We start from the raw sequence: 72,089 nt of genomic DNA, 5'->3' as shown, positions 1-72,089 counted from the left end.
ATATTAAATATTAAATATTAAATATTAAATATTAAATATTAAATATTAAATATATATTAAATATTAAATATTAAATATTAAATATTAAATATTAAATATTAAATATTAAATATTAAATATTAAATATTAAATATTAAATATTAAATATTAAATATTAAATATTAAATATTAAATATTAAATATTAAATATTAAATATTAAATATTAAATATTAAATATTAAATATTAAATATTAAATATTGAATATTAAATATTAAATATTAAATAATAAATATTAAATATTAAATATTAAATATTAAATATTAAATATTAAATATTAAATATTAAATATTAAATATTAAATATTAAATATTAAATATTAAATATTAAATATTAAATATTAAATATTAAATATTAAATATTAAATATTAAATATTAAATATTAAATATTAAATATTAAATATTAAATCACAGACAAACAGACATAACACTCGTAAAATTTTCATCGTTCACTGAATTACTGGTAAATTTAAATAATCATTAGTTGGCCAATCGATCACTCGTGGCGCGCGCATCGGATTTGCTCGAGTTTGACGTTTGCTCACTACCGCCATCTGGTTCGTGATTTGCCCAACTAACTGAAATCAACAGATGTCGTTAGTGTTTGCACGACGATGATTTTGACGAGTAAATGTTCAATGTGTTATGTCTGTTTGTCTGTGATTAAATATTAAATATTAAATATTAAATATTAAATATTAAATATTAAATATTAAACATTAAATATTAAATATTAAATATTAAATATTAAATATTAAATATTAAATATTAAATATTAAATATTAAATATTAATTTTTTAATATTAAATATTCAATATTAAATATTAAATATTAAATACTAAATACTAAAAATAAATATTAAATATTAAATGTTAATATATTAAATATTAAAATTAAATATTAAAAATATTAAATATTAAATAATTAAGTATATTAAATATTAAATATTAAATATTAAATATTAAATATTAAATGTTAAATATTAAATATTATTAAATATTTAAATATTAAATATTAAATAATAAATATTAAATATTAAATATTAAATATTAAATATTAAATATTAAATATTAAATATTAAATATTAAATATTACATATTACATACAACATATTAAATATTAAATATTAAATATTAAATATTAAATATTAAATATTAAATATTAAATATTAAATATTAAATATTAAATATTAAATATTAAATATTAAATATTAAATATTAAATATTAAATATTAAATATTAAATATTTAATATTTAATATTTAATATTTAATATTTAATATTTAATATTTAATATTTAATATTTAATATTTAATATTTAATATTTAATATTTAATATTTAATATTTAATATTTAATATTTAATATTTAATATTTAATATTTAATATTTAATATTTAATTTTTAATATTTAATCACAGACAAACAGACATAACACATTGAACATTTACTCATCAAATTCATCGTCATCCAAACACTAACGACATCTGTTGATTTCAGTTAGTTGGGCAAATCACGAATCAGATGGCGGTAGTGAACAAACGTCAAACTCGAGTAAAAACGATGCGCGCGCCACGAGTGATCGATTGGCCAACTAATGATTATTTGAATTGACCAGTAAATCAGTAAACGATGGAACGAGTGTTGATTGACGAGTGTTATGTCTGTTAAAATTTAATATTTAATATTTAATATTTAATATTTAATATTTAATATTTAATATTTAATATTTAATATTTAATATTTAATATTTAATATTTAATATTTAATATTTAATATTTAATATTTAATATTTAATATTTAATATTTAATATTTAATATTTAATATTTAATATTTAATATTTAATATTTAATATTTAATATTTAATATTTAATATTTAATATTTAATATTTAATATTTAATATTTAATATTTAATATTTAATATTCAATATTTAATATTTAATATTCAATATTTAATATTTAATATTTAATATTAAATATTTAATATTTAATATTTAATATTTAATATTTAATATTTAATATTTAATATTTAATATTTAATATTTAATATTTAATATTTAATATTTAATATTTAATATTTAATATTTAATATTTAATATTTAATATTTAATATTTAATATTTAATATTTAATATTTAATATTTAATATTTAATATTTAATATTTAATATTTAATATTTAATTTAATATTTATTATTTCTCGGTATTTATTCAAAGGACGTATGTGATTTTGTAAACAAGATTCAAACGTCGATTTGTCCAATCTGACACCACCAACATGTAACCGAAGCCTCTCCCTATCTGTCTATGGTGATGGTTTGCGTGGGAGGTCTATCAGATCGGACAAATCGACGTTTGAATCTATGTTAACAAAATCACATACGTCCTTTTGAATAAGTACCCGAGATTTAATATTTAATATTTAATATTTAATATTTAATATTTAATATTTAATATTTAATATTTAATATTTAATATTTAATATTTAATATTTAATATTTAATATTTAATATTTAATATTTAATATTTAATATTTAAAATTTAATATTTAACATTTAATATTTAATATTTAATATTTGATACTTAATATATTATATTTAATATTTATTATTTAATATTTAATATTTAATATTTAATATTTAATATTTAATATTTAATATTTAATATTTAATATTTAATATTTAATATTTAATATTTAATATTTAATATTTAATATTTAATATTTAATATTCAATATTTAATATTTTATATTTAATATTTAATATTTAATATGTAATATTTTATATTTTATATTTAATATTTATTGTTTAATATTTAATATTTAATATTTAATATTTAATATTTAATTTTCTTCCTTTACTACATTTACCGTTTCTTCTTCTTTTTTCTTCATTATTTTGTCTGCCTCTTCCTTCTTCGTTATAATTTCTACCTTATAAATTTCCTTCTTACTTTTTCCTGCATTCTTATTCTTTCTTTCGTCTTCCTTATTCTTCATTCTTCCTTATCTTCCTTCTTTATTATTCTTTCTCTTTTCATCTTCCTTTATTATTTAATATTTAATATTTAATATTTAATATTTAATATTTAATATTTAATATTTAATATTTATTATTTAATTCCCTTCTTCCCTTCTTTTGCTACAATTACCTTTTCTTCTTCTTTTTTCTTCATTATTTTGTCTGCCTCTTCCTTCTTCGTTATAATTTCTACATTATACATTTCCTTCTTACTTTTTCCTGCATTCTTATTCTTTCTTTCGTCTTCCTTGTTCTTCCTTCTTCCTTATCTTCCTTCTTTATTATTCTTTCTCTTTTCTTCTTCCTTCTTCTTTCTTCCTTCTTGATTAATTCTTATTCTTTCTATGCTATTCTTACCTTTTTCTTCCTGTCCTATGTATTTCTCACTGCTTGGGCCGGGTTATTTCTCACTTCATAGCATCTCGCATCTCACTTCCCAAATAGCGGCTATTACTTTTCCCCTATTTCTTTTGTTTTCTCACTTCTCTCTCCTACTTCTCACTTCTACCTCTTACTTCTCATTTTCAACAATCACATCTCACTTCTCACAACTCGCTCTTCATTTCTAATTTCTCCCTTCCGCTTCTCACTTGTTACTACACACCTCTCAATATTCAGTTCTCGCTTGCATTTTTCAATACTCACTTCTTACTAGTCGGTACTCACTTCGAATATCTCACTTCTCAGTTCTCACTTTTTGCTATTCACTAAACTATTTTGAACTTAATGTAAAATAAAAAAATCTCACTTCTCACTTCACTTAAGAATAAGGAATCAAATTTCTGCTATTCTGCCAAACGGTATTCGGCTAAAACGCGTTCGACGAAATGACCCTTTCGGCCTAATGGCATTCGGCATTTGCAGTACCACCCCGAGTAGGGATGCCTGATTTTTGCAATTGATCGATTAAAGAGAAATCGATATGTTTTCTACGTGCCAATCGATTTCTTTGATAGCAACTCCTATACCTACCTCATCGTGGCGCCGGCCGGGATACGAGCAACCTAAGGGAAGATCGGGTAACCAACGGAAACTATGGTCGTATGTTGACAGGGAAGGGGGGGGGGGGTTGCTCCTCTCTGGAGGTGCAAATCTTACTGATCGTCTGTTCTCCATGTTAGGAGCGGCTCACAACAGCGTCTGTTCTCCATGTTAGGGGCGGCTGGTCATCGTCCGAGTGCCAGCGAGGGACTCAAAGTAAAACTTTGCACCATCGTCCACCGGGAATAAGGAGGAATGGTTCCCCGGAAATTTAGGGGATTTGGTGTCAGGCCCTGCAAGCCAGCTTTTAATAAAATATACGCAACGAATAGAGTACGGACCGAAACCATCGGCGAGAATTGCAAAACTCTCAACTTCAACGGGAGCACACGCATACTCGCCGATGAGCCTTGAGCCATTTAAATATTAAATATTAAATATTGAATATTAAATATTTAATATTTAATATTTAATATTTAATATTTAATATTTAATATTTAATATTTAATATTTAATATTTAATATTTAATATTTAATATTTAATATTTAATATTTAATATTTAATATTTAATATTAAATATTAAATATTAAATATTAAATATTAAATATTAAATATTAAATATTGAATATTAAATATTAAATATTAAATATTAAATATTAAATATTAAATATTAAATATTAAATCACAGACAAACAGACATAACACTCGTCAAATTTCCATCGTTTACTGATTTACTGGTCAATTCAAATAATCATTAGTTGGCCAATCGCTCACTCGTGGCGCGCGCATCGTTTTTACTCGAGTTTGACGTTTGTTCACTACCGCCATCTGATTCGTGATTTGCCCAACTAACTGAAATCAACTGATGTCGTTAGTGTTCGAACGACGATGTATTTGATGAGTAAATGTTCAATGTGTTATGTCTGCTTGTCTGTGTCGTTAGTGTTTGAATGACGATGAATTTGATGAGTGAATGTTCAATGTGTTGTCTGTTTGTCTGTGATTAAATACTAAATATTAAATATTAAATATTAAATATTGAATATTAAATATTTAATATTGAAAATTAAATAATAAATATTAAATCTTAAATATTGAATAATAAATATTAAATATAAATATTAAATATTAAATATTAAATAATAAATATTGAATATTAAATATTAAATATTAACTTCAATGTGAATTCAATTTTACAGCAACATGCTCTTTCATATCAAGTGCTATTAAAAAATATTTAACAATGCAGCCAGGTTATTACGAGGGTGTGGTCCTTTGTGTGGTAACGGGTAACGTAATTTGTGAATAGCCCGTACCCGAACAGTCTTTGTTTTTTTTGTTTTCTCTCGTGCTTCGCGTGTTTGTATCCGACAGAAATGTCAAATTCTCGCCTAATAACTGGTAAGAGCCTTTATATAAAAAATAAACAAATCGATTTCATCACAGCTACCACTTATACTGCCGCTAACCGTAAGTCAGAATTATCTGTATATGGGCGCCATATACAGATAAGTCTGACTTGCGGTTAGCGGCAGTATATGAAATGTTGCGCATATTCGATTGATTTAGTTATATATGTAAAAACATGTAAATACTATTTTCGTTTGGGTATTGCCTGATTTTCTTAAAATTGCACGCGGCGTACCCTTCGGGAAAGGTACCGCCGCGCTTTCCGCCCCCCGTTTACTTGATTCTTACGGGTGAATAGCATTGCGGTGTATCGTTTGGCGCGGCCGTACATTTCGACAGTCATTCGCCGCGTGAAGTTTTGTGCAAGTACCCATTGGGGAACATTACAAACGCCGCGCAGTGTATCATATCCAGAAAATCTGACAATACACAACGTGTCTAAGGCCCTTTTTAAATGTTAAGCGAGAACTAATAAAATAACACCCAGAGATGCCAGATTTGAAGACATGTCTTCAATTTGAAGACATTTGAATTTCTGTGAAGACATTTATTTCGTGAAGACATTTTGAAGACTTTTCAAAATATTTGAAGACTTATCCCTACTTATTTGAAGACACTTGAAGACAATCAATAAGCCAGCGAATAGAAAATATAATTTCATTACTTACTTCTTCTTCTTCTTCTTGGCATTACATCCCCGCACTGGGACAGAGCAGCCTCGCAGCTTAGTGTTCATTAAGCACTTCCACAGTTTTTAACTGCGAGGTTTCTTAGCCAGGTTACCATTTTTGCATTCGTATATCATGAGGCTAGCACGATGATACTTTTATGCCCAGGGAAGTCGAGACAATTTCCAATCCGAAAATTGCCTAGACCGGCACCGGGGATCGAACCCAGCCACCCTCAACATGGTCTTGCTTTGTAGCCGCGCGTCTTACCGCACGGCTAAAGAAGGCCCCATTACTTACTTATAAGCTTATAAATTCTGCGACCTCTATGTAAACTAGGTATATAAATACACAGGATTTTGTTTTTACACGATTTTTTTCGCTCGTATTTTTTGATCGTGTGACTTCAATTTGCCACCAAACTCTTCGCAACATGTTTCAAAAAATCCAGAATAAATCAAAGAAAAATCACATGATAATTAATATACGTTAAACATTTAGGATGAGTGGAAAATTGAGAAAATATAAATCGCGTAAAAACAAAATCCAGTGTATTACAAAAGTTATAATAGTCTTTGTCTCGAACTTAGAATCTCAAACATAAAATACATTCACTCTAGCCGGTTGATAACTGCAACGCATTTTAGACCTCATACACACCTAAATTTGAGCTGTGCGCTTGTGAAAAAATTCCCGATGGTAACATTCGTTTGAATTTTTTTGGCGGCGTCTTTGAAAAGGTATTCCGATCATTTCGGAACGCAATGACCTATCTAATTTGCGGCAAACATAGACTAAATTCTTCTATGACTAGATTTAATCTATTCAACCGTTGAGCTAGAACAAGTTTTTTTTTTCTAAATTTATTCTAAATGGCATATGCATACCATCATTCCACATTCCTCTAAATATTCGCCGGGAAGCTATTTGAATTTCCCGTGGATTTTTAAAAGAGTTCTTAGTTAAAATTTCAAAGAATTTTTCGTGAATTTTATAAGGAGAATTTCCTATGAGGAATTTCTTTTCTAAATTTAAGAGAATTGAAATTGAAAATTCAGGTAAAATTATAGTGGAAATTTATAATAATTTCCGTTAAAAAGAAATAATGGAAATACTCCAATTATTCGCTATATTCTTCCTTGAATTCCTTTGGAAATTCTTCAAGAAATATCTTTGGACATTCTTCCAGTATTTTATCTGAGAATTCCTTTATGAATTTCTCCAAAAAATCGTTCTAGTATTGTTTCTGAAATTCCTCCCAAATTTCCTACACGAATTTGTCCGGAAGTTTCAGGAATCTCTCCGATAAATCCTCTAGGAATACCTTTGGAATTTCTTCTAGGAGCTACTCCGTAAGGTCGTCCGAGAATTTCAGCGAAAGAACATCCAAGAATTCCTTCGGAAGATCCTCCTTTACTACTCCGGTAGTTCCTCCACGAATTTCTCCAGCAGTTCTTTCAGGAATTCCTCCGAAAGTTATTCCAGAAATTCTTCCGAAAGTACCCCCAGAATTTTCAAAAATTCCCGCTTAAGCTCCTTCAGTGATCCCTCCGGAAGTTTCCCCAGAAATTCCTTTGGAAGTTTCTCCAGGAATTCGTCTGGAAGATTCTCCAAGAGTGTTGCTGAAAGATCCCCCGAGAATGCCTACAGAAGTACACTACGGAATTTCTCTGGTATTTCCTCCAGGGTTTCTTTTGGAAGTTTCTGCAGCTATATCTCAAGAAGCTTCTCCAAGAATTCATCCAGAACTACTTCCAAGAATTGCTCCGGAAGTTTCTCTAGAAATTCCTTCAGGGATTCCACCGGATATTCCTTCAGTAATTCCTCAGGAATATCGTTCACAAATTTCTCCAGAAAATCCCTTCGGAATTCATCCCGAAGTTTCTATAGGAATTCCTTCTTAAGCCTCTCCAAGAATTCCTTCTGAAAATCCTCCAGCAATTCCTCCGGAAGTTCCTTCAGAAATTTCTCCAGAAGTTTCTTCAGTAAATCCTCTGGGTGTTCCAACAGGAATTCTTCGGGAAATTTTGTCTGAATGTTTCTCAAGTATTTTACGGTAAATTTTGAAACCTTACAGGGTATTCCTTAAAAATAAATTTGAAAGAATTCCACATGAAAATTCAGTTAAAAAATCCGGTGGAATTTAAACCAGACTCAGTATAAAACCCAGGGGAAACTCTTTATACACTATCTCGTGAAAATTTTATAGAATATTCTCTTGAATTCTATCAATTTGAATGTTTAAAAAAATAAACAATATTCTACATCTATAAAACGAGGACATGATTGAATCTACAAACCTATTGGATTTTAAAATTTCTTGCTAATAATCAAAATTTTTATATTGAAGACATTTGAAGACATATTTAAACGACAGTGAAGACATTTGAAAATATTCTCTGGCATCCCTGATAACACCCGACCCGCCGCGGACGACATGACAGTTCGTTTTTTGTGGTGGTTCTCCGCAGGTGAAGTCTCTTTTCGACGGCGATCGGACATCGACATTATTTTGCTTTTGGTGATAGCAGAGAGTGCGCTTTTGGTTCATTCCAAATCAATTTCGTACCTACAATCAAATCGGTGCAAAGGACATCATCTTTAACCTCTTGGTCCACGTATTTATCTGTTAATTTGCTCGCCACTCACGGGAGTAACGTTGCGATGGTCGCCAACAAGGTGTGATTATTTTCCTCAGTAAATAGCGTAAAATAGTGTTTCTCGATTTTGCAGTTTGGTTTGGTTTAGCTGCTGTCTGTTACGTGACATTTCTCTTAATTGCACATTATGTTAATTGCACTGAACCGCTTTACAATCGTGGTAGGAATGTTTTGCACTTTAGTGTTTCTGACGTTGCTCTTGTTTTTTTGCTCTTCCTCAATATCGTCGTTATCAACGTCGGTAGTACTTGACGGTGGGGCCGTTCCTTTGCTTCCGGTGTCACCAAATCCTAGTGCAGTATTGTCAAAAGTTTCTGGTGTAAGTTCTTAGAATAGTGGTTATTGTTGGGCCTGTACAAAGCTATATCACACCTCAGAGAGATTACATGTCTTCGAAAATGCAATGTCATTTACCTACATAGATGACATAGCCACACCACAGAACTAGATAACGGCATAGTTTTTTTTCATGCACAGAGTTTCTATAGTAAACCCGTTAATTCCACTTTTTAGGAATCTGCTCTAAGATACCGTACTTCAAGTCGAGTTGTCTCCGATTTTGTAACTTAATTGATAGCAATAGTTGAATAGACATCTCAGTATTAATCCTACACAACTCGGCAAGCATGCGATCAACCACTTTTAGATATTGTGCTACGGATGCCTATTTCTATGTAACTGCCTGAACCATCCATCTATAATGTTATTTGTAATTTGCTGCAGATTTTTTTTGGTAATTTTTTGTTCTTTTATTTCAGGACTTCCCACCATTAAAGAATGATAACCTACTTCGAGCGGCTCGTGGAGAACCGGTAGATCGGGTTCCCGTATGGGTGATGCGCCAAGCTGGTCGCTACTTGCCCGAATTTCAAGAGGTTCGAGCCAAGCATGACTTCTTCGAAGTGTGCCGAACCCCTGAGTTGGCTTGTGAGGTCACTATGCAACCGCTACGGCGGTTTGATCTGGATGCGTCCATAATATTCTCGGACATTCTCGTCATTCCCCAAGCTCTCGGAATAGCAGTGGAGATGCACAAAGGTGTTGGACCGGTTCTACCACAACCATTGGTCACCCCCGATGATTTGGAGCGACTCAACACAACAGGATCTATCGATAGGCTGAAGTATGTCGGTGATGCCATTACCATGATGCGGCACATGCTAGATGGGAAAGTACCGTTGTATGGCTTCACAGGAGCACCTTGGACCTTGATGGGCTACATGATCGAAGGGGGTGGCAGCAAAACAATGTCTAAAGCAAAAGCGTGGCTTTCTGACTACCCGGAGGCAAGTAATAAGCTTCTTAATTTGCTAACCGACCAGATTGTAGATTACTTGCTAATGCAAGTAAAAGCGGGTGCACAAATAGTTCAAGTATTCGAATCAAGTGCCGAACATCTGTCCAAGGAACAATACTTGGCCGTTGCCTTGCCCCATTTGAAACGGATTCGGGACGATTTGCACCAGAAATTCGCTGATGAGGGCATCACTCCAGTTCCCATGACGTTATTTTCTAAGGGTGCTATGCACTCTTTAACGGAACAATCTCAAATCGGCTACGACGTTATCGGATTGGATTGGACGATTGATCCAGAGGAAGCACGGAAGCTGGTGGGACCTAATGTGACACTGCAGGGCAATCTGGATCCTCAGGATATGTACAAAACACCTGAGGAACTGCGAGAACTGGTGTTGACTATGGTAAGGAAGTTTGGCAAGCATAGGTACATCGCCAATCTAGGTCATGGAATCACTCCTCAGACTCCTGTTGAAAGTATGAGTGTGTTGGTACAAGCAGTTCACGATGCGCTCTAATGGTAGTAGCATCTACCAGCGAACCGGACTAATAGTCGTTTTGTTACAAATTGCATTTTTATACGATAAACAATTGTTCGTAAAAATATATTCGGTAAAAGATCATCTCTTAAGATTGTGTTCAGCAATGCTGAAGACACGAAGTTTTTTCGCCGATGACATCCGTACGGGTCCATTGGTTTAAAACAGCTTTAATTACAAGCATTACATTCTCCAGAATTCCATTCCAGAAAACTAAACCCCAGAGAATAGCATATTTATAGATGAAAATTACTTCATTCTCTTATTATGAAACATCATCGCTAGACCCTAGAATACAATAATTGTACATGAGCAAGCCCAATCCTATAATTTAGCATAATAATTGGTCGGGGTTCAGCCAAACCGCACCAAACGGCTTTTCGACTGACTTGTGTTATTTTGTTCGTACAAGGGCAACGGAAATAGTTTAACTTCAATTTAACCGTACATTTGCAGTAGGATATCCTCAGTTATGGGGTTGAGGGATATCCGATACGATTTGCGATTAATTAAATCTGCTAAACGAAAGTTTTAGCAAAAAAATGTTTCGTTGGCGCTTGGTGCGTTTTGGCCGTTTTGGCTGAACTCCGACCAATTGTCTAAAACAAGATTCAAATATGATGGGTCTTTTGGCATAATGACTCAAACAGAAAGAGTGAACATAGCGTCATATTTTGAAGCATGCCTTGATTAAGGAAACAAATCGGAACCCACACATTTGCCGTAATAAGCTAAGATGGTTGCTTCTTTTGAAAATCGCATTTTCCTGGAAGAAGGCAAATGAGTATATAATTTTATAGTGCTATGCACGCGTTTATCTACAACCAGGCACATCAATTGATTTTTCTTTTTACGGATTGGCCCGGAATAAGGCAACCAAGTATATTATTCTTTCAAAGGTGTTTCCCGGAAAAAGGAATAGAAGTTAATGATTCCTTCTTGAACAGTATGAATTTTCCCGGAATTCTTCTTATTAGAATAACTTCCCCCTCTGGGATATTGTCGTCTCACCGCTTAGTGTTCATTCAGCACTTCCACAGTTATTGCCTGCGAGGTTTCGAAGCCAAGTTAAATAATTTAACAAGTAAAAATATGGTGAAAGCAATCTCTTACAATAGGTACTGTGGTTGATGACAGCCACCCACCTTGATTTAGTAACTCCTAACCAAATGTGTTAATATTCAGTGGGGTCGTACACATAGGCGTAACTAGAGTCCCGATCTAACCCAACGTAACGGGATATGGATACTTGGAAGTAGTGTGTAACGGTGTAAATCCGGCCATATCGTCAGGCTCAGTACAACACTGAAGCTGACAATATGGCGTCCCTAACCCCGAATCCCAAGGTGTCAGGCGACCCGTGCCGAGGGGATGAATGACCTGGGGGTGAAACAATTAGCCAGGTCGTTAACGGAGCCTGTGGAGGTTCCACAGAGTGAGGGCTGCTTCGGCGGCAAGCGGGTGGCAGTGGGTGGTACCCACACACCCCCAAGTGGTGCACATGTGGTGCAAGCGAATGGGAGTTGGGGGTATTACTCGTAATACCCCCACAGAGTGAGGGACCGAGTGTATGGGTGAGCACACAAGTAAGACTCGCATGGTACGCATGGTCGGTAGTGTTAGAATGACTAAAGTCTAGTAAGGCCTGGCAGGAGTGTCGGGGGGCAGATACCTCTGTGGCACCTCAGAAGTGGGGGACACGAAAGTCTCGCTACGACTACGATTCAAGCGGCATAGGCAGGTGAGTGTTGGGGCACATGTGGTGCCAGTGTGTCTTGTGCAAATGTGTTGCATGGGGAGTGTCGGAGAGTTGAGGCGCATACGTGCACTTGTGTACGTCATGGAGGGGGCGCAATGCCCAATAGTCATCCCCCGAAGTATTGCTTAATTGCGGGCCCGGGGTATGACTGGAGAGGAAAGAGTTGGTTTTAGTGGGTCGGGAGTGGTGATCCCATTCCCACACTACCTGGGTTCGCCTCCCCAGGTGTCTGGTTGCAGATTTCCATTAACGAGTTAAAAAGAGTCCTTATGTATAAGGGGGGGTTGGTTGGGCACGGCCAGCTGGCGATGAACATTTTTTATGGCGACGTAGACACTTTACGTATGTGCTGTCAAGAGTTCTTTATGCATTTGCTGCTCATTTGTCTTGTGGGTCATATCACTAAATATGCGGAAAATTAAATTGATTCCTAGTATTATTGGTGTGATTGAACCAAGACGTCTGTCATTTTCATATTTGTTGTGCTTATTATATAGAGAATTGCGTGGTGTATACTATATATATATATATATATATATATATATATATATATATATATATATATATATATATATATATATATATATATATATATATATATATATACTGAGGATTATTAATCGCGATGTCCTTTAATCGTATCTGGTTTGAGTGTATTTCATTGTATTTTTACGATTTATGCACAAGATTTTTTAAATCAGCTTTGCAGTTTTAAATATTTTTTATTTATGCTTGTATGATATGCGGAAAGCTTCGGAAACAAAGACTGTACTTTCTTCCCAATTTCATGATAAGTGTATGACGTTCCAATTTTTAGAGCACTTTAAAAGTTGTAAGGGCCACACACTAATTATGTAAAGACTAACGGGGAAAGGAGAAGATCTATTATTTTCTCAGGCACCATATAAATTAAAAGCATAATTTGAATGGAAATTATCTTACATGGTGAAATGGGGAGCTGCAAAGCCCATGAAAACTCACTTTAAGAACTTAGAAACGAATGTGACTTGTGGATATTGTGGAGCACATAATAAAAAAAAATAAAAGTGATCTCTATTACTGAAAGAGTTCGATGGGTATTGTAATCCTAATCAAGGATGTTATCGATCATTTAGTAATCTGCCTTCGATCATTTAGTAGTTTGTCAATAACTCATTCCAGAGGCTATATTTCAAAATGTGTTGTATGGTGGACATCTAGTGCAAAGGTTTTTCTACAACTCTGCCTAACAGTTCGTTGTTTGAATTTCACTAATAACGGAGCTATAGCGCTAGTAGCAGTAACTTAGACTAAATGATTGCATATTTTGTTATCACTTAGTATAAGTATAGAAACTAGCACCGTAACTCCTTTAATAGTGGAATTTGAACATCGACCTGTTGAGGAGAGTTGTAGAAAAACCTTCGCACTAAAAGTCCACCATACAACACATTTTGAAATTAGGCCGGTGTAATGAGTTATTGACAAACTACTAAATGATCGAACGCAGATTACTAAATAATCGATAACATCCTTGCCTAATATTTTCATACTAAAGAATTACGACTCCGCAAAGTGTCATGCACGACTGGGCATACTAAAAGAATGTTAAAAAAGTAGAAGGTTGTATTAAAGACACGACCGCAAATTGAACGTATAATTACGTATAGTTCCATACTTACTTGATCTTGGGCTAATCGCTTCCAGTCGCCCTGAACGTTGAGCGCCCTCAGGTCCTCTTCAACTGCAGAAAGCCATCGTGTACGCGGCCTTCCACGAAGCCTGCGGCCTCTTCCGGGTTCTCTACTAAATATTATCTTCGCTTGACGTTCTTCCGGCATACGAACAACGTGACCAGCCCACCGTAGTCTGCCGTGTTGAATAAGATTAATAATATCCAGCCCTTTTTAGACCTGGTTCAACTCTTGCCAGATGCCGTGCTCCTGTTTACCGCTGAGTATTGTCCGCAGCACCTTACGCTCAAACACTCCGAAAGCTCTCCGATCATGTTTCCATGTTGTCCATGTTTCATGGCCGTATAAAGCCACCGGAAGCATCAGAGTAGTATACAGCGCGAGTTTTGTTTTCGTATACAGACTACGGGACTTACGCTGGTCTCGATGTCCGTAATAAGCCCTATTTACAGCTGCAATACGCCTTTTCACCTCGCGGGTAACATCATTATCGCACGTCACTAATGTTCCAAGATACACAAATTCTTCTACCACTTCAAATTTTACACTATCTAGCACCATTTCGCTACCACTACCATGTACTTCGATTTGCTGGTATTGATCGTGAGTTCAATTCTCGCTGTCTCCCTCTTAAAAGGCACAAAAGCCTCTTCCACGGCATGACGATCAATCCCGATAATATCGATATCGTCCGCAAATCCCATGAGCATATGTGATCTTGTGATAATGGTACATACCGCATGTTTCCACACCAGCACTCTTCATCGCTCCCGCGAGCACTATATTGAACAGTAGATTCGAGAGCGCATCACCCTGCTTTAATCCATCTAAGGTAACAAATAATGTCGATATCCGCAACCCTTACACTTGATTTCGATCCGTCCAACGTTATACGAATCAGCCGTATCAGTTTCGCCGGAAAACCATGTTCAAGCATAATCACGGTTGTCAACTGTATCGAACGAAAGACCACAGCAAACGATGCGTTACAATATCCAGCGATTGTCGGCGGAAGGAGTATCGGCTGAGTACCGCCAGAAGCTCGACGAACGGATAAGTGCAATCAACGTTAGCGACAACATCAACGATCTATGAGAGTCGATCCATGGAGCGGTGAGCACAACAGCACGAGAAGTAATAGGCACTGCACAGAGGCGACCCAGGACGGGTTGGACCGATGAGAAGTGTCAGAGAGTGACAGACGAGAAGAACGTTGCCAGAAGCCGGATGTTGGTTTCGGGTACTCGATTGAATAGAGATCGGTACAAGAAAGCAAGAGCAGCCGAAAAACGAATCTACCGCAGGAAGAAAAAGGAGTATGAAGAACAAGTTATTAGTGAGGCGCAGGAAAAAATGGATCAGAACGATATGCGAAGGTTTTATGAGTCTGTCTCAATGTACGTCTCATGAGACTCATCTCATGCGCTAGGAATGCATAGTTGGCGTTACTTAGGCGACGATATTATTGAGTGAAAATTTCCCGCCCTCGCTGTTTTACGCACCTCCGCTGTTGTTTGCTAAGGTTTGCCATGGCAAACAGCGCATGAGCTGATCGCATTGAGATGTCTCAATGCGACTCACCAATGTTAATGTGAGGTACACAAGCTTCGTGAGACTCGCGTGCGCTAAATTTTATGTGCGCGTAGCAGTCGTTGCTCAATCTCATCCTTTTTTGTACGCGTGCATGATGTCTGTACAAGTGGTCCGACCCCAATGCTCTACCTATTTTTGTTGGTGTATCGCTTCGATCAAAATCAACTCTGGTTAACAACCTGCAATCAATTTGTCCAAATCTCGACTTCTGTCAAAATTGTATATCAACTTTAATCGCGTAATCTATTAATCCCATTATCATTAAATTATCAAACTCCGATAATAATTGATTTGATTCATTTTTATCGCAGCAATCGATTACGTTGAATACAATTAACTTTATCGACAATAACTATAAATTAACGATTAACATCAAGATATATCAACATATAAGATATATCCTATAGGAAGCGATCTGTTCAAGATTAGGAAGAGCTGCAGCTCTTGGCAAAAGTTCAATTAGTAGCCTGTCATGGGTTGGAGAATACTAGTACATTGTTATAACCACTTAATTATTCTTCTGGGCTTGTTCGGTTGAGAAGGCTTCTTTAATGAAGAGTAAAAGGGCAAACACAACTGGTTTGGTTACAAGTCAAAGTAGAACTGTTTATTTCACATATATACAATTATCTTGAGCTCATGTTTCACTCAGCTCTCTTAATTCTTGCTTACGCTCTGAGCACCCGTATAGTGGGTTTTCCTATTTTACCGGATGCGCATCTTCCATCTTTCGTCACTAGAGTATTGAATGCAATCCCAGCAACTGTCTAAATCCAACGCATATTCAAAACAATGCAAACAGTCAAGCCGACTTCAACCGCCCCGCCAGCGAACCCTTCTTCTCGGACTCGGCGATCATATATTCCAAAAGGGTACTCTACCTTCCGAGAAAAACGTGAATATTATTTGCTTTTTAATTAAGAAAGAATCGATTCAATAGAATTGAATTGAGTTTCAATTTGAAATATGTATTATACGGCCTTTCTGAAATAAGAACCTTACCCCTGAACATTGAATAAAATCGTTTTTAAATCAAAAAATAAGTTTTCTAAGGAAACATCGAAAAAAAAACCCGGGATCCCGGGATATACGAACAAGTTCATCCCGAATCCCGGGACAATGAAAATAGCCGAGAAAGGGAATCTTCCGAAATTGTAAATGTTAAAACTGTAGTTTCGGTGAGATTCTTGTATTAAAATCTGCCAGCTGCTGGTTGTATGTGGACAGTCACAATTATTGTTTATTAAATTCTGGTAAAGAAAATGTTCCATATTCGTTTAAATCTGACTATATTATAGGACTATAGAACAGGAATGTATATAGGTATTTTCAAACAGTGTTGTTTTTTTATCAAACCAGAATGTTATCACGCTTTGCAAACAGAATTAATGGCAATAAAAGTGATAGGCATTAAAAATCTGAAAAATCTACATTCCTTGGACTTGACAACGACAAGTTCGATACTTTGCCGAAAATTGATCATAGAAGATATATGATGCAATGAGGAATGCCTCGCGGCTGCCTCATCTCAGAAGGAAGTATGATTGGTAACTAAAAAACACGTGTTTAAGTGAGTGTTTGTGCTACCACGCGCTCGGTTTTGCACAGTTATTGTCTATCTAAAAAAAGTTAGTACGCTTCTTATACCGAAGTTGGATTTTACACCAAATATAGGCAACTTACCCAACATTCGTCCAGTTTTCCTTACACCTTAAAATGCGTTATTTTTTATGAAGAAAGGCTAAATTATCGCTAAAATGCCAATTTTAGGATTTTCTTTACAAATAATTGTACAACAATTTTCCAATTTTTCTCCGCCAGGGTAGTTTTTTATATTTCTCTTTCACGCTCTCCACTTTTTTACCAACGTAACTCACAAAAAACGCAACATGGTGAATCATTCGAATAATTCTATTTCAATAAGGATAATTTGTTGTAAAGTGAATTTACAGCTCCTAATCTTCGGTCGATTCAACATTTTCCGTCTGCAGTTCCTTGAAGGTGGACACCGGCACGTAAGTTACCAGAGTGTACAGCTTGTTGGGCGAATCCTCATCGTCATTACGGCGGCGAGACAGACGCACGCGGATACGGAAAGGTGGGTTACTGAAACGAGAAAGGAGAAAGGAAAATGGTTAGGTAACTGTTTGATTTTTGATTTCTTAAAAAATATGCATGACAACTAAAATTATAGTTAAAATCAATTGAAACTTTTAAATATTTGTAAGACTGACTGTACAATAGAGTGGTGCGCAGTTGTATGGAAAAACGCAAACTTCATCCAATCAAGTTAGATTAAGGTTTTTCTGAATCGCTTTGGGACCCCAATTAGTATGGAAAAACGTACTTTTTTACATTTTTGCTCTTCGCAACTAGAAGGTCTACCGTGCTGTGCCCTTATTCCAATCAGCACCTAATTCCGTTCACGCGAGACAAAATAATAAATAATGGAGAATTTTTGTCAAAAAATAACAGAAAAATATCCTTGTACTTTTCTATACAGTATACCCCCGCTGATCCGTCAAATGTATGGCCGGACTATCGGGGTTTCTCTCGTTAATCCGACTGTCAAATCCATACAAACGAACCAAAACAAAATCACAGCACAAATTTGAAAACCGACAGCATAATGTTTTTAAATGGGTGTTGATACTTTTTAATCCGGAAAATTCCGAATTAGTGAGATCCGGACCAACGAGTCGTCGGACTAGCGAGGTCCGGATAAGCGGGGGGATACTGTAGTTATGTATGCATGAAATGCAATGGAAAGCAGCGTCATTTTTAGCGATTATTAGTAAAAATTAAAACAAAATTTGTTGGTCGTCACTACAGGTGCCATTTTGACTGTTTTCATTAAACCACTTGCTAAGAACGTCTGCCATAATATTTAGGCATTTTTAGGTGAAATCTCGCCCTGAATTTCAAACACAACAGCATAACAAGACATAACAGGTAACATAATAGTGTATTACTAAATCGTTGTCTATATTTTACCGATATAAAAGCGGAAAAGTGAAAAATGTGTTGACCGGAATACGGGTACCTTTCAATATACTCGTTCCTTATTCCGCTCTCTGGGTTTGGAGGTTAAATTCCGAAAATTCCGTTTGTGAGAATATAATTTATGAACAAGAAAAGGGACATTGTACACGAAGTCATATAAATGCTGGACTTTAGAAATTATATCCTGCACGCTACCAGACCGAAAGGAATTCCGTTTACAGCTCTACGGGAAAAGTAAATAGGACCGTTTTTCAACTCATGTCGGGAAAACACAGTTTTTTTTTCAGTTGATGGCGTATGACAAATTGTCATGTGGTTGCTGGACAAGAAAGGGTTTCCGAAAAACACGAACAGTTTCAAACATCACAACCTATTTAATTGTTGCGTTCTTGTTCTTAAAGTTTTTTGGAAATTTCTTGGCGAGTTTCGAGTTCCAATCAAAACACTGCCGTCTCCGAGGTACAAATAAAATTATGTTTTGCCGAAATCCGAGGATGATTTGTAAAATTTGGGTTATCCGGAACCCTGTACAAAAATTCAAATTAAACAAAACAGCGGTACGAACAACTCCAAACAAACAGAGACATTGTTTTGTAAGGTTCAAAACAAAATTAAAGGCCTAGTATCCAGGCTTTAATCAAAATTACGTTGAGGATATGATGAAAAACTCAGATAGGGAATCATATCTGTCCTTTCTGTGGTACTTAATACTACTGGGCAGCTATAGCATCAAGGTCCATGTAGAATTCGTACAAATCTCGAATGGTAAGTGAAACAAACGAAAAAACAGCCAACTTGGCTAAACTAAGGAAGTATCATTGTATTTTAAATTTGGAAGAAAATAACAATAATAATAAAATAGCAATAATAATGAATGAAAAAATCAAATTTGTGAGAAAAATGATGTCTGGCATTAGAAATCAATTGTTTTTCGGGTGATTAGAATTAGGAACACGAATGAACGGAATTAATAACAACGGCATTCTAGATGATTGGAATTAGGACCACAACATTGCTTAAGTTTGTTCTCACTATTGGAACCTAAGTCTATTAATGCATCCCAACATATTTTATTTTTAATTGTATATAGAAAATGACACTATATAGCGAAAGTGTGGCTTCAAAATACTAAACGGGTATTTTTTAGAGTTTTAAGACATAGTGCATTGTCTTAGGTGAACGGAATAGGGGCACAGCACGGTATGAAAAAAATGTTATTACCACCCTACTGTCATCGCCTATAGACTAACGCAAAATGAACTCCCCCAAGAAATTAGGTTCTGCAGCATGACGTCACGAATGAATTCGGTCCTCGTCGAATGAACTTTTTTGACAGTTCAGTAGTACTTTCCACTGACTCCGACAAGGATCGAGTTTGTGATTGGTTGGCTGCCCCCAAGTCCAACGCGAAGTACTACTAATCAGTCATCAGTTTGAGGTTAGATACAGACGCTGCAGAACCTAATTATGACGTTTGAGCGGGTCGCATAATGAACGCAAAATGAACTTTTGTTCGAGAAGACGACCCGCTCAAATGTCAAAATCCATCGGGTGAGTGAATTCGATGAACCCCTGCATAAGTCTATCAGGGTCCAATTAGGTTCTGCAGCGTCTGTATCTAACCTCAAACTGATGACAGATTAGTAGTACTTCGCGTTTGAAGCTGGCGCAGCCAACCAATCACGAACTCGATCCTTGTCGGAGTCAGTGGAAAGTACTACTGAACTGTCAAAAAAGTTCATTCGACGAGGACCGAATTCATTCGTGACGTCATGCTGCAGAACCTAATGGGAAAAAATGGTGGCTAATAGAGGCCTGAATAAGAGAAACGCGGATAGAAAATATGACTCTGCCAACACTGCATTCAATCTTCTTCATCAAAGAACAACACATGAAAAGGAAGAAATGGTTTATGTAGACAAAATCTCACAATCCGCTATTTTATGTGTCCACACCACCTAACAATAGAATCCAATAAACAATGGAATTTTATTTCATAATCTATAAATGACTTGCATATATTATTGCAAACTAATGTAAAATACATTCAATTTTGTTTATTTAAAAATTGCATAAAATCGAATTTGGCCGTTTTCAGTATTTGAGCCAATATTTTGGCTGCTTGACAGGTCTCCTGCTCGATTGGCTGCTGTTTTTGACGGTTCGATTGGCGGCACATACCTATCCGCGTTTCTCTTATTCAGGCCTCTAGTGGCTAACATCTCTGGGGTTAGCGCGCGGTGGGCCCCACTGACAATTCAAAATTAGTAAACAAAAACATCATTTCAGGACTAATTTTCTGTGATGGGGTAATTGTTGTTAAGCGATTTGAATGAATTTATTACGATTGTCGTTATGTACCACGTATTCCCTGCCGTGAAAAATGTGTTCGATTTTCAATTTAATTGTAATAAGACCGTTATTCTACACAATACGGTCAGTACGGTCCAAAACAAATTTGAATATTTGGTAATAATATTGTTTCAGAAAATAACGCCCACAGCAAAATAATAACGTGAATTTTATGCTGGAGCCAGAAGCATAGCTGTGTGTCATCCGGCTGGTTATTACGCTTCGAAAATTGATTGTTCAAACCATATGCAAGAAATCAATGTTTCTGCCAGCAGAACCGGTCAACCTATTGTTGTCAGAGTGCAACGTCCATTTTCCTTCTTGTCACAATTTTTACGTTGTGAAATAATTCCGAATAACTCCCATTAGCTCCAAAGCCCTATAAGATTATTAATTTTGAAATAACACTCGGTTAAATTTTTGGCCCACATAGTTCGGCAGTGCGGGCAGAATAAACGACTTTTTGCATAAAATTTGAACAATCAATCGTCGAAGCGTTATAACTTTTTTCGTGAACGTTCCAGCAACGTACGTTCTTCAGTAAAGTTTGTCGGCATCCTTTGGGTTATACTTTAACGCATACTTTACCGTGCCATTTGGTTTACGATGAACAGAAATCTCTAGAAATAAAAGTGCAAAAATGTACGTTTTATGAAAAATTATGCTTGATAGATCATATTATCAGGTCAACAGATACAGTATACCCCCGCTGATCTGGCATATGTATGACCGGACTATCGAGGATTCTCTCATTAATCCGACTGTCAAATCCGTACAAAGGAATCAAAACAAAATCACAGCACAAATTTGAAAATTGACAGCATGTGTTTAAATGGGTGTGTGTTGATACTTTTTAATCCGGAAAATTCCGAATTAGCGAGATCCGGATAAGCGGGGGGATACTTTAGTCTATCAAATATCGTGTGAATATGAACCAACAATCATACAATAACAAAAGTATTATTAGGATATAACGTGTGTGGATCCCAAAGTAATTCTCATGCACTCACAAAAAAAAACAGATTAATCCACCTAGCGTTGGTGGTGCCTTTCTCGCATTTAATTAAGACACCAACCCGATCGAATAGAGCTCGCCGCCGTACCAAACTCATAAGACCGGTAGTCCTCTTCGGACACGAGACCTGGACGATGCTCGTGGAGGACCAACGCGCACTTGGAGTTTTCGAAAGGAATGTGATGCGTACCATCTATGGTGGGGTGCAGATGACGGACGGTACGTGGAGGAGGCGAATGAACCACGAGTTGCATGAGCTGCTGGGAGAACCATCCATCGTTCACACTGCGAAAATCGGACGACTGCGGTGGGCCGGTAACGGAGCCAGAATGTCGAACAGTAACCCGGTGAAAATTGTTCTCGACAACGATCCGACGGGCACAAGAAGGCGAGGTGTGCAGCGGGCAAGGTGGATCGATCAGGTGAAAGATGATTTGCGGACCCTCCGTAGACTGCGTGGTTGGCGACGTGTAGCCATGGACCGAGCCGAATGGAGAAGACTCTTATATACCGCACAGGCCACTTCGGCCTTAGTCTGAATAAATAAATAAATAATACCAACCCTATATGGCAGCGGTTCTCAACCTGGGCTACATGTACCCCTGGGGGTACCTTCGACGGGCCCAAGGGGTACCTTGGGCAAAAATGCATAATGGCGAATTTTAATCAATTTTAATCAAAATTTATTGGTAAAGTTTTTGTTATTTCTTTTCTAAATTGTTTACATAATATACATGTCGCTTGTTGCTTCGTTGCAAGGGAATTGGAAGCATCGAAGAACTCCTTTCAAGAGGTTCGGAGGACTCCTTTTAAGATGCTTGGATGTCTTTTCTCAAATTGTTCTGAAACCTACTTTCAAGAGGTTCAGAGGCCCGAAAGCCTCCTTTCAAGAGGCCCGGAAGCCTCCTTTCAAGAGGCCCGGAAGCCTCCTTTCAAGAGGCCCGGAAGCCTCCTTTCAAGAGGCCCGGAAGCCTCCTTTCAAGAGGCCCGGAAGCCTCCTTTCAAGAGGCCCGGAAGCCTCCTTTCAAGAGGCCCGGAAGCCTCCTTTCAAGAGGCCCGGAAGCCTCCTTTCAAGAGGCCCGGAAGCCTCCTTTCAAGAGGCCCGGAAGCCTCCTTTCAAGAGGCCCGGAAGCCTCCTTTCAAGAGGCCCGGAAGCCTCCTTTAAAGAGGCCCGGAAGCCTCCTTTCAAGAGGCTCGGAAGCCTCCTTTCAAGTAGCTCTCAGAAGCCTTCTTTCAAGAGGCTCTCCGAAGCCTTCTTTCAAGAGGCTCTCGGAAGCCTCCTTTCAAGAGGCCCGGAAGCCTTCTTTCAAGAGGCTCGGAAGCCTCTTTTCCAGGGGTGAAGCGTCCTATCAAGTTGCTTACAATCTCGCCTTCAAATGGCTCGAAAGCCGCTTTTCAAGAGGCTCGGAATCTCCTCTTCAAGAGCTCGATATAATGAAAATTTCAGCCAACTTCATGGAGAGCCATATACCCTGTTAATTTTCAGTCTCATTTTTCATGTATCTTATGAGATATACTTATTTTCATTTACAGCAAAAAATAGGTACCTCAATCAATTTGAGAAAAATCTAAAACCGCAATTTTCGATAGTGTAAATATAAATCCGCGATTTTCTCGACAACATTTCAAGCAACCGCGATTTTTACGACTGGATGAGCAAACCCACGAAATTCGCGTAAAACGCGACTGTTGTTACAGCCCTGGATATGGTTTTGTTGCCAAAATTGAATGGGCCCTGAACTTGCAAGCTTCACGACATTAGTGTAAGAAAATCCAAACAGATTCATCGCGATAATCACGTAACTCAAAGAAGTTATTGTCAGATTTTCTGGATATGATACACTGCGCGGCGTTTGTAGTGTTCCCAAATGGGTACTTGCACAAAACTTCACGCGACGAATGACTGTCGAATGGTGCGGCCGCGTCAAACGATACACCGCAATGCTATTCACCCATAAGAATCAAGTAAAGGGGGTGCAGAAAGGGGGTGCAGGTTGCATGTCATTCAGCTCACTCTTGGGGGATAAGAGTCCTCTTATTTCAGGTGGGCGTGAACAAATCAAGTATAATTTTTCATAACGACGTATGTAACAATTATGAGGATTCGAGAAATCCTTTGCAGAAAGTTGGCAGGACTTTTTCTAAAACTGTTTTAAAACTAAATCTTTTTTCAATACTTTTTTCCGCTGGCATGCGTCATTACATGACACGTAATAAGCGTGCTTCACATCAAATCTCAGTTCATTCAAATTCACTGTGAAAAACGATAAAATTATACATACACCGGTATGCTGCACGCACGTCGGTGTACATTGGTCGGTTTTCCATAGTGCACGATTGACGCAACTGCAGTTTTGTTTTGTTTTGCTTTTTTGTTACTTAGGTCGCTCTTAGTTCCCATATGTTAAAGCGACGTATGTAACAGCGAGACTTCAAAAATTGATTTTTGACATACGTCGATTCGTAAAAAGATTGAATTAAAGAATTTTAAGATCTGAAATCAGTAAAATCGATGCGTATTATATAAAGCCGCGTGTGATTGTCACGTTGTATTAAAAACCTCGTTTTGTTTACTTTTGTTACATACATCGTTATGAAAAATTATGCTTGATTAGTTTTATTGGAGGGATAACAGAAATGTAGTATAGAAAAGTTAGTCAGAATTTCACTCATTCGTTCATAGGTAGGCTAATTAATCACAGAAACTTCTATTTGTAACGGATAGTGTGATGTATGCAGTAGTGCAGTACTACACAATTGAATGATCGACTTTATCCTTGCACCAGAACACTTTTTTCCACTCTCATACTGCCGGTGGAAGCATAATTGTCCCATGTTTGCTGGGATTCCCTATACACATGGGTCCAAGCCTGGTAGCGATGAATGCCATTCAAAATAGTGACTTAGTGACCAACGATGACTAAAAAAGTGACCAAATAGTGACTTTTAGTTTCAGGAAAAGTGACCAAATAGTGACTTTTGTATAAAGTTTTTAACCAGATAGTGATTCACAAGTTGCATTAGCATTGTTACGGTGTAATTCGTAGACTGAAAATTATGTAGCGATACTCATATTTATCCTTAATCCTTATCTAGAATGCTATCATAAATCAAGAAAAGATGAAAACTTAAAAAATTAAGAACACGAAGATTACTACTACACCTATCTTCACGGTAACCAGGAAAAGGATGGAACTTAGCAAGAGTTGGATATTGGGGAAGGTATTCGCTCGTTAAGCCAGAAGCTTGTAGTTTGACCATGATAAATCATATTTAGTCACACACATCAGCCGTCACGAAAAAAAGGAAGTGAGTTACAAGTTTATAATTTGAGCAACGATTTTGAAGCAATAACAGCATTGTGGTAATAATGTTCAATATAATAATATGGGCTCGAAGTTTTCCGTAAAACTGCAAAAATAACGATCTAATCGATTCCTAAACAGAGAAATATTTGAACTCACAAAGCTTATAAATCTTTAGTAGCTAAAAAATTTAAATAAATTAAAATAATGAAGAAATTTTTAAAATACGATTAGGAGCTTAATAACAGTAGGAGCTTAAAGTAGGTGAAGGAGTTGACAATGCAATATGCGTCTCCATGCACGGCTCATACCAAAATGCTGATCCGCCGATGCGTGTTGCGTTGTTCCCTAAGAGCTGCCAACTAAAAGGCGGTTTGCCTCATGAGTTTTCCGGCAACGTAACATAGCCCTTTTTTTAATGTTATTATCAATATAATTGAGATTTTATAAAATTTTAGAATGGAATCGTCTAGCTATATTGTTTAACTGTTGTATGAGGTAAAAGTACCCATGAAGAACGGTATTGCTAAGACATCAAAACAGTCTTTGCTTAGGTAGGGTCGGCCAATCCTTTCGATAGTTTTTTATGGGTATTTGTATAAACTTCGTGTGAAAAGTAACTCGGTCTCTGTAAGAATTCTTAATAGGAAGTTAATTTAATGCAACTTCAACTGATTGAAACTCACAAAGTTGCGGATAGTTGCAGCTGCAATGCACATGATTTCATAGGGTACACCGAAAACAACGATTCTGTTGATGTTTTAGGGTGGAACTCGTTGGAACTATTTTCTGAGCTCCAAATTACTTTAAGTTTAAGAATCTTTATCGATTAATATTTCAACGAATTTAACATTTCTGTTTCTCGCATACAAGGTCTAACTTAACTGATTTTTTGTTTGCAATACAATAATTTTTGCTTAATATTAGATATTTGATTTACGAATTGTGGCTTCCTGTAGTGAAAAATGTGTAGGAACGTTTTTATGGACCTTGTTATTTGAGGGAAATTTCTGATTGATTTATGCCTAACCATTCATATAAGTTTTTAAGCATATCGTGACACATGTGACTGTTCTCTATGCTTCCAACATACGTTTACAAAACAGGGACTATATACAAATACTTTTATGTGCATAATATGCTAGAATATGAATTTTCAAAATTTAATTTTTGTCTATGAGTCTATGACCTTTTGTGGTTGGTCCGCAACTCGATTTTGCAAAACCTGTTTTTTACTTATGGTAAAAACACTGTCTAGCCTGGCTTGTGCCAGAATTACTTTTGACAACAATCATAAACAATTTTAAAGGGTTGTCCGACATTTCGCGGTAAACTATTTCGCGGTGTACCATTTCGCGGTCTGTATCATTTGGCGGTAATCTGTTTCGCGGTTTATACAATTTGGCGGTATTCCTTTTTGCGGTATATATAATTTCGCGGTTTACAATTTCGCGGCGCTCCGTTCCGCGGTATTTAAGCTTAACTTATCTTTTTAACTTTTTTTTGTACTTTTAATACATAGTTCTTTTCTACCAACTCCTTATTTCCTCTTCTTTATATGGTCGTTTTTTCATTGTGTTTTCCTTTCTAGCATGTTTCTCTTTCACGCATTATTTTGTGTTATTTCCAAAAGACATATACATTATTGTAAATATGATAATTAGATGTGTGAACTTTGCCATCAAGATGCACTATATCATATGATAAAGCTCGCTGTCTTAATAGCTTAAAAATGTATGATATTTAGGTAGAACTCAGAAGACGGAAATTATTCATAAGGCAAAATGTATCTTCCTTAAATGTGAGCCGGTATTAGACGAAATATCATGTGCTGCCTTCTTTAAATGTTCGCATTTGCCCGGTATAAGGCAAAATATGTTGTTTTTTCTTCATATTAAATGTTCGCATTTGCCCGGTATAAGGCAAATTGTGATGTTTTGCCTTCTTTAAATATTTGCATTTGTCCGGTATTAGGCAAACTCTGTTGTTTCGCCTTCTTTAAATATTCTCATTTGCCCGGTATAAAGCAAAATGTTATGTTTTGCTTTCTTTAAATATTTGCATTTACCCGGTAGAATGTGAAAGCTGTTGTTTTGCCCTTTTTAAATGTTCGCATTTGCACGGTATAAGGCGAAGTGTGTTGTTTCGCCCGGGGGTCTGATGTTTTGGTTGAGTTTTCGTAGTATAGATGCAGTCTCTTTTCTTCTGCTTTTTATTTATGGAACTGTCAGTGTGGATTGCACCTATCTCTTTTCTTCCCGTGATTATCCTTATGGCTGTCAGTGTGGAATTTCCAATGTTGACTACGAAACAAACTGTGGTAGAGGTATACAAGTGTCAGTCCCGTGGTTTCGCCTTCTTTACATAGTCGCATTTGCAAATATGTTTTGCCCCACAATATTTTTTTTGGGATTTGAATTTAAAATGGTCTGGTGTAAACTCAATGATTATTTACGTACACAATGATTAGGGGAAACCGACAATTGTTAAACGGCTTGTCGCCTATTGTTGAACTCCCATAAGAAATGCACGTGCGTTCAACAATAGGCGAATACATCAGTCGTTCAACATTTGGCAAATTACCCTAAGTGAATTTTGAGGGTTTTCAAAGCTAAAGAACACATTATTGAACTATTTGTAACATTAGTGAAATTAAACCAGAGAATTAGTATTAACCGCGAAAAAGTTCACCGCGAAGTAGTACTAACCGCGGAATGGTATGGCGAAATGTTATACCGCGATATGATACGGAACGCGAAGTGGTAGACCGCGAATTGATACACCGCGAAATGGTTAACCGCGGAATGTTTTACGGCGAAAGGTCGTACAATCATTTTAAAGTACTTTATGTCATATTATCGCTGGTTATTTTCCCTGACATAGAGAAACCTTGCGGCGTTGTCATGTGATGCAGCTAAAGCTGTGTTCACTATCTTAGTTACAGGAATAAATTTATGTTTATCTGTAGTAGCAGTTTTTTAATAAAAAAAATGGATTCTACACTACTTAATTCTGTACTCTAGGTCAGAAATTCGTATTTTAACAAATTCCATTCGTGAAGAGCAAGACCATAGTTGACCTGAATCGAAAGTAACCTGGCGATTCTCACAATACACCTCCGGAAACAATTATAAAGCATTCGCTGATGTTCATACAAACGTTTGTGGATCAAAGTCTTAATTTCTAGCGATTCAATTGAGGAAATTTTTGGCATCCCATTTTGGGTGTACACTTGGCGCTTTTAGCATAATACTTCAAATTTATACATTGCTACCAGATTTACATTTGATTCGGTTGATAATAAAAGTAGGTACAAATGATTTTTATTTTGATCTATTTCCAATAGGCGGTGCAAAAATAGTGACTTTAGTGACCATTTTCCGAAAAATAGTGACTTTTGGATGCACATAGTGACTTTTTGGTGACTAGACTCAAAATAGTGACCATGTCACTAAAAAGTGACTCGCTACCAGGCCATAACTTATGTAGGAAGGTGTCCGCTACTACGCCTACCAAATATTTTATTTTCGAGATATTAAACATTAGATGGCTTTCGCCATACTGATTTTCAAAAGTTAACTCCTAGTGTGCCGCTGTAAGCACGCTCAAAGCAGGCGATTCATTACAGTAATATCCCGATTTTATCACCCCCTGGTGAATTTTGGGGTGATAAAACAGGGTATGTGACAAAATTGGAAAAAAAATATTTTCATTTTTTTTTTAATTCATTCCCCAAGTATGAATCATTTTGCTTGATAGTTGCTTAGAAGAATAATTTGCGTAAACTCCAGCAAAACATAGTTCGTTATTTGTGCGTTTATTTTTCCTTCAATTCTCGTAAAAAGTTTCCATAGGAGTTCATCCAGAAATTCCATTTTAAGTAGAAATTAATTAGCCATTTTTTTATCGTTTTTACTGAAATTTCAGCCAAAATCTCCAAGCATATCTGCAAAAATTCTTCCGAGAATTCCTGCAGAAATTCATCATTCGTGCGCAGATTCATCCTTTTCGAGCTCGGTGAAATCGGACACCGCTGTGGCTAAGGAAATATAAAACTGAGCTTCGGCAAAAAAAAAAAACCGTTTATTGCTGATTATCTGCAACATATTTCTTGTATCTCAGCAACCGAAACGTTACTTTTACTGATATCTCGGCAAAAATCATGTTTGCTGAAACCGCTGAAACTTGGCGCTGCCCACCTCGGGAAAATAAACAGAAAATGTTGAGATCTCGGCATTGGTGTAACTAGCCCCAATGCCTAGGGGGCGATAGCCCGTCATCTATTTTCTCTACTTTCACACTGGGGTCGCTTTTTATACGGTTTATTTTGCTTTGGACTTGATGAAACATTGAGTTTACCTTACCAAACAATCCAAAGAAATCGAAGAAATATCAGCTGGTATTTACAAAGTGGGGTAATTTACATCAACCGAGAAATTGATGAAAATTTCATGTATTTAATGTATCCGCGTTAAAGGCGATCTCAGTATACAGCAACAGTTCGCCGCTAACTAGGCGATTTTTAACTGGGCGTTCGCTAACTGGGCCAAATCACAGTTAAAAAGCAGTTATCCGTCAAAAAACAACAACAAAGACTCGGTGACGAGGGGACTCTGAATGGTATATTCTTTAAGCTTCATGTAAAACACAATCACAACAATGCATCGCGAATTCCCGCGTCAGCCCAGTTAAAAAGCGGCGTTCGTTAACTGGGCTGGTGTTTTAGCCCAGTTAGCGAACGTATGCTGTAGTAGAACTCGGGTTTGCCCCGCACACTCAAAGGTTCTTACCGCGGTAGGCAGTGGATATTTTTTAATATTTCATAAATATTCTATCTCTGTTGAAAAAATAATAATAATGCAACATTCCTCTAGGGACTCCGACGGGAATCCTCCAAGCATACCGAAGGGAACCTCCAGGGATTCTGAAGGGAATATTTAAGGGAGTCCGAAGGTATTGTTCTAGGAATTCCAGATCCACCCGGGATGTCGATAGCAGCAAATCGTCGAGAGACTCCGAATTAATCCCTCAACGCTTTCGAAAGATGTTGCATGGATCGTTTAAGGATTCCGAAGCAAATCTTTGAGGCATTCCGAAGCAAATCATCGAAGGATTCCGAAGTAACTCGTCAAGGGACTCCAAACTAAATTTTCGAGGGATTCCGAAGCAAACCGTCGATGTATTCGACGAAACAAAACGTCGAGAGACTCCGAATTAAATATTCAAGGAATTCCGAAGCAAATCTCCGATTGATTTTAAAACAAATCTTCGAACGAATCCGAAGCAAATCAACGAGAGATTCTGAAACCAATCCTCCATAGATTATAAAGGATATCTCAATCAGATTCCCAAAGGTATTCCTCAATGATACCGAAAGAAATCCAGTGTGAATTCTTCTGGATTCCGGTTGGAATAATTCGATGATTCTGAAAGGAATTATTTAGAAATTACAAAGAGAATTCTTCTCAGATTCTGATGGGAATTCCTCTCGAATTCTGATGAGCATCCTTCTTGGATGCTGATTGAAATCTTTTCAGAAACAAGCTCATTTCATTATGATAGAATGAATATGGGAGATTTTTTGTTGTTGTCTTCAAACCTTTTCAGTAATGCATTATGCTATGTTGTTGAAAACCGATATCACTGCTAAGTGCTAACTAACTTTCAAAATCCTAGGGGGGGGGGGGCTAATTTTTTTCTAGGGAGGGCTAAGCCCCAATTTCTCGTCAACATGCCATGGTCAGCTGACAACTTAAATGGTATGACAGAACCAGGGCTGGTAGCGATAAATGCCGTTCAAAATAGTGACTTAGTGACCAACGATGACGAAAAAAGTGACCAAATAGTGACTTTCAGATGCAGAAAAAGTGACCAAATAGTGACTTTTGTATGCTAGTATTAACTAGGTAGTGAGCTGAGTTGTATTTGCATTGTCACTATGTAACTCGTAGTAGATTGTAAACTAGTGATATCATGTTTTTCTTTTGAAATCTTATCTAGAATGCTATCAGAAATCAAGAAAAGACAAAAATTACACAAGCATGAGGATTACTACTGCTGGCTTCACCGTAACTAGGGAAAGGATGGAGCTTAGCAAGAGGCAATCAACTTGGCAACACCCTCATAAATATCACAAAGTTGGATATTTAGGAAGGTATCTATTGGGTTAGCTAGAGGCTAGCAATATGACCATGGTAAACCTTATTCCGTGACACACCACATAATGGTATGTACCCAGCGTCGCGGGAGCACACTAAACCAAGTTTATAATTTCAACAAGGATTTTGAAGATTTTTCCGTGAAGCTGCATCTTGTGTATGAAAATGGCAGAATGATTTATGTATAGCAAATTTTGCGCCGTCTTTTACTACCGTCTAAAAATATTGTCTCACTTTAAAATATATTCCCACCAGTTTTACCATTTATGGATGATTGGATGAGCTGCAAAAAAGTGGGAAAGAGTGCAAGAACGATGTTTTGGATTGTCTCTGGAGACGAGCCAGCCTAGGGCTGAAAGTTTACTTAATAAAGACAATTAATGTTTTTGATTGTGCTTTCGCTAATTTCTATGCAGTTGTAGATATTGTTTAGTGAATTCGAATTCCTAAGAAAAACCTTCCGAAAATTATTTCCAAATATTCAAGACGTAATTTCGCACAAATATTTAAGCAGTCATCGCTACAAAAATTATAGTGAAAGTTCCTCCAAGAGAAAAATATCTATTTTTTTGGAGCAAAGTTCAGCAGACTGAAAAAGAGTCTCATCGAAAAATTTCAATCGAAAATTTCAACGGGAATTACTTTCATAATAATCAGAAAAATCCTATTCATGTACAAGAAACAAGGAACATATTTGTGTTTTGCATAGACCTTGTTTCTTTCTAGATGAATGCTATGAAAACAAGATAAAACCTTATTCCTGACAAAAAAAAAATTGAAAAATGATGGCATGGTTTCATGCTGTTTGGTTCGTCGTAGAGGGGTTAATCAAGAAGAAACTAAGACATATCTCGGAATTATGTCAAAATTGACGTGACAAAAAATGGATATTAAAAAACGATGAAAAATGACAAGTGAAGTGCTTACCCTTATAATGCATTCAAAAATGGCTTGTGTAAGGCATGGCTTGGGTAAACATAGACTTCAAAAATTCCCTCCAAAACTAAATCCGTGCGAAGCCTTAAAACCGTTATGTTAATCTGCATGAAATCCGCGAAACCGCGAAAATCGCGAATTCCGCGTAGTCGTAACAATCCTGCGCTTTATATACGGAGTTGCCTAAACGTATGGCCATTGTCCAAGCTTCGCTGTGTGGTCTGCATACAGGCCTCTTGATCCCGACTATCCCACTCTGCCGCACACTGCTTCTTTTTTTAAAATTAAAATCATCTTTCATAAGACGGCCTTTTGATTGCTTGTGGCAAACTTCCATAAAGCGTTTGATTGAAATTCGTACGTCCAGTTTCCTCAGTGCAGAATTACTTCTGACATATCTTGCTTTCATTTTTTGTTTTCGAGACTATTATTGGATCCTGAATTTCAGTCATCTTAGGGTATTTACGCACAGCCGTTTTTTAATTAAAAAGCCTGGTCCCAGTACTCCTCAATTTTATTCTCAACACTTCGTATTTAACAACCTTTATTCATGGAGAAGAAGATCATAGTTTACATGAATTGCAAGCAACCTGGCGATTTCCACAATTCACTTGGAGCTTTTTTTGTGTGCAGTTTCTCAAACTCAAACTTTTTTACAAACGGCGAAACGATGCGAAAATAGTGACTTTAGTGACCATTTTACGAAAAATAGTGACTTTAGTGACTTTTGGATGCAAATAGTGACTTTTTAGTGACTAGGCTCAAAATAGTGACCAAGTCACTTAAAAGTGACTCGCTACCAGCCCTGTGGGTCAATTATGCGTCCACCGGCAGCATAACTACGGTAGAATACAATACAATGCTTCCTTCCTTGACCCGATAATAAGTGTAAGCTAACCGGTTATCGTTCCCAATAAAAATTACAATTACAAGAAAACAAATTCCTTTCTTGCAATCTTGCCTAAAACCTGTCTCGAAGATCCTATATATTGTGGCTCCAGTTGACAACCGAAGTGAGCTCTTGCGACAATCGAGTTTTCTCCCATTTCTTTATGTCGCAACTAGTAATTGTAATGGTTTATTTCTTTTTAACGATAACCAGCGGTGGCATAAATGCGCACTAGTCGCGATGCAGTAGCGACATCAGTAAATAAGGGAAAACTCAATCGTCGCGAGAACTCACTTTGGTTTTCAACTGGAAGCACAATACTGTTTAACGCCAACATTGTAAACACGTCAACTGCATTGTCGCTGAGAGATTTTTAAACTCACCGGATTCCACGGTGCCACAGGGCCTTGTTCAAGCGGGTGTCAATTCGGACGTCATTGGTACCCATCTCCTTTTCAGCAAACTTGCGGACGATCTTGACGGCCCGCGGGGCGCGCTTTTTGTACCCAACCTTGTGCAGGCGACGGTTCAGGTTAATGGTGCATTCGCGGGTCACCACTTCGTTGATGGCGGATTTAGTTTTCTTCTCCGTCTTGGTCTTGGCCATTGTGGATAATTAAACTAGAAATAAAAAGCACCGATTAGCAGATTCCAATCGATCAGCTGTGAAACACGGTCGTAGAAAAGCGGCTCAGCCAGGACGATCGATTTGACAGTTCCGGTAAACAAGACCCAGACGATGTACACAAAACTTTCAACAGCCAAAATTTTGCACAAAATCAACATAAACTAGCACAAATCGTACATCGTTCGAGCGATCAATTATTCCGCTTTCGTTTTACACCGTTTTCACTGGATCTTTCGCATAATTTCCATCACTTACAGACAAAAAGCTTTTAATTAATCAAAATGTGTTCCTTAGCAGTACGAGATGCCGGAAACGAAAGAACGCTTACTTGCGGTTTTGACATTTGGCTGCCGCCGTCATCTGTCAAAGCGGGAGGGAAGTCAAAATGAAACGCGCACATTTCAAGGCGCCGCTTGTGCGGGTTCGTGTACAGGTGTGCGTTTTTACTGGAGGGTTTGTGTGTTCACTAAATATACACGGTTAGATCAAACAGCTCAAGTTTGGGTTTAATTTATTTATTGGGACCGTTTATAATCATTTATCGTTCTTCGTACAGTTACAAAAATAACATGGATAAAGATGCTCAAGAGAGGACAATGTAAGCCACCCACCCCGAGTTTGTATTGGTGGTGACGAAATCGATGTGGTTGAAGAATTCGTGTACTTGGGCTCACTGCCCGGATAAAATGTAATATTGGTTCAATAGTGTAAACAATTGAATTACCATAAAATGTACGGTATACAATAGGATACATTGTTTCTTGATGGTTGCACAGATTGTATCAACACTGAGGATACAATACATCAACATATTTCTCTAATGTAACTATACTTGCAAATGTTTTTGGAACGTTTTCGTACATAAGTTTCATACATTGATAGTTTTTGAAACGTTTCTTTACATTGGATATAAACTATATAACAATATTTGCCTCATAGCGCCAAATATGCATTTTTTCCCTTTAAATTGCATTGTTGAACAGTAAACCTGTCACAACTGAGAAATTTAAAATCGTATTGTTTTACTATATAAATACAATACAATCCATTGTATTTTGAACAGTTTTGTTCGGATATTTCAACAATATATTAACCATACACTCTATTGTGTGACGAAAAAAATGTATGGAAAAATCTCAGATTTTGTATAGTTACGATACTAACAACCCGTACATTCTACACGCTTATATCAGTTTACCTATTTATGGGTACTTTATTCACCCATATTTGGGTTTTTCAAACATTACCCATATTATGAGTGAAATGTACTGAAAAAATCAGCAAATTTCACCCATATTATAGGTATAATAGCTTTACCAATATATGGGTGAATTAATTTACCCATATTTGGATGAAAATAAAAACATTTGCATCAAAATCGCGGACCAGTGTCGCAGTGGAAGTTTCGCCAAAAATCTAATGTCGAAGATCGGCAAAAATTACAAGTATAACAAGTAAGTTTAATTAATTCGTCCCTTTGAATAGTATGATAATATTCCATCTTAATCATCCTATAGGAGAAATAGCAAAAGCCATGAAACAAACAAGTCCACCATCACGGGGTTTGCCACTGCAACGGAGAAAGTTCAACGCGAATTCTGCGGTGCAATATCCACCACATCTCTGTACCCAAATAGGTGCACTTCATGACCAGCAGGTTCTCCGCTATCTGGAATTCACCCAGCTTATGCCTCTGCAAAACAAACATCCCCGGTCGGCTTGGAAATTTTGCTACGGGTAAGTGAAGTGGGACAAAAAATGTCTTGTGCTATTCAAAATACTATGTACTAAGCACGAAATTTAAGGGAACCAATGAGAGATCCAAGGCAGAGGAAATTTGAAGCAGTTTTTTACTTAATTACAGGCACAAAATGTCCCTTCCTGTTTACAAGCAGCGGACCGCTTATCAGCACCCGGTCACCCAAAGCCCCTAGTAAAGCTAAACAGAGCATGTGGTTGCACCAGCGGAGGGTGAGCCGTTTGAGCCTCCGGGCTATTCAGCCTCTGAGACTCCGAACCATTGAATTAAGGAAGACAGAACCTTACCAACCATTTCGTCATCGGGTAAGTTTAAATTATAAAGTTCATCTCTACAATTGATTTAATGATAAATCCCTCCTCATCCTTTCAGGCGTGGAACGAATTTCTATGAAAATATCGAGATTTGGGGCTGAGACACATGCACAACGAGAGAACCCGTTTCGTCACACAGCAAGCGGGAATGTCCGGCAGCATTTCGAGAGCACCAGTTATTCCTGACACTAAACGCGACACCTTCTGTTCTTGGTATAATATCGTGAATGCGATCATACATGTAAAATATGATAGGACCTGAGATATAGGACCAATGGTCCGATGAAAGTATACTTATAACTGTTATTAATATTTTCAATAAAGTTTTTATCAATTCTTTGTTTATGAATCAGAGGTTTATTATAATCTTCAAGAAAAAAGACTGAGAAGTCACCCAAATATGGGTGAAATTTACCAATAAATTGCTTCTGTTTAAGTACCTATATATAGGTAAACTGGATTTACCCATAAATTGGTAAAGACCAGTTCACCCATATCTAGGTATGTGCACTTTTTGGCGATTTTAGGTACTCTTCACCCATATTTGGGTGAACTGAAGTAAGCGTGTATTGCGAAAACTTCATTTACATTTCAGTAAATGGTTCATAACAATGCATTCTAATGTATTTCTATGGTTTCATTTACAATATAATCTATTGCCAATTTAATGTTATTAATAGTAGTGTTACAATAAATTGTATTGTTATTCTACTGTATTTTTTATTCGGGTGGTGACCTCCGATAACGATACCATAGCAGAAAAATTCGGAGACGCATCATGGTAGGAAATCGTACGTACTTTGGACTGCACAAAACGCTCCAATCAAATAGAGTTAGCCGCCGTACCAAACTGACTATCTTCTTCTTCTTCTTCTTATTGGCATTACATCCCCACACTGGGACAGAGCCGCCTCGCAGCTTAAGTGTTCACTGACAAAAATCCAATCATATCCATTATGTGTGGCACACATAAATTTTGACTATAGCATTTCCCACATAACGGCTATGTGAAGTCGCATAGCATAAATGTGGAAACACACATAACCCTTATTAACTAATACCCAACAAACAAAGACAAGCTACAAATAAGCATCTAAGTTGAATTATTGCTTATTTGTAATCTTCATAGCTGAATTAAAACGATGCTGAATAAATCGCTTGACAGATTTCATCTCAGCATATGATCCAAATAATATTCGACTTGGCCTATTTATTTGTTTACCACCTTTATTTGAGGTCGAACTAACGTTTTAGTTTTATCACATTTCAGCACATTGGGGAAGTTCATCAATGTGCTGAACTAATGATTTTCAATATTCTCTGTTCGACTATGATGTGATGCTCTAAAAGGGTGGTCGAATTGAGTTTGAATAGTGGATTAATAAGCAAGCATTAGGCATCCTTCTAAACCGTTGTCCTTCTCAACCATTGGATTTCACCTTTACCGGATCTATCGCACAGTGGGAGAAAACATGATAATCGTGATGGCTTGAATTGATGATACTTGGATAGGAAAATAATAATTTATTTTCAAGACATTGATGGATTCATTGTCAAGAACACTCAGGCTTTTTATATTCGTGGGGCAATGCATAATTGTTTCGTGATACATAATTAATTCTTGATCTAGGATAAAGCTGCTGGAGATTATAACGAACAAAATTGCTGGTGCAATGAAGAAAATTCATGCAGTTGTTGTAAAGTTGAAAAGGAAACGAGCACAAACAAATTCATAAAAAAATCGACCATATCCAGTTTTCCGCGAGCGGTAATGGCCGCCAGCTTGCTTGTGGTTCAGTCTCTGATTTGACGTATCTGGAGGTCAACTGCACCCACCGCTCCGAGCATTCTGACCAATGTTGCATATAAGAAGGTGCTGATTCAGTGAATTCAAGCCTTCTTATATACCACATTGATCAAAATGCTCGAATGGTGGGTGCAGTTGACCTCCAGAAACGTCAAATCAGAGACTAACCCGCAGGCAAGCTGGCGGCCATTACCGCTTGCGGAAAACTGGATTGCATGTCTGTTACAGATTGCCTATATACTACTTGTTTTTTTATATGTAAATAAATGTCTATATGTCCTCCTCCTCGCAGCACGTGTGGCATTGATGGCAGAATAATATCGCAACCGGTTATTCAGAGTATCCGAGAAAGGTCGAACATAAATTCATTAAATCTTCACACTTAATCACGGCTTTCTTGTTCGGTAATTTTTTTTACGGTTTTCGAACCGTAAAACGTAAAAAATACTGAAAACTCGGTAATTCGACAAATTCTTTCCGACGGTCAGCATTAAGCAAAATTAATTACTGAATTCGGTAATGATTAATACCGACTTTATTGTAATAAGTGAATGTTTACTAATGTTTACTGAATAGATTAAAAAGTCAGTAAACACGAATACCGAAATTACGGTATTTTGATATTTTTCTACTGACAATGCGTTTCAAAACTAAACGTCAACTGAGCTCGTGGTTTGAAAAGGCAAAACATCCATTTTCTCGAATTTTTTCAAGGTTCTAGAATCAAACGGTACAGTTGGTGTTTTTTCTTCGCAGGACTTTTGAAGAATCGTACCCTGAATCGTACAGTCTTGAGCAGGCACCCTCGATATCACCTTGATTTGAAGACCGGAATCGAAAAAAAGTACCGCTGATAATTGCGGAGAAGTTTTGGTTCGTTTCGGCCCTTACATATCTATATGCCGATTACTACTGTTTCCATTAGCCGTAAACTATCAGGTTACCAACGGCAATCCATTCCCAAGCAGTAGTAGGGATCCATACCCAAGCAGCACTTGGCAGTTTGGTTATTGTCGAGTACAAGTACACCTCCAGAATGGAATCAGAACCGAAATTGATTGTCAAATCTAGTAAGAAATTGTTGATTCACGTAAACTCATTTGAATGACTATCGTTGAAGTAACGATACATTTTTGTTCTTATTATTCTAACATATGTAGTCAATTTTTTTATTATATTCCACAAAATATTTATGATGTTTATTTATACAAAATAAACGAGTTCAATAACTGGACATTTCGGTAAACCCCAGTGAACGAAAAAATTACCGAGAAAGTCAGTTATTTTTTGACATTTCATGAGCTCGAATCTTTACCGACTTTTCAGTAGCATTTAAAATTACCGAGTTAAGTCAGCTGTTCAAAAACCCAGTAAAATTTTACCGACTTCGGTAATCGAAACTAACAGTGTTCGCTCATCTATAGATTCTACTATCTATATTCTTACCGCACGGCTAATGGGTCAAAGACAATTGATATCGTATCAATTGTGTTTGGCCCATAAGGAGGGCCCCAAAACGTTTATTAGACTGGTAGTCCTCTACGAACACGAGACCTGGACGATGTTCGTGAAGGACCAACGCGCACTGGGAGTTTTCGAAAGGAAAGTGCTGCTTAGCATCTATGGTGGAGTGCAGATGGCGGACGGTACGTAGATGAACCACGAGTTGCATCATCTGTTGGGAGAACCATCCATCGTTCACTCCAGGGTGGCCAGACCTACCGATTTCTCGGTCTACCGATTCACAGACGAAAGATCGAAAACTACAGATATTTCGAAATTCCTACCGAGAACTACCGATTTTTAACCCGCGAAACAAAAGCATGGTCAACATAGTAATCATTCTTTTGGGCGATTTTAATAATTTCAGATAATTTTCAGGTACATACGGACGCAACTGGTTGGCAACCATCGAACGCAGTCAATACGTTTGACAGCTTCATTTGGGCTGCGATTTAAGAGCCCCGCACATAGCATACGTTTGCGTTGCGTTTGATACATTTCCCATGGGAAAACTGTCAAACGCAACGCAAAGGTATCCTATATGTGGGACTCTTTACACTAAAATTATCGCCGTACCATCTCCAAATGATTGCCAATCGTATTCCTAATGTCAATATCTGTTATCTGTGCTATGATGATGACACTTTGCATCAAATGCATAGTCCCAACTGTCAGGTTCTTAACGACAAATAAAACACGCCCGTCTCGTATGTGACTTACACGCTAATCTGAAATAACCCAGTGGCCGGGTCGATTCTACCCGGATTTTTTCGATATTAGCGGTTGTCAAAATATGGGTATGTCAACAAAATGGATCTGAGTCAGACGAACCCGAAATCTGGGTAAATGAGGACTTAAACATTTTCGGATACAGCAACATGGCGCCGACGTTGCATTCTGGAGAAAATGTTGAAATTTTTGGTTGTATGCAGCAAAAATCGAGGCAAAAATAAGGTAAGAATGGTTAAATTTGTCAAGGCGGAGTATTGTCGGCACAGCCGGCAAATGATTTAGGCGAATTCGAGAAGGATCCAGTGTTAGAGTGCGCTGCGAGTGTTTGAGAGAAAAGTCATCAGAAGCGATTATTTACATTCAAAATCAAATTTTCTTCATAAAATTTACTTCACTTTTTGGTATATGGCCACATGTTTTCCACTGGCAATGGCTTCTTACAGTCTTTAAGCAGCTGTTGAAGACGAATCCCACCCAAATAAGCCGCGAATTAAAAATCCGGGAAATCATACCCAAGTAACCATGGAGCTATATATGCTTGCAAATAATACAGCCATTAAAGTTGACTTAAAGTGGAAAAAGGCCCTTTTACGACCGAAATAATGCCTTATTACTTTGACATGTTGAAATAAAACATATGTAATGCATCGCTGCATTCGTAACGCTGAACTAGTGTATCGTTGCTTGACAGGCGATGAATAAATGCATCGTTACATCGGTAAAACTGATCTAATGCAATTCGCATTTAATATGCTGATCTGTGATTGATTACATGCATCAATTAATGCTTGGTGGTTACTTGGGTAACCAAGATAGTGCGGTGGACGCACTGCAAGAGATGTGCTATTTAATCGGAAAAATCATATTGTGTCGCCAGCACTAAATTGTATTCCGACTTCCGACGTTTTACTTCCGAACTTACTTCCGACCTCGCTTCCGACATCATGAACGTCAGAACAAAATTCCAACACATCGTCGGAAGAGCATTCGGAAGTGTGGAAATCGACTTCCAAACTTCAATTTGGTGCCAGCGACGTTGTCAGCGACAAAACAAGCTCGATTTTGTGACAGATAATTCCGTGCAGTGCTGCATATTAATTTTATTTTACCGTGTGAATCTCGTCGGAAGTGGGCCTTGCTGCCAGTTCATCAGCGTCATACTAACAGTTTTGGTCTAAATGCACAATATGCAAGCACCCACCGGATGGAAGCTCATCCCAAAGAAAACAAAATTTTCTTCCAATTTGCGACTGTTTCAGCTTTCATAAATGGTTGGATTAACCAGAAAACGCGAAAATCGTACTCCCTCCGTATGCTGCTAAGAGCACCTCCACGGGAGTCCTCATCGCTATACTTATTATAGCGCTCTCTTCCGAGTGCTATTTTAGGATAGTCTTCCCTGTGGAACGGGACAATGACTACCTCTCTACTCAACACACTTTGTTCCATCACAAAACTCTCTCATCCTCTTAATTATAAAGACTTTGTTTCTCAGTGCATAATAAAAACAACAACAACCGCGTGCGGACTTGTAAAACCGGAGTTATAAATAAAGTTACTTTTATTTCGTATTTCGCGCGTTTGATTCCTCCGTCGGTATCCTGAATTCCGTGTGCCATTCCACTGCTGTACCTCGACTTTGCCGTCAGGTTATCGGCCCAGCGACCGCGGCCACGGAAGTGTTTTTGTGACGGAAAGATTCGGCCGGGAAGAGCCGGATAGTTTTTGCTTCGAAGAGGGTGTGCCTCGTTTTTCGCGTGAAAGTCTGGACGGTGAAAAAGTCGCTCGTGAGAAAAACTAGCGGGACATTTGTGAAGTGCCTATTTCCGAAAGTGCGATGGCTGAAGCAAAGTTTTCCGTTCCCTTGCTTAATGGGACGAATTGGCAGACCTGGCGGATCCGGGTCGAGATGCTGCTGGCGCGTGAAAATCTTTGGGAAGTGGTCGATGACGATGTTCCGGACCAAGGTGATCAAAGTGCTTCTTGGATTTCAAAGGATCGGAAGGCCAAAGCGACGTTGATCCTGCTTCTTGATGACAGCCAGTTATCGCTGATCAAGAACTGTACCCACGCCCAGAATGTCTTCAATGCCCTGAAGAATTACCACCAAAAGACGACACGATCCGTCCGTGTGTCGTTGCTCAAGCGGCTGTGTTCTGCAAATCTGACGGAAAACGGCGATATTGAGAAGCACATTGTCGTTTTTGATGACCTCTTCGATCGTCTTGATGGTGCCGGAATGAATCTGGATGAGGACACCAAAATCTGCATGCTCCTGCGGAGCCTTCCTCCATCGTATGACGGGCTTGTGACTGCGCTGGACAGTCGAACGGATGACGATATTTCCCTCGACGTGGTGAAAGCAAAGTTGGTCGACGAGTTCAATCGACATCTCGAAAGGAAGGGCGTGACGGTGAAGGTTGAGAAGGCAATGCGATCCGCAGAGAATAGGTTAAGCAACGAATCGCGAACCTGTCACTACTGCAAGAAAGCGGGACACCTCAAGAGGGACTGCCGCAAGTTCCAGGAGGATCAACAGAAGAAGAACGGAAACTCGTTGAAAACGGATGCTGACCGGAATGTGCAGGCAAAAGCTGCACAAAATGATGCGAGAGACGTTGCGTTCACGGTGGCGGAAGAAACCACAGTAGCTGGGTAATCGACAGCGGGGCAAGCGCCACATGACCAACGATAAGAACTTCTTCAGCTCGTTGAAATTGTTTGCTGGTGGTTTCATCACGCTTGCTGACGGCAAGCGCACACAAATTCAAGGCGAAGGTTCTGGTGTAATATTCGGAATCGACGGAGCCGGTCGCGATCAGAAGATTGACTTCAGCGAGGTGAAGTATGTTCCGGGTCTTTCCACAAACCTGGTTTCAGTCAGCAAGCTCTCCCAAAAGGGCTATAAGGTGAGTTTTGATTCGAATGGATGCGATATTATTGATGCTGAATGTAACGTTGTTGCGACGGGAGGGCGCCACGGCGGTCTGTATTATCTGCGAATCGCAGAGGCATCATTGACTGCTAACGAAGGTCAACATAAACTGAACTGCCAGTATCAATGGCACCGGCGGCTAGGGCACCGCGATTGGGCTGCCGCGGAAAGAATCGGGAAAGAACGGTGAGCTAGGGGTTTGAATGGGAGGGACGGCGGTTTGCGACTGGTGTGTAAGTGCTGTATGCAGGGTAAATCAGACAGTCATCTGTTTCCTCCAGTGGTTGACCGAGAAGCATCTCGTGTACTATACATTGTGCACACAGATGTGTGCGGGCCGATGGATTGTGTCACCTAGCGGAAATCGGTACGCAATTACTATAACGGATGATTATAGTCGCTTCACTGTAACCTATCTTCTTCGCCATAAGTCTGAAGCTGCCAACAATATTAAAGAGTACGTAAAGTGGGTAGAAAACCTGTTCGGACGTAAGCCATGTGTGGTGCGTTCGGATGGAGGGGGAGAATTCGTAAATAATGAGCTGCGTGCCTTTTATAAAGCTGAAGGAATACGACTTCAGTACACTACCCCCTATTCGCCTCAGCAAAATGGCATAGCTGAGCGCAAAAACAGATCCCTTGGTGAGATGGCAACGTGTATGTTGGTTGACTCAGGCTTAGACAAACGTTTCTGGGGTGAGGCTATTCTTACAGCCACTTACCTGCAGAACCGACTTCCTTCTCGATCGGTCCAGAAAACACCATACGAGCTTTGGTGGGAAAGCTTCCGGATCTTGGTCATCTCCGTGTATTCGGCAGCGAAGCTTTCGTGCACGTCCCAGACGTTAAGCGGAAGAAGATGGATAGTAAGGCAATAAAACTCACATTTGTTGGCTATGCAATCGAACAGAAGGGATACCGGTTTGTGGACCTGGAAACGGATGCGATAACCGTCAGCCGGGACGCTCGTTTCATTGAGCTCGGCAACGGTTCTTCATCGGTGGAAATACCGGTTACTGCAACGAACAAGAATGCGGAGGAAGATATTCAGCTGATTCCCTTCAAAGAAGAGAAGGATGAAGAAGAAGCCAATGAAGAGGCTAGTGATACAGTGGTTCCTGTAGACAACGAAGCTGATAGCGAGGAAAATGGTGAACTAGAAGCTGGTGTTCGTCGGTCTCGACGTGTCACTCAAGGATCGCGGCCAAGGTACCTGGAGGAATACGATCTGGGATGCGCCGTCGGATATGCTGCGTGTGCAGTGGAAGGTCCAGTAAATCATCGAGACGCTTTGAAAGATCCGGTGTGGCGTGAAGCCATGAACGAAGAGCTTGTCGCTCATCAGCGAAACGGAACATGGACGCTGGTTCCACGGCCGAAAGACCAGAAAGTTATCGGCTCAAAGTGGATTTACCGAGTCAAACGAAATGAAGACAACCAAATCGTCAAGTGCAAGGCACGACTGGTTGCTCAAGGGTACGCCCAACGAACCGGAATTGATGTGGATGACGTCTTCGCTCCAGTAGGATGCCAGGCAACATTTAGAACGTTCCTCACGGTGGCGTCGAAGTATAACATGTCCGTTCGCCACTTGGACATAAAAACGGCATACCTATATGGACATCTGGATGAAAGCGTCTTTATGCGGCAACCACCAGGCTTCGAGGTTGCGGGCAAGGAGAACCATGTATGTGAACTTCAGCGGAGCATCTACGGTTTACGCCAATCAGCCCGGTGCTGGAATAAACGTCTGGACGAAGTACTAGTGAAGAACGGGTTTAAGGCTTGTTCGTCTGACCCTTGTTTGTACGTCAAAGACAGTGGAAAAGCGAAGGAAAACCTTAGTTCTGGAGGATAACCAGGGATGCCTATCTTTCGTGCGGTCGGAGAGAAAGAGTCGACGAAGCAAGCACATCGACACACGTGAGCGTTTCGTGCAGGAGTTGTGCGTGCGAAAGGAAGTACGATTGCTGTACTGCCCTACCGATCGTATGTTGGCCGACATCATGACAAAGCCACTTGGACCAGTCAAACATCGGGAGTTTTCGGAACTTCTCGGTCTTATGAAGAATGATTGAAAAGGTATCATTGAGGGGAGTGTGGAACGGGACAATGACTACCTCTCTACTCAACACACTTTGTTCCATCACAAAACTCTCTCATCCTCTTAATTATAAAGACTTTGTTTCTCAGTGCATAATAAAAACAACAACAACCGCGTGCAGACTTGTAAAACCGGAGTTATAAATAAAGTTACTTTTATTTCGTATTTCGCGCGTTTGATTCCTCCGTCGGTATCCCGAATTCCCGTGTGCCATTCCACTGCTGTACCTCGACTTTGCCGTCATTCCTGTGAGAGGGTGCTTTATAACCCCATCATATTTTCGTAACGCATAGTATTTATGCACCCCTCCATACGTCCCTGATTTATGCACATCGTCCCAGGAAACAATTTGTGAGATGTTAGACTCCAGTTAGGTATGCTACCTTTCAAAAACATAAACTTTTATGTTTTTATGCTGATACTGTTTCTTTATTTTATTTTCTCTTTCAGTTCTTCTCTTGACTTGACGACTGTACAACGACGTTTGCAGTAAAAAAAAAACAAAAAACAAAAATACGGAGTTCAACTTCGGAATAAAAGTCGCGTGTTCACACGGTTATTGTGGTCATTGTGCGTTCTCTAAGCAGGAATATTTCCCGTTAAATCGTGTGTCTGTGCTGATCGGCTGATCCGGAGCTGAGATATGCGGTGTACCATGATACTACTTCCTTCGTCCGAGTGCGTTGCTGTGGAGAAGTTAAATATTCAGTGACAAGAAGATTCTCGCCGTGACCAGTTCCCTTCCGCCACAGTACCATTGGTGTTTGGTGCTGTGCAAATTGTTGGTTTTCGATTCCGGCTCTCCCGTTTTTTCAAGCGCTATCGAAAAGGTTAATGACTGTAATTGATTGGTTCTAGAATATCATAATCAAATCGTTTTCTTTTTTGTTTATTTGCAGTTCCCACCAACGGCAAAGCAAGTTCATCAAGATCAATAACGAAAATGAATATCTATGCGATGCGCAAAACGGTATAGGTGTATACCGGTAAATAGGTCGAGAGGTAGAAAGATAAATGTGTTAAATAAATGTTATGTATGCATTCTAGGATGACCGATCTGGAAACTGTCTGAACCATCAGATTCTAACACGAGCCAAACTACTTAAAAAGGAACCTCCCAAGCCGATTGAGACATACGTTGTTCAAGCAGCTCCGTTGGCGTTGATAATGTGCTCGTAGTTACAGGAGCGAACAGCGTCAATACATCGGAGAGGAAAACGCTTGCTACCGGTTCCCGCATCGACCAAGGTTCAGCTGGGTAGTAGTTTTGACTAACTGTTAACTGATGAACTGGCTGGATGGACGGACGAGTGACAGAGGAGTGTCAAAAGCTGGTGGCGAGGAAGTCGGTACCGTTGGTTTCATCGCACTTCCAGTCCCTGGGCCCATTCTATGGGCTGCCAAATAAGATAAGGGATTTGCTGAGGATGTTCCGTGGTATAACGGAGGTGTATGGTGAGTTATGTTTTTGTTATGGCTGAGAAATATTATTATTTCTAGACCAACATTTGAAAAGGGCGTAACAGCCAAAATTTATTCCTTCTGATTCTTCGTCTACATATACAGCAATATATGTGGACAAAGAATCAGAAGGAATAAATTTTGGCTGTTACGCCCTTTTCAAATGTTGGTCTAGATTTATTCTTACTAAGGCCGGAGTGGCATCTGCAGTTCTTCTTAAAAGTCGTACTTAAATCCATTCTACTCCTTAAATCCCGGAGGAATTTACTAAATACCCCTATTGCTGTACTCTCTTCCGACATACGCACTACATGCCTAGCCCACTGTAATGTGCCATATTTTATTAGCAGGAATTTCTCCGGGAATTCCACCAGGATTTCCACCGGGAATTCCACCAGGATTTTCTCCGGGAATTCCACAGGATTTCCTCCGGGAATTCCTCCGAGAATTCCACCAGGAATTCCTCCGGGAATTCCACCAGGAATTCCTACGGAAATTCAACCAGGAATTCCTACGGGAATTCCACCAGGAATTCCTACTGGGAATTCCACCAGGAATTCCTACGGGAATTCCACCAGGAACTCCACCAGGAATTCCTACGGGAATTCCTCCGGGAATTCCACCAGGAATTCCTCCGGGGATTCCTCCAGGGATTCCTTCGGGAATTCCTCCAAGAATCCCTTAGTGAACTCCTTTTGGATTTCCTCCTGGTATTCCTTCGGAATTCCTCTTGGAATTCCTTCGGGAATTCCTCCGGAATTGTCTAATGGAATCCCTTCGTGAATTTTTCCTGAATTTCCTGAAATTCCGGGAATTCCTTCAGGATTCTTTCAGGAAGTCTCGGGAATTCCTTTAGGGATACCTCCAGGAGTTCCTTCGGGAATTCCTCCAGGAATTACTTTGGAAATTTTTTCGGGAATCCTCCGGGAATTCTTTCTGAAATTCCATCGGCAATTACTTGGGGGATTCTTCTGGGAATCTCCTGGATTTACCTCGTGAATTCCTTCAGGAACTCCTTCGGGAGTTTCTTCAGGCACTCCTTCGGGAATTTCTTCGAGAGTTCCTTCGAGAATTTCTTCGGGAATTCCTTTATGGATTCTTTCGGGGATTCCTCCGGGAAATCCTTTGGGAATTCCTCTGGGAATTCCTTCGGAAGTTCCTCCAGGAATTCCTTCGGGGATTCCTCTTTGAATTCCTTCGGGGATTCCTCCAGGAATTCCTTCGGGGATTCCTCCGGGAATTCCTTCGGGGATTCCTCCGGGAATTCCTTCGGGGATTCCTCCGGGAATTCCTTCGGGGATTCCTCCGGGAATTCCTTCGGGGATTCCTCCGGGAATTCCTTCGGGGATTCCTTCGGGGATTCCTCCGGGAATTCCTTCGGGGATTCCTCCGGGAATTCCTTCGGGGATTCCTCCGGGAATTCCTTCGGGGATTCCTCCGGGAATTCCTTCGGGGATTCCTCCGAGAATTCCTTCGGGAATTCCTCCAGGAATTCCTTCGGAAGTTCCTCCAGGAATTCCTCCGAAAGTTTGTCCAGGATTTTCTTCGGAAGTTCCTACAGGAATTCCTTCGGAAGTTCCTGCAGGAATTCCTTCAAAAGTTCCTCCAGGAATTCATTCGGAAGTTCCTCTAGGAGTTTCTTTGAAAGCTCTTCCAGGAATTCTTCCGAAAGTTCCTCCAGGAATTTCTTCGGAAATTCCTCCGGAAATTCCTCCAGGAATTCCTCCGGAAGTTCCTCCTTTTTGCTCGAATGACAGCTAGATGTAAATAAACCAGCATGAAATCCCACCCGAAACTACCCCAACAACTGCCTAACCGGCCAAAGCGAAACATATCTAACGTTAATGTAACATGAGTGTAACAGGTTAGATGAAATTATGCACCAAGCATAAACATACCTAACAAAAGTGTGTCATTCTAGCGTAACTTTAGCCTCACTTTACCCTAACTGTTAGTGAGAATGTTAGTGTAACTATCTAACAGGATAGATGCACATTATGCTAAAGTTAGAGTAACCTTCCTTGCTGGGGTAGCAGGCATCGACAAAGAGCCGCCCTCTTTCGTATTCGTACTGCCAAGCAAGCAGGTTGTGTGTGCTGGGCGACAGTAGGAGCACAATGTGATTTCACAAATGGCGATCCTGCTAGGAGCCGCCTTTATTAGGCGGCATTTTCTTCACCGCTTTAAAGTCGCTTTTGCTGTCGCCCATCACACACAAGTACAGTTCTAATGAAAATAATAGTTCAACGTGGAAAGAATGTACAATTTTATAAAAAGGTAGGTTCTAATATGCAGAACACAAAACACAACAGAAAACCTAATGATATCTTTCACCTGGCTGAGAAAGATGGCCAGAAGCCTGACAAAAAAGGTAAGTGGCGGGCGTAATGTCAAAATTCCGAGAAATATTAATTGTTATTAACGGACGGGAATAATTAATGCTTTTACAATTACTAGAGTCAGAGTCACTGGTGTTGGTTTCTCGTAGTTGAAGAAAATCCAAGTGATCCAGGACTACTGGTTTTGTTTTGCACGGGGAGAGTTCCGGGAGCATCAAATTTTGTTCACTGGTTCAATCCGGCAAATGTATCGGAGTCACTGGTGCTGGCTTCTCACAATTGTTGAAAATGCGAGCGACCCAGGGCTACTGTTTTTGTTTTGCACGGGAAAAATTTCCGGGAGCATTGGAATTTGCTCAATGGTTTGATCCGGCAAATGTGACGGAGCCACTGGTGCTGGTTTCTCAAATATGAAGAAATGCGAGCACCCAGGGCTACTGTTTTTGTTTTGCACGGGAAAGATTTCCGGGAGCATTGGAAATTGCTCAATGGTTTTATCCGGCAAATGTGACGGAGCCACTGGTGCTGGTTTCTCATAGATGGAGAAATGCGAGCGACCCAGGGCTACTGTTTTTGTTTTGCACGGGAAAGATTTCCGGGAGCATTGGAATTTACTCAATGGTTTGATCCGGCAAATGTGACGGAGCCACTGGTACTGGTTTCTCAGTTGGAGAAAAAGCGAGCGACCTAGGGCTACTGTTTTTGTTTTGCACGGGAAAGATTTCCGGGAGCAATGAAATTTGCTCAATGGTTTGATCCGGCAAATGTGACGGAGCCACTGGTGCTGGTTTCTCAAAGATGAAGAAATGCGAGCACCCAGGGCTACTGTTTTTGTTTTGCACGGGAAAGATTTCCGGGAGCATTAGAATTTGCTCAATGGTTTGATCCGGCAAATGTGACGGAGCCACTGGTGCTGGTTTCTCATAGATGGAGAAATGCGAGCGACCCAGGGCTACTGTTTTTGTTTTGCACGGGAAAGATTTCCGGGAGCATTGGAATTTACTCAATGGTTTGATCCGGCAAATGTGACGGAGCCACTGGTGCTGGTTTCTCATAGATGGAGAAATGCGAGCGACCCAAGGCTACTGTTTTTGTTTTGCACGGGAAAGATTTCCGGGAGCAATGAAATTCGTTCAATGGTTTGATCCGGCAAATGTGACGGAGCCACTGGTGCTGGTTTCTCAGTTGGAGAAAAAAAGCGAGCGACCTAGGGCTACTGTTTTTGATTTGCACGGGAAATATTTCCGGGAGCAATGAAATTTGCTTAATGGTTCAATCCGGCAAATGTGATGAAGCCACTGGTGCTGGTTTCTCATAGTTGGAGAAAATGCGAGCGGTCCAGGGCTACTGTTTTTGTTTTGCACTGGAAAGAGCATTGACATTTTCTCAATGGTTTGATCCGAGAAAGTGACGGATTAACTGGTGCTGGTTTCTCACAATTGGAGAAAATGCGGGCGACCCAGGACTGCTCATTTTGTTTTGCACGGGAAAGATTTCCGGGAGCATTGGAATTTACTCAATGGTTTGATCCGGCAAATGTGACGGAGCCACTGGTGCTGGTTTCTCAGTTGGGAAAGAGGAAGCGACCTAGGGCTACTGTTTTTGTTTTGCACGGGAAAGATTTCCGGGAGAAATGAAATTTGCTTAATGGTTTGATCTGGCAAATGTGATGGAACCACTGATTCTGGTTTCTCATATGTGGAGAAATGCTAGCGACCCAGGGTTACTATTTTTGTTTTGCACTCGAAAGAGCATTGAAATTCTCTCAATGGTTTGATTCGGCAAATGTGACGGAACCACTGGTGCTGGTTTCTCACTGAGATGAGATAAGACATCTCACTGTCCCTTTTTGAAACCATTTGCCTGTCAGAAAAGGCCAGTTTTGATTGGGAGATTTGACAGACGCCGGCAAGCGGAGCGTTGCTTTATTTTGCTGGTGGGTGCTTTGTTATTACTTTCGCGGTGTTGCTAGTAGTCGGGGATTTTCCAACTTCAGTTTCTAAAGAAACAAGTAAACACGAATAAACGTTTGTTTCATAAATTTCAACGTGAAATAGAATGAATAATAAAAATGTTGTAATCATAGACAGAACTGCAATCATGAAGTACAAATGAACAGCTCAGCATTCGGTAATTATTGATTGAACTTTATTCGTCTGGTTAATTTTCGGTTAGTTAAACAATCTGGTCACACTGGAGCTGCCCGTGGCGTGGATTGTTGATAATTTGTGTGAGGGCATTCAGCTCCGAGATGTCTTATCTCATCTCAGGTTTCTCATAGATGGAGAAATGCGAGCGACCCAGGGCTAATGTTTTTGTTTTGCACGGGAAAGATTTCCGGGAGCATTGAAATTTGCTCAATGGTCTGATCCGAGAATGTGATGGAACCACTGGTGCTGGTTTCTCACAGTTGGAGAAGATGCGAGCGTCCCAGGGATACTGTTTGTGTTTTGCACCGAGGAGAGTTCCGGGAGCATTGAAGTTTGCTCATTGATTCGATCCGGCAAATGTGCTGGATTCTCGCTATTGATTCCGACGTTTGGTTTTAATTCGTTTTCAACTGAATCAACCTTCTCCGGGGAAGTAGAGGGATGTGAGAGGGTGCTTTATAACCCCATCATATTTTCGTAACGCATAGTATTTATGCACCCCTCCATACGTCCCTGATTTATGCACATCGTAGCAGGCATCGACAAAGAGCCGCTCTCTTTCGTATTCGTACTGCCAAGCAAGCAGGTTGTGTGTGCTGGGCGACAGTAGGAGCACAATGTGATTTCACAATTCCACCGGTGGTTTCTGTTTTAGGTATAGCGACATTGTTAACATATTGAGTTCTCACCGCGCGTTGCTAAAAGTAGTCTTTTTTTCTTCAATGGCTCTACATTCCAACTGGAACATGGCTAGCTGCTCAACTTAGTATTCTATTAGCATTTTCTCAGTTATTAATTGAAAACTTTTCTGTGCCCGCCATTTCATAAGTATGTGTTTTGTGTCACAACTATGCCCAAGGAGCCCACTCGAAAACATCCTTTACCGAATCAGGAATTGAACTCGCTATCTCCGGAAGGCAATTCTACGCTTTTGCTCGCAGGGGTAGCTGGAGATCCGTCGTTGTAAATTTTTGCACCGTGATTTGGACTTCCTTCCTCCTGGAAGTCGAAATAAAAACTCCAGTTTTTCTTCAGGAAACTCTTGACAAAATCCTGCAGGAATGCTTCCAAAAAAATCCCGATAGTTTCTGGAATAAATCCTAAAACAAGTCTGGGAGAACTGCTAAAGATTCTTAAAAGAACACAAAGATTTCTGGAGAACTCCTGCAGAAATTTGCCAGAGATCTTACACGAATTTCTAAAACAAGAAATGTTTAAATGAACGACAGAAAAGAGAAACTTGTGGGAGATTTCCTGGAGGAACTACCCAAGTAACCATGGAGCTATATATGCTTGCAAATAATACAGCCATTAAAGTTGACTTAAAGTGGAAAAAGGCCCTTTTACGACCGAAATAATGCCTTATTACTTTGACATGTTGAAATAAAACATATGTAATGCATCGCTGAATTCGTAACGCTGAACTAGTGTATCGTTGCTTGACAGGCGATGAATAAATGCATCGTTACATCGGTAAAACTGATCTAATGCAATTCGCATTTAATATGCTGATCTGTGATTGATTACATGCATCAATTAATGCTTGGTGGTTACTTGGGTAGTTCGGACCAAAGGTTACACTTCTTCATCTTCTTTTTCTTCTGGTCATTGGACAACATTAATGTTATTGCACATAGCAGATTTTCAAACATTATCTACTATATGTTAGTAGATTGAGAGTTCGACTGCTAATGTTTTTGAGTATTTTTGAGGTTTTGGCTTTTCAGTCTGAGGGTTTTTTAGAACAACCGTTTAAGATCTGTCCCAACGTTTCGGCAAATTGTTGCCTTCATCAGGGGAAAAATCATGAATGTAGTTCTACGTCTGAAGTCTTTGCTAAGGAAATTGTCTATTTCAAAGTTGGTAGGGGCCCTCTAGCCGTGCGGTAAGATGCGCGGCTACAAAGTAAGACCATGCTGAGGGTGGCTGGGTTCGATTCTCGGTGCAGTCTAGGCAATTTTCTGATTAGGAAATTGTCTCAGGTTCCCTGGGCATAAAAGTATCATCGTGTTAGCCTCATGATATACGAATGCAAAAATGGTAACTTGGCTTAGAAACGTCGTAGTTAACAACTGTGGAAGTGATTAATGAACACTAAGCTGCGAGGTGGCTCTGTCCCAGTGTGGGATGTAATGCAAATAAGAAGAAAAAGAAGATGGTTCGTGCTGGGTGCTGCGAATAGAGTCGCTTTTCTGCTGTCAAGCAAATAGAGGGATAATTTTGAAATCATTCCCATAAGCAAAATTATTTTGCAGTTACTTTGCTGTCAAACATTTCCCGCTCTTTGAATTTCTCTTTCCATGTTGCATGAAGGCGCACAAATGCGCGAGACTTCATAACTTTACGATGGTTTACATACATTCCTGCTTCAATCAGCTGCTAACCCGTAATGCTGGGTGACACCTTTGCGTGGTGTGTTGGGTAAGATCTGCCACAGTTACATTGCCAGCTACAGGCAAATCCTGACCCAACGATTACCTTCCTCATTATCCAACTCCGTGGTACTTATGAGGGGTGTCGCTAAATCGGTGGCCTCTCGTTAAAGTAAGTACTACATCAACACTTCCTTCCTCTCCCTAGTTACGGTAAAGATGGGCGTGGCCAGGAGTAGTAATCCTCATGCTTTTGTTATTTTTTTTAAGACTGGAATCAAGGACCACTGCCCTTCTTGATTTCTGATAGCATTCTAGATAAGGATCTCAAAAGTTAAACATGAGTATCACTAGTGTCCAGTCTACAATTACAACAATGCTAATGCTATGCTAAAATTCCTGCTTCAATCAGCTGCTGAATCTCGTAAAATTTCGAAACGAGTGCTTTTTACACAGTGGCCAAACATTGAACCAAACTGTTTTAATATTTCAATAGATGCAGATAATCCTCAAATTACATTCATCAAAAATGCAGATAATTATTGAACACTCTGATCCTGTCTTTAATCGATATATTATTTGGTTGGTGTGATGTACTTTATGTCTGACCTCTGTGAGATGAGTGGTTTCAGTTGCAGGGAGAAGAGCGTGAACGACATTGTAAACAAGAACAGTTACAGGAAGGAATGACATGAATAGACCTGTGCAGGAGTTCATCAAATTCACTCACCTGATGGATTTTTACATTTGAGCGGGTCGTCTTCTCGAACAAAAGTTCATTTTGCGTTCATTATGCGACCCGCTCAAACGTCATAATTTCTTGGGGGAGTTCATTTTGCGTTAGTCTATAAAGGGAGTTTGAGTTTACACGCTAACCTGGAGCTACCCAGAATTATGTCAAAGTGACCCAAAATCAGCAAAACCGTGGTTACTCTCATTTGGGTTCGGGTACCTAAACTCAAATCTGGGTAACAGTACAAGCGAAAGAACCCCACAAGAACCACGAAAAAAGTGTCGTTGGCCAAAAAAGTGCATTAGAGCACCTCCACGGGAGTCCACATCTGGGGCCCTATCGCTATTTCCGGGCCCTTTATAGGGACCCACTTTTACGCAGGTATCTAAGCGGAATGTAAAATAAGAACGCAACTCAAAATTAGCCGTGGGTTTCCAAATTTAGCGCCCCATATTGGGTTGCTAAATTTCCATACAGGGTTGCTATTTTGTGAAACGTCACTTTGTTATTGATAAAAAATTGCAGAAAATCTATTTTCCTTTTTATAAACAAGGGAAATTTGTTTTTATCTAGTGTCCCAGTTCAACTTCGCGAAGCAGTAATTGTAATTCTAATTGATCAGCTATTATGAGGGAACGATGCGCGGCGCCCACTACAGAGCCAGAAATATTCAATTTTTCGCAAAGAAAATTCTACTGTTTTTGTTTTGCAGGTTGTTCAAGGAGGAGGTCTTCAAGAATCCCTCAGGAATGTTCCTTTAGTAATTATTCAGTATGTTCTTCAACTGCCCAAGTAACCACCAAGCATTGAATTGATGCATGTAATCAATCACACAGATCAGCATATTAAATCATTTATTATATGCGTGTCTTAAAGGCCATTTCATAGAATAATTGACACAGTTTGAGCATTTGAGCATCAATGACTAAATCAAGGAGAGTCAGAACTGAAATGAAAGCGCAAGGACAATAAAGGAAGGCCAAAAAAAGTGGGCGTGAAAACCACAAACGGTTTCAAAACTTATCAAATATTGATATAAGACAGCACTTTGTGCTTTAAAGTTCAACTTAAAAAAAACCGTTTCAACTTGCCCCGGTGTACCTTAAAGATGCTTCGGATATTGTTGAAATACTAATCAAATTGCATTAGCTCCTGTTATCTTTGGTTTTATTACACACACTCATTCCTAATTAAGTCACTTACTACAAAGGGGAACCTATGCTAGACTTAGTTGTAAAATCTTGTTACAAGATCTTTCGAAAATATCACTTTCTTTGGTGTCATCATCACTGATTTGGCAGTGGCCTCATTTTCTGCTTTGGCAGTACGTATCTGATTTGAGAATTGTCGTTCGTTTTTTTTTGGCATCATTTCTTTGAAATTGATTCGAATGTTTCTAATCTAATGTCTCCACGTCACTGGAAGCATACTGCTCCAATTTCGATCCAGAACTGTTGATTTGACTCACCGACATCCCGCACTGCAATATCGATTATCGGTAGCCTCGTCGGTTTCTCTGTCTTATAGGACAGAATAGTTTGAGCATAGGTGGGCATTCGGTGCTGACATTCGTCCAAAACAGCTTCATATCGCAATCTTTGAGGGCCCTTTGCTGTCAATTCAGCATCATTCCACGCTAGAAGCTTCAGACTCTGTCGGTAGCTGTTCTTCTCCTTATTGAAGAACGCTATGCTGTTTTTGCAGTGGTAGGTAACGTTCTGCGTTGCTGATCCCGACAGTAATTGCAAAAATCCGATTTGATTGCTATCAGCCTTATACGTAATTTTCATTCCGCTTTCCATTTCGCCCAACCATACTTCGTGTTCTTCGCCAACATAATGAAGCTCTTTTGTACGTAGGGGCTGTGGCAGAACACATGAAGATTTTCTTTCAGCATCACAATAAACTAGAATTGCGTCCCGAGTATCGCCTTCATTGGGATCGATCCAATAATGACCGGATGTATATTCTGGATATGCAGCGAAAAGATCCCTACACGTTTTGGCAGGTGATGACTGTTTGCCATCAGGTTTTTTAAATGTGGCGAAGGTTGTTTTAAGACGTTCATAAGCTGTTTCAACTAGTTTTCGCCTTTCTTCTTCTGTCAGTTCGAAAACTTTGTTAAATTTCATTGGTTCATCACCTTGATTTGGATCAGGTCCTTTCATGTTGTTCGGTTGACCATGACCTAATAAAGCAGCCAACGCAGCAGCATCATATCCAATGCCATCTCCAGGTGGACCAGGAGGGCCCGGGGGACCAGCTGGGCCCATCGGTCCAGTTTTTCCATCACTTCCAGGAGAACCTCGTGGTCCTGCGATACCCAAAATTCCCTGAGGACCAGGTGATCCATCTCTACCAGGAGGACCTCGTGGTCCGGCTTCTCCAGGTTTACCAGGTTGTCCAGCAGCTCCAGTATCACCTTTATCACCAGAAGGTCCAGCAGGGCCAGGCAAACCTTGCAAACCAATTAAACCACGATGGCCCTTAACTCCTTTCGCACCCGCTTCACCAGCATCTCCTTTTATGCCTTCCAATCCTGGTGGGCCAGCTTTGCCACGAGGGCCAGGAGGACCATCGATACCTTGTGGGCCTGTTTCACCTCGCAGACCCCGTTCTCCTGTTTGACCTGTGAGACCTAGTGGACCAGGAGGACCAGGAAGTCCAGGAGCGCCAGGTAGCCCTTGACTGCCTGGCGTACCAACAGGACCCTTATCACCAGTTCGTCCAGCAATTCCAGGTGGTCCTTGTTTCCCAGGCGCACCTTCGAGTCCCGCATCTCCAGTCAGACCTTGCGGACCTGGTGGACCCGCAACTCCAGCAACTCCAGGTGGACCATCATTTCCTGGTTTTCCGGGTTGACCAATTTCACCGGCTGCTCCTCGAAGGCCTCTTACACCAGGTTGACCTATAATAAGTTTGAAAATAAGCTTTTATATCAATTACGTATGGTTTATAGCTTACCGCTAGGTCCAGGAAGTCCAGGTAATCCGCGATCACCATGGGGTCCCTGTGGCCCAGGATTTCCTGGAGGTCCTGGAGGACCATCGCTTCCAGCTGAACCCTTGATTCCTTCTGTTCCAGGCTGCCCAGGCATACCTTTAAGAATGTCAAGTATGAGCGAATGAAATCTAATTGACGTTGTGTAAGCTAACCTGGAGGTCCCGAATTTCCAGGCCTGCCAGTATCGCCTGGATTCCCCTTTTGACCAGGAATTCCAGCGCTACCAGGTGGGCCAGGGTTTCCTGGTTGACCCTGAGAATAAAAATGTAATTAGCGAGTGGTAATTTAAAAAAATATGAAGCCATACCGCTGCACCCTGATCTCCAGGCCTTCCCGGAGGACCCATAGACCCTGCATCGCCTCGTATTCCTGGTTCCCCGCGTGTACCCTTGCTACCTGTTAAACCGATTAAGCCTTGAGATCCAGGTTCTCCAGGTAAACCAGGATTTCCACTGTTGCCTTGCTCTCCTTTCAATCCCATTGAGCCCCGGTCTCCTTTCGGGCCAGGTAATCCGCTCGAACCTTGAGGTCCAGGGAATCCTTGTAATCCTTGAGGACCAACAGGCCCACGTTCTCCTACTCCTCCAGGTGTCCCAGGTTCTCCAGGGATACCTGGGGTGCCAGGTTCACCCTTTTCAGCGGGTTCTCCTGGTGGACCTGTTTGACCCATAGGCCCTTGAAGGCCTCGTTCACCTTGTCGACCAGCTGGACCTTCTGGTCCCACTGGACCAACTGATCCACGTTCTCCTTTATCACCTGCCGGTCCTGGTAGACCTCTCAATCCAGGCATACCAATCATTCCTGGTGCTCCTTGATGTCCTTTCATACCAGATGGCCCTGGCGATCCCTTTATGAAGAAAACAAACATTATGTAATTGCTCATTAGACGATTTTTTTTTTCGAATAATACACACCGGAGGTCCATCGTTTCCTTGAGAACCTGGTTCTCCTCGTAGTCCAGGGGTTCCCGGTGTACCTATTGGACCTCTTTCTCCTGGGAAACCTCTTTCACCTCTAATTCCAGCTTGACCAGCTTGCCCAACAGGACCCGGTTGACCAGTTTGACCATCCTTTCCTGGAACTCCTGGATTTCCGGGTGTTCCTGGTAACCCTTGGAATCCACGTGGACCTTAAAATCACAACTGTGAATACAAATTATCATTTTATTAGCCCCGTTTGTATTTACCGCCCGGTCCAGGTGGACCGCGATCTCCATCATTTCCGGGTGGTCCAGGTGGTCCAGCAACACCGGGTGGGCCATCTTTACCAGCATCTCCTCTAGGACCTTGTGCTCCGGGATGTCCAATTTCACCATCCTTACCGGGTTCACCAGGAAAGCCTAACGAAGTAATTTTCATATTGCTTTAGTTATACTCAGCTATGTGTGTGACTCATATTTACCTTTATCTCCAGGGAGACCAATCGGACCCGGTAAGCCTTGGAGCCCTTGGGGTCCCGGCTCTCCAGTCTGAAAAAATATATTGGTTACAATGATGTTTTGCGATAAGTTTACATCACTACACTTTTCCATCCGCTCCAGCAGGACCTCTTTCTCCTGGTTCGCCAGATTTTCCTTGAGCACCAGGTTTTCCGTTCATTCCTCTCAAGCCCTGGATACCTGGTTGACCTGGAGGTCCAGGATCGCCAAGTGACCCTTTGTTGCCCTGCGGTCCTACAGCACCTCGATCGCCGCTCTGACCTTTAATTCCTTGAGCTCCGTCAGGACCGGGTAATCCAGGCACTCCTGGTAGTCCGCGTTCTCCCTGTGGCCCAGTTAGACCAGTAGGTCCTTTCATGCCTCGTTTTCCGCGCTTACCTTCGGGACCAATAGCACCAGGAAGTCCTCGAGGACCTGGCACTCCATCTTCTCCTTTGATTCCTGAATCTCCTTTGTAACCTCGTTCCCCAGGTAGACCCTAGCAATTATGGGTTTTAAAGAATATTAAAATAAACTTTTTTGTCTATAGATAGAACAAACCGGTTCTCCTTTAATTCCGCGTTCTCCAGGACTTCCGTTTGATCCGGGGGCTCCTCGAGGTCCTGGAAAACCTGGTGGACCAGCCATACCAGGAGCGCCAACAGAGCCCTTCTCACCGGAAGCACCGTCTTTGCCAGGTGGACCGTTCAAACCAGGTTCTCCCGATTGACCAGGTCTTCCAGATTCACCACGTGGCCCTTGAGGACCTTGGCTGCCTGTCATAAGAATAGGTGTGTTTATTAGCATATTTCATTTAATAGATTTAAAAAATATTTTGCAAGGCAGAATTCTATAAAAATCTGCCATCCGATGATTGGGTATAAAATGGTTTGAAATTAAAAAAATAAGTTCGGGAAACTAAATAAATGGAAGATTGTAGTTTCATTTCAATATTAGAGACGGCTATACCTTTAGGTCCTTGTCCTCCCAAGTCTCCTTTATTGCCAGGTGTTCCAGGAAAACCTGGTGGACCAGGTTTTCCAACAGGACCTGGTTGTCCGGGTGGTCCAGCGATGCCGTCGATGCCTCTTAATCCAGCTGGTCCAGGTGGCCCTTCACGTCCTCTTTCACCACGTGGTCCAGCTGGGCCCTGTTTACAAGATTGTTAGCTTAAATTACTACGCAAACTGTTATTTTAATTTGAAAGTCTTACAACTGGTCCTTGAGCACCGATTGGACCAATCGCTCCCACCGAACCCTTCTCGCCGGGTGCTCCTTGTTCTCCTTTTGGACCATCATGACCAGATAGTCCTTGATGTCCTTTGATGCCTGGCATTCCCGGCAATCCTGGTAAACCTCTTGGGCCTGATTGACCAACTGCGCCTTGCGCACCTTGTTCACCGTCATCACCAGGTGCTCCGTCTTTTCCAGGCGGCCCTGGTAGACCTCGTGGACCAGATGGGCCCACAGAACCTGGTGGACCTGGTTCTCCTACTTCGCCACGCGTTCCTTGAAAACCTTGGGGCCCAGAAACTCCAGATGGGCCGGGAGGACCTCTGGGACCTACGGGGCCGACTTGAGCTTGCATGAACTGGAAATTGTCAGGAGATGGTCCTTTGTCTGAGCCGGCCATCGATTCTTGTAGCTGCTGAGTATAGAAAGATAGATCTGGTGGTGGACCAGGTGGCCCAGGTTGTCCAGGAATGCCTGGGGTACCGGGATTTCCGGGCAGTCCTGCTTCTCCGGGCTGTCCAGGATGACCAGTTGGTCCCGATGGAATACGGTTTCCTATTTGGGCTGCATCAAACTCTGGGACCTCGGTTGTGGTCGTAGTTGTGGTGGTCGACGGTGGAATAATTTCGACGTTTACATCGGCTTTGATTTTGGGACAGTCGGCTTCATCGCAGGTAATTACACTGTTGCGGCACTGGCACGTGGCGCATCCCTTGTAGCCCGATTGGAATTGATCCTTCTCGCGGTACCATTTGCCCTCGTAGTAACAAGTGAACGGTTGCACAATGGACTCCGGTTCAAGTGGACGCTCGCTTACCGTTATGATGGGCGTAAGCACTTCACCGCGTGGTATTTCGTCATCCGGCTGTCGGAATGATGACTCTGTAGCGCGGTTGGCTGTAAGGAAATATAATTATCATTGGAGTGATTTTGATGTGTCCAAAATGTCCTAAATTCATAAATTTACACCGAAGGTAGTCAATAGCTTCAATAGTTAAAAGGATTATAAGCAGTAATTCATGAAAATTAAAAAAAAAAACGCTAAACATTTGTTATAGATGAAAGATGCGTCCACATTTCAAGCAAAAAGAATATAGCCTTATAGCCTATTCACAATACGTCATTTATTGAAATAATTATCGAGATGAATATTAGAAAGAAAATTGAATGTATGGGGATTGGCATCAAGTTACTCTTCATTATTACTCTAATCATTATATTGATTATCATAAATGGCGGATGCCTGATAAATATAAATAAGCTATTATACTACAAATCTAATAAGTATAGTAGGTAAGTATAACAACAGTAAGTGATAAGTAAAATAAAAACTTTATCGTACAAATCAAATCGAAGAAATCATATAAGTCGGATGCTACTTAAAGATTCTATTAGTATCATCAATTGAAATCTGCATTGACGACATATTTAATGGCAATCACGACAGAGACCAAAAATGGCTCCAAATAACTATATCTGCTAATTTAAATGAGTAAATCCACTTATTCTTCCAAAATGGGTAAATTTTTCAGCTGAGTAAAAGAGATAGCAGAGAAAAAGTTAGCATTAGCATTAGCATTGTTACGGTGTAATTCGTAGATTGGACACTAGTGATACTCATGTTTTACTTTTGAGAGCCTTATCTAAAATGTTATCAGAAATCAAGAAGGGGAGTGGTCCTTGATTCCAGTCTTTAAAAAAATCTCAAAAGCATGAGGATTACTACTCCTGGCCACGCCCATCTTCACCGTTACTAGGGAGAGGAAGGAAGTGTTGATGTAGTACTTATTTAACGAGAGGTCATCGACTAAGCGTACCCTCATTAGTACCACGGAGTTGGATAATAAGGAAGGTATTCGTTGGGTCAGGATTTGCCTGTAGCTGACAATGTAACCGTGGTAGATCTTATCCCGTAACACACCACGTAAAGGTGTCTACCCAGCATTACGGGTAGAAAGAGATAGCAAACAAAAGTACCCATTAATTAATAAAGGATTTTTACCAATGAAAACAAATCATATTCTTCCTGTACGCGTGCAAGAGGATGATTATTAAACGTCAGAAAGCCTAATGTTCCACTAGAAAGAGCCCATCGTGGGAGCTAGACATTCTGTTCTGTGGAACGACATTTAATAAATACCTCAACAATAACGCTCTGAATAGTTTCAAATTGTTTTGAGGTTAAATTCCGTCACGGCCCCAATTGACCTTCCCCGTCAAAAAAATTGTTAAAATTTATTTTATTTAAAGTCAACTTTCCCAAAGAACCCACATTTGTTGACGCCTCTAAGCATTTTTCAGATTTAAAACAAAAAATAGGATGAACGAATTTTAAAACAGTTAGAGCCTTAAAAAAATATGGGTTCTTCGAGAAGATAGGCTTTAAATAAGCCAAACAATCGACTGAGACAATAAAGCGAAAAGCGACGTACACGGGGGACGGACAGAAAGGTCAATTCTTAGCATTCTTAGACGCTAAAAAAAGCTAAAATCATTCACCGATCAACTTGGCTTTTTGCAAGAAAGCGTTTGCGAAGAATAGGCTTCAAAAGGTGGTTTATTCCAATCCTTTGCCTACTGCCCTAACGTTCACGTTTTGTTCACAATGGCCTATCTTTTACGATCTAACCTGGGTTCTGCTTCGCTATAACTGCTGTGTGCTTTGGCTTTCTAGAAGACGGCTGCCTCTCTTCACAATGGAACTCTCGACGCCAGTCAAGCACACGTGGACCTAGCTTGGCCGAAAATTTTAGCGCATTTGGACAAGTTTGCATGCAAATTAGTATGAAGGAATTGTTGAAGAAATAAGAAATAAGGTATACCTCCCCGTCCCCCTTTGTAGACAATCGTAGACTTTTTTTAACCACCCCTTCAAAGAGTCTGCGTGGTTTATGTACAGCCCCCACTTGTCACAGGTTCATGCGGATTTTTTTTTGAATCTTGGGTTAGGTTCGAGAAGCAGAAGTTCGTCTTGGTTAACGAGTTGTTAATGTGATAGGGGGCTGCGAAATGGTGAGTTGACATCCGGTAAGGGGCGCCTAACATAGCTCTGGCCTTCACAAGTTCCAATACTCACGCTTCCACGGGTCTTCCGATGATAATTGACCGTTAGCTAAGGGTTGCGTACTTAGCTGGTAGTGCAGCCTGGGCACTGTTGTCCTTCTGACACCAGCTAGAGTGAGAGGGTGCGTCCTGTGGGGTCTTCCTAGGATGTTGTGGGGTTCGACAGTGGGCTCTGTTGAACTTCTATAAAAAGCTGCATGTGTCCCAGGCCCTATCAAAGCGACCGTGTGCCGCTTAAAGCGCACTAGCCTAGTCCTGGTGTTGGGTGGGACTTTAAACAAATTTGACCCGACTGATCGAGCGTCTGTCCACCAAGGAGGTGCGGCTCCAACTGCGTCTGTTCTGGCATCCAGCGGATGAGTATGAAATGCTATTCCCCGGAAGCTATAGTTAAGATGGCAGCCCCATCCCGGTGGATAGGGAACCTTGAGCCAACAACCTACTGTTCCCGAAACATCAATTTGTTCGAGAATCCGTAATGAAAGAATACGGACTGATTTTATGGCGACGACTCTTAGCGCGAAACAACGGACACGAATAGGAACATGGAAAGTTTTAACCATAGCCCAGCGGGGTAAATTGGCACAACTTGCCAATGAGGCACGCCGCATGAAGCTTGAGATCCTGGGACTGAGTGAAGTCCGTTGGCCAAACTTTGGAGAACACAGAACGCCGTCGGGACAAGTTCTGCTATACTCTTGTTTACGAGGTGAACACGCTCCCCGGCATTGCGGAGTTGGCTTCCTACTAAGCGCTCAGGCACACTCTGCGCTTATGATGTGGGAACCTATAAGTGAAAGGATAATCGTTGCCAGATTTAGAACACGGGTCCGAAACCTTACTATAATCCAATGTTATGCGCCAACCGATGCTGCCGACCTGCAAGACAAAGAGAACTTCTACAGTCAACTCAATGCCGTCGTAGATAGAATTCCGAAGGGTGATATCAAGATCTGTTTGGGCGACTTCAATGCGAAGATCGGATCCGACAACTCGAAGCATGAGCGAATTATGGGACGCCATGGTCTTGGAGAAATGAACGAAAACGGAGAGCTGTTCGCAGAATTTTGTGGTAATAACGACATGGTGATCGGGGGATCGCTCTTCCCTCATCGACCGGTTCACAAGGTCACGTGGGTCTCCCGTGACGGCTTTACAGAAAATCAAATCGACCACATCTGCATCACCCGAAAATGGAAACGGAGCCTTTATGATGTACGGAATAAACGTAGTGCCGATATCGCGTCTGATCATCACCTCCTCCTCGGTGAAATTCGCCTGCGCATTGCGCGAATCCGTCGGCATGAGGAAAGAGTTAGACGACGATTCAACACACGCCAACTGGAAGATGCCACGTGAAACAGTCCTTTGAACTGGAGACGCGTGCTGCTGATATTCCGAAAGGTGGCAGCGTTGAAGACCAATGGACCGCCATCAAGAATGCCTTCATCGCCACCAGCGAGAACAATCTGGGTGAACCCAGAGAAAACAATGGATCACCGATGAGACCTGGAGGAAGATAGAGGAGCGAAGAGAAGCCAAAGCCGCGATAGGGCAATCGAAAACCAGAGGAGCCAAAGTCTTAGCCCGTCAACGATACGCGGCTCTTGAGAAGGAAGTAAAACGCTCATGTCGACGGGACAAGCGAGCGTGGGCAGACTCTCTGGCCGACGAAGGAGAGAGAGCCGCCGCAACCGGGGACATTCGCCTCCTCTACGATATTTCACGACACTTAAGCGGGGCGAAGATGAATGCAACGATGCCTGTTAAAGACGCGAATGATCAGTTATTGACCAACCCAACTGACCAGCTGAAACGCTGGTTCGAGCACTTCGAACAACTTTTTCAAGTGCCAGCCAGGCCATCACTACCTCGGCATGATCTGCCTAGGATCCGACGTATAATACGCGTCAATACCGAAGCTCCATCGCTGCTAGAGATTCAAACAGCCAACCAAATCATGAAATCGAATAAAGCCCCAGGGGTCGACCGCATATCAGCCGAGATGCTCAAAGCAGACCCCATGACATCCGCTCAACTACAGCATCGTATATTTCGTAATATCTGGGACACCGCAACTTTTCCGGCCGACTTTGATGCAAGGTACCTTAGTGAAGGTGCCCAAAAAGGGTGACCTGACTGTATGCGATAACTGGCGGGCATTATGTTGTTATGTACCGTTCTCAAAGTTCTGTGCAAAATTATCGTAGCCCGGATTCAGGAGAAGATCGATGCGACTCTCCCGCGGCAGCAAGCCGGATTCCGTGCCGGAAGATCCTGTGTGGACCATATTGTCACGTTCCGCATCATTCTGGAGCAGGTCAACAAATTCTAAGAGTCCCTTTACTTGGTATTCATTGACTACGAAATAGCTTTCGACCGTCTCAATCACGAGAATATGTAGGGCATCCTGAGACGCAAGGGGGTTCCTGAGAAAATCATCGGCCTCATCAAAGCACAGTACGAGGCCTTTTCGTGTAGAGTTCTGCACAATGGGGTCCTGTCCGACCCTATCCGGGTCGTAGCTGGTGTTAGGCAAGGATGTATTCTATCACCGTTACTGTTCCTCATCGTAATCAGACGGCGGTACCAAGATCGACATAGGCGCACGGATCAAGAAAGCAAGGGCTGCCTTTGCGAGTTTAAGAAATATCTGGAAAAACAGGCAGATAAGTGAACGCACCAAAATACGAATTTTCAACTCTAACGTGAAATCTGTGCTGTTATACACTAGCGAAACATGCTCTGTATCAATGGAGAGCACTCAACGGCTGCATGTGTTCATTAACAGATGCCTGCGGTATATAATTCGAGCCTGGTGGCCTCTCAACTGGATCTCAGCGGGACATCGCAGCAGAGGCAGACCCAGAGGCTCATGGCTGCGAAGCCTCAATAAAGAAATAAAAGAAGTCGACCGAAATCTAACCTGGCAACAGGTTAAAGCGATAGCTGGGCAACGCTCAGGATGGAGATCTTTCAAGTTGGCCCTTTGCACCACCGGAGGTGTACTAACTAACTAATGTGATAGGATCAGTAATGCAAAAGGTCAGGATCGTCATAAGTCAAAGATCAAAGCGCCTTTTTCTCTCTGAAGCGACCAAATGAAAGTATTTAATCAATTTCACATGAAAGACAGCCATGAAAGGATGTTGTGCTTGATTTAAAATTAAAATTTCTAAATTATTTTCATAGACCTGCAAAGTATAATGACTAGTCGATAAATTTATAAGCATATGCGGTATTTCGAAAAATACCGTTTCAGGTGGTTCGAAACGAAATTCCGCGGAATTTCGCGGAATTTGAGCATGGCGAAATCTGATTTCTTGATTTCGTTTCGTTTCGTAAAATTACAAAAATTCCGCTAGAAAAAACAAGCTTTGAACGAAATTTAACGGAATTCCACGGAATTTCGAAACAAATTTGAACTTAAATCATATCGTATATTATCGTAAATTATCAAATTTTTGGCTGCGCCGCTGAACAAAATCATAAAGCTGTTTTCAAAACTAAATGTTATGAAAAATTCTATTAACGCTTACTACATAATCTCATTCTGAGTCGACAAATACGTATTTAGTTTTCTTCTATGAAACGTCTTCAGTGTGTCTAACAGAGAACGAAAAGTATTTTTCATTATTCTATCCTATGTTTTGATGATTTAAAGTGATTCCACTCAATATTTAAAACGACAGACTTAGAGTGTAAATGTAATTAGATATGAATCAGATCAGTATAACTTTGTCAAACAGGCAAAGCCATGGCATTGATTCCTAGAATCCTTGGCCTTGTGAAGTCTTTTAGAGCGCTTCTTTCATATTAAAAGTCGATTTCTACACCTCCTGTTGGTCCTCAAACCAGGTTTAAGCGTTTGGGTAAGCCCGCTTAAGAGTAAAGAAATCCCTAAGGAAAGCAAAATGCAACATTTTACGTCAACAATTTGAATCTTACCTAAAAGTAAGAATAAAAAGTTCAGAGAATTGAAGATACTCCACATAACAGTCAATATTCGGCGAATCGTCGAAATATACAAACAGCCCCAAAAAAAATTAAATTTTGTGATATTTTTTGACTATTTGCACAATATGAGTGCGGAATTGATCGTGTTGCTGCTGGTCACGGGATAGCAGCTAGTCCGGGAGAACGCGAAGTCAAAAAAAGGTCTGCGTTGCCTCTCCTAATCCTAAATTAACGTGGCCGGCTCATACTGTCCATAACAGCTGTTTCTTGCATTCAATTGAAGCCAGTTCAGGATGAAAATACGGCAATTTTTTTTGCATGCCTCAAATAGCTCGGTTCGTCGAGCTGATTGTATATAAGACTATGCTGCTGTGAATCGCATATCTGTTCCATCTTTGCTGAGTTTCCTATTCATATATGGACAAATATGCGATTCGCGGCAATATGGGTCTCCGAACCTCCTATAAAAAGGTTGAATTTTTAAGGAAATGATAGCATTTTGGTACAATTTTTTGTATGAGAAAGGGAAAATTATTTCTTATACCTGGAAAACTCCTACCGTAACAACTTTGCGATCACATGTCTGAAATACATATTTTTGTGCATTTTAAAGAGGCACAGTGACAAGCAAATGTATTCTATTAACAATTCTATATCTGCGTATACACCTGGCAGATGTGAATATATGAGTATCCCACTAGGCTAGAAGAAAAAATCTATGCCACCAGAAAACGAAGGTTTTGAGTTAGCTAAATATGCTCCAGCATAATCACATAATTCTTAAGTGAAATAAGGGTTTAAACAACATTTAATCCAAATACAAAAAATATCACAATTTCTTTATTTTTATTTTTTTTTATATAAAACTGAACTGATATCAAATTGATCAGATTCGGGAGCACACACTCCACGATGAATTCCTTTGAAAACGGAACAAAGGCTTCTTCATAGACTGCTTCTTTTGTTAGGATAACTCTATTGGTTGCAAGGCAGTTATTTGACTTTGAAAAAATGAAATCCGAATTGCGTACTATGTAAAACCAATTCAATAAAAATTCCGCGGAAAAAAAAATCAAATTTCGTTTCGTTTCGTAAAATTTCGAATTTAATGAACCTTGATTTCGTATCGTTTCGATGTCTCGAAAGTAAATTATATTTCGTTTCGTTTCGTTCCGAATCAACATAGACATTTTAAATTTCGTTTCGTTTCGTTTCGTTAGGAAAAAGTGTGTTATCGCATACCCTTATAAATTAATCATATTCTCTTAATCCACCGAGTTGAAAGAGGTAATAAACACAAAAATAAAGCAGATATTTCTCACTTTTAACCCCCGTCACGGAATAAATATTTTTTGAGATTTTTGTAGCATGCCTTTCATTCTTCACGTTTCTATAGATATTAAAAGGGGCAGATATGTAAACATCGCGTGACATCTCTCATTGAAAATGAGAAATTACAGGCAACCACTAACGGCGGATTCATTGCAATAATTTCTTGGCCAAAATGAGAAAAAAGCTAGTCAAGTTTAAGATCAACGCTTCGAAAAAGCAGGAGATTTATATTTTTATCAGCCATGGCTAAGGTTCCAGACAACATACGAATGCTTTAAGGCTTTTTTGTAGAACGCCTAATCAACGTAGGGTTTATATCATTAAGCAAACTTTTTTTTATAGAGTTTTTGTCATCGCCATCCGAAATTAATCCACGTTTTAATGCATGCGTTATTTGATGCAATATGATAAATGGTACCAATTTTCATTTTCTATGAACACACTACAGCTCAATCTGCCCATGTCTGAGTTCTGCTTAAACCTACCATTCTCGGCATCGTAATCCCGGCCACCTTCTCCGTAGTCGTAATTATCGTAGTTGTCATACTCCGAATATGCCGGTGGAGCATCTGCTTGTGGTCTCTCCTTTGGCTTTTTGCTCAATGCCTTTGGCTTCAGTTTGCTAACCTTTTTCGTCTTCTTTTTCAACTTCTTCACCACCTGCACCGTTTCCTCTTCTTCCGATCTAACCTGATCGATAAGTATCACAGCGATCAGCAGCAACGGCAGCAGGGCCGTATATTTCACTCTGAATTTCATTTCTGAACTCTAGGTTGATATTGCTACCAGCACAGCTTCCCCACAGTTAGCACATTGTTTCTGAATTTGCTGCACTTGCTGGTTTCAACGCTCTGGAATTTGGATGCCGTGATGATCCTGGAATAGGAAGAAAACACTCAATTTTGCACTTCTAATCACGTTCGCACTTCTTTTTGGGGGTGCCAAGTTGATAACAGCCGGACATAACCAGCTCAAAGTATACAAGCAAACGCGGAAGAGCTGAGTTGGGAAATTTCGCTCTCACTGCTAGGGTTCACTGATAACAAGTTTCTATTTTAAATTCGAAACATGACTGCACTGCATCACGAGATTTTGGCGGTTAAGTGCCGCAACGTGGGATGTTCTAATTATGCTCTAATAAAATTATGTCACTCTGCGAATGAGATTGCTGATAAGGCTAAAGAAATTTGAATTCTTCTACAGCTTTGCTGTTATACGTTCTAACTAACTCGAATGTGGTTGAGATCACATTTTACAAATTCACGTCCTGTTCTTCAGTTTTTATCCAGAAACAGTTTTTTCTTCACCAAAACATTCGACGATCACTCGACATCCATATATAATGGATGAAATTGTCTGTAACGGCAGGAATCATTTAACTCTTCAATCCTTATTAATATCCTTTCACGTGATCTGCATTATAACTCCATCACACCAATTAGCCCACGATTTATGCAATCTTATCCGAGCAGAAGTAGCTTCCTGAATTTAGTAATTTCAAAAATCACTAGAAGTAGTCACTTTATCACCAACCAGCTTACAGGCACTCACTTTCAATGGGGTTAACTTTCCAAACCACGCGCGCGAGGAGATCCAGAACAACTGAATTTGTTCTTGCGCATGGGGAGCTTTTTATAGTGTGACCGGTGCCAACGCATTGCGTTCATCTTAGCGCAAGATTGTCTTCGCAGGCTCCTCTGGGTGCGATCGCAACGCGAAGCGACGACGGTTGGAAGTGATGGCGAAACGGGAGTATGGGAGATTCAAATTTGTTACATTATAATTATTATTCCATGCGTTTAGTTTTGCGAATGCTCTATACAAGAGTTGGATTTGTAATAATTTGTAGAAAATGTCACATAATCTGATTATTCTAATGAAAAGGTAAAACATCATGAGTATTACTAATGCTGAATCGGTGCTTGTTTAGATTGTGGTAAGAAAATTATTAAGCTCTTTTTGTGGAATGGCTTCACCTGTCATAGGGCGAGTTTAGTACTGTTCCATTCATTTACACCAGGTTGTAATCTTTACAGATACGTATTACGACCTCAACTGTAAGGCCGTCTCAAGTGTCTTGTACTTGACTCGACTCGAACATTTTTAGAGATAGAGGCAATCAACCTTCTAATTATAACTAAGAATAAGTAACGGCCGATAAATAGCTAGATCGAAAAAAATAAAAGAATCGATTGAACCAGAAAAATTGCTCATTTGGGTATAACTCGAATTGACACACTCTAGAACTTCAAATCCTAGATTCCGTTCATAAAGATAACTAAATGTATTTATCATATGCATCAAAATTCCGAAAAGAAACCGAAAAATATTAGCATCATCGAGATCTTGGATTACCTACTTCCAAGTGGTGACATCATAGTCAATTCATTTGGAACGATAATCGTTTAAACATACTTCGCGAAACAATGTTAAGGGAGCAACGAGTGGCCAACTTGCGTATAGAAACGTCGACGTTAGGTTTGTCAATTGCAATAAATCGAGTCAATCGAATTGAAGTCCACCGGCAATTAGGAAGACATGGACACCCTTTCTTGTTGTAGCATTCAGTGTCGGCAGTAAATACCTATGCAGTGCGCACAGATCTAGTTCGCAGTTGTAGATTTAATCAAAACGCGTTACTAACTCATGCATCTCACGCGCTCGCTACATTTGCTTCGCGCCATGTGATTGTGAATGAATCTAAAAACCATTATTCACACGATGTTGGGTGGTTTCGCGCCAACGACTCCCCCGCTCCACACAGTGTTCATTGACGATGCCAATCTTTCTCTCATTCACAATCACAAGAGCGTTGCTTACTGTTGGCAAAGAGCTCCTGCTTTTTCGATCATTTCGTCGGCGTACGATCTCTCAGCTGATGGCGACAAGATTCTAGCTCTGGGCCAGTAAATGCTAAATGGTCAAGTAGGTCTACATGGATATGGAAAGTGTGATGGTAACTGATGCTATTTGCGACGGCGAAGATTTGTGGTGTCCAGTTGGGTATACTTCATATCTTGATATCCCATGTAGCTACTGGAGTGAAATCATACATCCATTTTGATGTCCACAACTGATTAATAACACATATTGGTTTTAGCAAGCAAGCAAGTATGTCATAAGACGAGTTAATACTATCCCATTTTTTCATCACTTAATTGTAACTTTACAGATACGTTACGACCTCAACAGTAAGGCCTTTAGTGTCTCGTACTTCATTCGTATTGATAATGAAGACGACTTCATTGTTGAGCTGTTGGAATCAACAATATTAAAATCGATTATATCTGTTTGGTTCTGTAGAGTTGATATTTTATAGTCATATTTTGAACAACGATCGTGATGTGTTAGTATCCTATCTTATGTAAATAAAGTCTGAAACCAATGTCTGTATCAAAACAGCTGTCCTCAAGATCCGGACTATAACATTTTTCATGTGAGCATTTTTACAGCTTTATTGTTTAATATATTTTGATCGAAGTATGCTGGGTCACCTAGTGAACATGTTTTTGTGTCGTGGAAAATCGTGAAAAATCGAAAAACATTAAAAACCTGACATACATGAAGAAGGACCCGATTAGGAAGAAGAATTTTATGCAGGAGCAATGTAGTCTGCAATTTCCTAATATTTTTCTGCAGTACTGCCATTTCTCATTTTCAATGAAAGATGCCACACGATAGTTACATGTCTGTGTGTATGTGTGTGTATCTTCAATCTAACCCCCACTGTCCGGCATTATGCATTGGTATTATGGAAGAAAGCTGTCTGTAATAAAGTCAGGTTTAGCCCGGGGGTTAGAAGGTGTAAGCACTACTGCAGCTCCAGTAACCAGACTGCCTGGTAACTCACGTCCAGTCCTGGGTCACTTTCACTTGCAATAGTATAAAAATATTGATTATTCAAGTTAATGCATCATATTATTTGAACTTAAAAATATGTTTTTACGAGGTGTTT

At 39.9% G+C, this 72,089-nt stretch overlaps 3 protein-coding genes and 2 long non-coding RNA genes across 9 annotated transcripts; 3 read left to right on the top strand and 2 right to left on the bottom strand.

Moving 5' to 3' along the window:
- Positions 1 to 8,542: 8,542 nt before the first annotated feature.
- LOC134223905 (uroporphyrinogen decarboxylase) lies at positions 8,543 to 10,792 on the top strand. 2 transcript variants are annotated; one of them, XM_062703131.1, is made up of 2 exons: positions 8,543 to 8,793; positions 9,533 to 10,792. In XM_062703131.1, the coding sequence occupies exons 1-2, from the start codon at positions 8,779 to 8,781 to the stop codon at positions 10,586 to 10,588; spliced, it is 1,071 nt and encodes a 356-aa protein (XP_062559115.1). In that variant the 5' UTR covers positions 8,543 to 8,778; the 3' UTR covers positions 10,589 to 10,792. The 2 variants fall into 2 exon arrangements, with proteins under 2 accessions (XP_062559115.1, XP_062559114.1); XM_062703130.1 differs by lacking the exon at positions 8,543 to 8,793 and adding an exon at positions 8,887 to 9,093.
- A 6,641-nt stretch (positions 10,793 to 17,433) lies between these two features.
- Positions 17,434 to 34,291, bottom strand: LOC134223904 (large ribosomal subunit protein eL31). 2 transcript variants are annotated; one of them, XM_062703129.1, is made up of 3 exons: positions 34,176 to 34,291; positions 33,676 to 33,913; positions 17,434 to 17,740 (listed from the first exon to the last, which is right to left on the bottom strand). In XM_062703129.1, the coding sequence occupies exons 2-3, from the start codon at positions 33,897 to 33,899 to the stop codon at positions 17,590 to 17,592; spliced, it is 375 nt and encodes a 124-aa protein (XP_062559113.1). In that variant the 5' UTR covers positions 33,900 to 33,913; positions 34,176 to 34,291; the 3' UTR covers positions 17,434 to 17,589. The 2 variants fall into 2 exon arrangements, with proteins under 2 accessions (XP_062559113.1, XP_062559112.1); XM_062703128.1 differs by having other exon boundaries at positions 34,098 to 34,224.
- A 949-nt stretch (positions 34,292 to 35,240) lies between these two features.
- LOC134223903 (uncharacterized) lies at positions 35,241 to 36,126 on the top strand. Of its 2 annotated transcripts, XR_009982768.1 has the most exons (4): positions 35,241 to 35,374; positions 35,438 to 35,657; positions 35,785 to 35,984; positions 36,052 to 36,126. It is a non-coding gene; the product is annotated as an uncharacterized LOC134223903 (long non-coding RNA). The 2 variants fall into 2 exon arrangements; XR_009982767.1 differs by having other exon boundaries at positions 35,285 to 35,657.
- Positions 36,127 to 45,547: 9,421 nt separating this feature from the next.
- Positions 45,548 to 46,576, top strand: LOC134223902 (uncharacterized). The gene is made up of 3 exons (XR_009982766.1): positions 45,548 to 45,904; positions 45,974 to 46,060; positions 46,122 to 46,576. It is a non-coding gene; the product is annotated as an uncharacterized LOC134223902 (long non-coding RNA).
- Positions 46,577 to 55,279: 8,703 nt separating this feature from the next.
- Positions 55,280 to 69,731, bottom strand: LOC134226778 (collagen alpha-1(I) chain-like). 2 transcript variants are annotated; one of them, XM_062707758.1, is made up of 13 exons: positions 69,686 to 69,731; positions 68,620 to 69,010; positions 59,763 to 60,679; positions 59,519 to 59,699; positions 59,111 to 59,325; positions 58,656 to 59,048; positions 58,534 to 58,600; positions 58,319 to 58,471; positions 58,047 to 58,261; positions 57,440 to 57,979; positions 57,285 to 57,384; positions 57,094 to 57,228; positions 55,280 to 57,037 (listed from the first exon to the last, which is right to left on the bottom strand). In XM_062707758.1, the coding sequence occupies exons 2-13, from the start codon at positions 68,891 to 68,893 to the stop codon at positions 55,545 to 55,547; spliced, it is 4,683 nt and encodes a 1,560-aa protein (XP_062563742.1). In that variant the 5' UTR covers positions 68,894 to 69,010; positions 69,686 to 69,731; the 3' UTR covers positions 55,280 to 55,544. The 2 variants fall into 2 exon arrangements, with proteins under 2 accessions (XP_062563742.1, XP_062563743.1); XM_062707759.1 differs by lacking the exon at positions 69,686 to 69,731 and adding an exon at positions 69,668 to 69,685.
- Between the last annotated feature and the right edge of the window lie 2,358 nt (positions 69,732 to 72,089).

This window comes from Armigeres subalbatus, chromosome 3, assembly GCF_024139115.2.
Source record: "Armigeres subalbatus isolate Guangzhou_Male chromosome 3, GZ_Asu_2, whole genome shotgun sequence".
In the NCBI taxonomy this organism is placed as follows: Eukaryota; Metazoa; Arthropoda; class Insecta; order Diptera; family Culicidae; genus Armigeres; species Armigeres subalbatus.
This window is presented reverse-complemented; position numbering and strand designations above follow the sequence as displayed.

Coding starts and splice junctions, on each gene's coding strand:
- LOC134223905 (XM_062703130.1), top strand. CDS start 8,902: ATGTTAATTGCACTGAACCGCTTTACAATCGTGGTAGGAATGTTTTGC. Junction 9,094..9,532: donor TATTGTCAAAAGTTTCTGGT/GTAAGTTCTTAG, acceptor CTTTTATTTCAG/GACTTCCCACCATTAAAGAA.
- LOC134226778 (XM_062707758.1), bottom strand. CDS start 68,893: ATGAAATTCAGAGTGAAATATACGGCCCTGCTGCCGTTGCTGCTGATC. Junction 57,980..58,046: donor AAGGAAACGATGGACCTCCG/GTGTGTATTATT, acceptor TTCTTCATAAAG/GGATCGCCAGGGCCATCTGG. Junction 57,385..57,439: donor CTGGAGATCAGGGTGCAGCG/GTATGGCTTCAT, acceptor TTTTATTCTCAG/GGTCAACCAGGAAACCCTGG.
- LOC134223904 (XM_062703129.1), bottom strand. CDS start 33,899: ATGGCCAAGACCAAGACGGAGAAGAAAACTAAATCCGCCATCAACGAA. Junction 17,741..33,675: donor CTGTGGCACCGTGGAATCCG/GTGAGTTTAAAA, acceptor TTCTCGTTTCAG/TAACCCACCTTTCCGTATCC.